Here is a 72,089-nt window from a genome sequence, read left to right on the forward strand (position 1 = left end):
TATAGGAACTTTTGGCTAAATTATTCATCCATGACATGGAGATGTACCTCCCCAAATATCTCTAACCAGTCGTATTTGAGATTTGAAAAATTTCCATGAACCACTTATCAAGAAAGAATAAAAGTAGATTGGTTCAAGTATTATTTAGAGTATTAGCCAGGCCTTGACAAGGTCAAAATGAAATGTGTAAGTAAAGAACTCACCCAGCCAACTTAGGGCTTTCTTGTATTGAATTGCTCATTGAGGAGAAAAAAACAAAACAAAACAAAACACCAAGTATTTCTGAGAGTTTATTCATTCGTCCATCCTCCATCTTCAATTTGCCTGTTTAGACAATACTTAAACTTCTCCTACTTGGGCAACAACACATCCACTCTTGCTGCCAAAAACACAGAACATCTGAAATCTGTTTTTAAGCAGTGTCAGTTTTTCAAAGTAATAGGCACAACAAGAAGAAAAGAAACATCTGCTATCTACAGATCTTTTTTTCCTTTTCCTCCCAACATCAATCTAGCAAGTCTTTGGCAAGCAGTTCCTTGCACTCTAAGTCACAGAAATGTCAAAGGAGAGTGGAAATGAGAGTGGATACCTCTGTTGAAATGTCACTTTGAAAGTAAATAAAATCAATTGAAAAAAGGCCATCTGAAAACAAGAAAGTTACGGTCAGGCGATGAGTCGCGCTGTATTCACAGCCCGTTGAGGAAGCCACATACTGAAATGACACTTTTTTCTAAAGCTTGCTGTATGCTTATTTCTTGAAATACTAAAACATAATAAACATGAATACAAATGTAAAATTTAATGGCACTTGTCGCCTTGAAATTAATTGACTAATTGAAACTACTTTCTAGTGAGCCTGAACTAGTATTTTATTTTATGCTTTATATATATTTTAATGTTTATTTATTTTTGAGAGAGAGCACAAGCAGGGGAGGGGCAGAGAGAGTGGAAGCACAGAATCTGAAGTAGGTTCCAGGCTCTGAGCTGTCAGCACAGAGCCCGATGTGGGGCTCAAACCCAGGAGTTGAGAGATCATGACTTAAGCTGAAGTCAGATGGTCAACTGCCTTAAGGGTGCCTTAAACTAGTATTTTATTTTGTTTTAATGTTTATTTATTTTTTGGAGAGAGAGAGAGAGCACTAGTGGGAGAGGGGCAGAGAGAGAAGGAGACACAGAATCCGAAGCAGGCTCCAGGATCTGAGCTGTCAGCACAGAGCCGGACGAAGGGCTCAAACTCAGGAACTGTGAGACCATGACCTGAGCTGAAGTCGGATGCCTAACTGACTAAGTCACTCAGGTGCCCCATAAACTAGTATTTTAAATGAAAACAGTGATTATATGTAAAAAATCGCAAGGGTTTTCTATTTGTAAAATTGCCTTCAGAAATAATAGTGCTAAGGATCAGAGTATTTCACTATGCAGTAAGGTATAAAGCCTGCAAATTCAGAATGTCCAGGTTTAATCTTTCACTTCATCACTTAGCTGTGTGACTCTGAGCAAGTTATTTACGCTCCTGGTGCTAAATTCCTGATTTGTAGGTTTAGATAATAATAGTAACTTACTGGATTTTTGTGAGTACTAAAAACAAAGCACTTAAATTGTGCTGAGCATGCCTGAATACTAAGGTGGTTTTTATCATTATTAATTAAAGAATCTCTCATGCTTCAGTACTGCTCCTTCTATCATAAACCTACACATAAAGAAGCAATTTCCTGTCATTTTCATTTACTGCACTGTTGGTATGACCGAAGGTGCTGACTGCTATGCTAAGCAACCAATGGTGTTGTGTAGACAAGCTCCTTATAGAGCTATTAGTAAACCTGTTACAAATGGAAAGGACTTCAGAATGCAGCCCCAAAACTGGTGATTAAAGCTGTTATGTGGCCTTCAAAGAAGCAATGGTAGCAAAATTGTGGTCATTATAATTGAAAGAAGAAATGATCAGGCAATCATTATTGGATGTCATTTTTCCCCCGAACTGTACAGTACTTATTATCTAGAACTAGTATAGAAAACTCTTCCAAGAAATATAAAGGGCCTCCATAACATCCGTTTCTACAACTTTTCCAATTTCTCGTTGATATTATGCAGATTTGTGCATACCTAGGTGAAAAGTTAAGAAAGAGTACCAACTTCAGGTGATTTGTCTGGGAGTCTAGGAGCAAATTTACATGGCACTTTTATTAAAAATTTCATTATGAGTTTTTTTTTTATTTACTACTTTTTAACTTTTTTTCCCCACATCTTCTTCTTTCCCCTGGGTACTTTTTGCCAATTATGAAATATGGCCATTGGTGCAGGCTATATTAAGATGAAGAGTGTCTATGAAGTTCCTCTCCTCCTTAGGTCTCTTCCATCCTCAGTATTCAAATAGATGTACATAGACACTGACACTTGGGAAGCCATCTGTTCTTCAGTAGAATCATCTTCTCCCCCTAATACTTGAAGAAGATTTCCTTTGTTAGGTTTTTATAAAATGAGATTCCTACAGAAATTGAATACGTCAGAGTGGCATTCCTGAAGCAGTAAACCCACCTGGAGACAATGCTTTATATAAGTTTTCAACTACAAATGATCTATGCTTTTTATGAATAAAGATCGCTCACAACTAATCCTCTGCCAAAGTTTGTTGACGTATCTGACATGAGCCGTCTTATAGTCAGCCAAATAAGTCAAATGAAGTTATTTGTGAAGTTTGACTGGCTGGGGCTTTCACCCTATGCTTTTCTGGCACCTGGAAAAAGTGACATGATGACTAACTTCTGCCTTTCTTTGTAGAGCTTAGTCCATTGAGTCATGTCACTTGAGCTGGGAATCATGTACACCTATGACCTTTCCCAAAGGAGCATGGAAAGGAAGACTTATAGAGACATGTCTCAAGTGATAAATATTTCTGAGTCCTTACATAATATTTTTTTCAAATATTTCCCCATGATATATTCCTAACCACCATATTTGGAAACCAATCTTAAACAACGGATTGCTTTTGCACTGTAGTACTTAGGGAGATAAATTGCCCTTGGATGCAGTATAATTTTCAATTTTTAACAGTATTTTTCAGTCTATAGCTCTCTTTATATTTTACTCTTATCCACATATACAATATTTCATTTGCAACCCCCAATAAGGCAACTTCTGTTGGTTTGACAAAATGCTGCAGAGAAGTTCCATTTATTGATTGTTTAATATCAGATTTAAGAGTTCATGTGCAAGAACAGTACTGTCTTTATTGGGGACACTTAAAGTCTCCTTTTCAGGATGATTTTTTTTTAGCTGCAACACCTTTTAAACTAAAAGAAAGGGTATTATGTATGATAGATATATGATAGATCTAGACAATCTTGTGTGTTAACAAGCTGCTTTTTTTTTTTTTTTCGGGAAGCCTGATAATTAAGGAGAGAAGAAAAAAGAGAAAGTGAAATTCAAGATGCTTACTGTATAACTTTAGATAAGCAACTCTTTGGTTAGATCATTTTCTATTAATTTTCTGCTTTTTCTGTCACACACATTGAGGATGTTAAATTCATTGATTCTATAGTCTTTCTTTTTTGATCAATTATCACAAATCCATGTTCTGAATCATTACTAAAATTATAATAGTAAAAAGATAGTATTTTTATCATGGCATCTCACATAATTATAATTTTTCTAATGTCATTTTATATTAAAACACTATTATCCTCTAGGCCTATCAGATTACTTACCACTCTATAAACATGCCTTGTAATTTTATGCCTATTTGCACAGAATCCTTGACCTTGATTGCTCTTGACCATTTTTCCACTTTTGAAATCTTATTCATTCTTCATAGCCCTGTTCAAACATAATGGTTTATATAAAGAGTTTCTCCTGATGCTCTTAATCAAATATATTTCCCTCCTCTCTGTTTCCGTAATGTTTATTGTACACTAAGTATAGTATTTGGTCCAGTTTATCTTGTGTTTTAAATATTTGAAGAATATACGAATGCACTTCTTAATATATTTTCATAAATTTTTATGATGAAATTAACAGAGTGAGTAAATTTTTTTTTTAATTTTTTTTTCAACATTTATTTATTTTTGGGACAGAGAGAGACAGAGCATGAACGGGGGAGGGGCAGAGAGAGAGGGAGACACAAAATCGGAAACAGGCTTCAGGCTCTGAGCCATCAGCCCAGAGCCAACGCGGGGCTCGAACTCACGGACCGCGAGATCGTGACCTGGCTGAAGTCGGACGCTTAACCGACTGCGCCACCCAGGCGCCCCCAGAGTGAGTAAAATTTTAAAAATAACGTTCAAAATCACATGAAAGAAATGAGATGACTCCATAATTACCTGCTGGAAAAAACATTAGGATATCCAAGCAAAATATATATCTATCAGCACTCAGAGACAGTTTTGAGATGGCACACTGTTGATTAACAGTGGTCTGATTTTTTAAAAAAATAACATTAAATGGGAGTAAAATGAGGGCTGAAACCATTTCTGAAGCACTCATGGGATAAGCTTATGACGATATATTGCAAATATCCCAGTCCCATTGCTGAGGAAACTTCTGTGGTAAAATGGATGTATTTGGCTCTTATAGATATTAAATTTTCAATTTGTCTCATGCAGTTTTGAGATTTGATGTTCATCAAGAAACCTTTTTATTGTGACTTGTCTTTCTGCAAAGATTTCCTAAAGAGAAAAATACATTCATCATGTCACTATTGAGTCTTGTGGTCTGTGTGGCAAGAATGTTTTATTGCAAAGAAACACATTAACATTCTGCTTGTACATCACACTCATGAATTTGGTTAATAATATATGTGTGGATCTACACAAGGCTGAGAAGAGGTGCATGCATCACAGGAAACATATCTGTGATTCTTCTTGGAGGTAAGCCAATAGGGTTTAAAACCTGGAGAAGAATTGTGATACTGATGTTGAGAATACAAGAATATTAAAAATTTATATACATATAATTAGTTTTACATTTCTTCCTTATGATTTTTTAGCACATTAGAGCAGGTTGCAGATTCTGTCTTATATGTTTGTTATCCCAGTGTCTAACATAAATCTTGGTCTACAGTCCCCCAGTAAATATTTACTAAATTGATTCTGTGAGTCTGGCATGCTCTGTTACTGTCATTTTTAACCCAGTCTTTGATGGCTAAGCCATTCACTGATTCATTCATTCAAGGTGTATTTGTATGCTTTCCAAGTACTAGGTAGGCATTTATCTGACGTTAATTTCTACAAATCCTTATAACTCCTCAGAAGCAGAACAATTTACCTAATGATCTATCTATATTTAGTTTTCTTTGGCAAGTCATAAACTGGTTTTCCCACAATATCCTTCTTTATTTTTTAGTAATAAAGACACAAAATTGTATCAGCATACATGGCCAGATAAGACTATGTTTGTTAGGCTCAATTTGAGCAATATTGAGCCATGTGACTACACCCAGGCTGACAGGATTGAGCAGGAAGTGGTCAGTTCGACTGCTAGGCCATACCATTAGAGGCCAGGAGCATGCCATCCAAGGTCTCTTCTAAACTTTCTTTTGGTTGAAATACAGATTTGAGAAATGGAACCTAGGTCCCTTTTTGACATGACGTGGAAGCAGTGTATCAAGGGCCTCAGATTAATAAGGTAGAAGGACACTGGGTAACTACTATCACGGAGCCACTGTCATTTCAGGACTGAACTATTAATTGAAAAAGAAATTAAACTTTCACATTTATTAGCTATTGCTCTTTGGCCTTTGCAATAGCAGCTTATCCAAGATACTAATAACTACAACTGGATTTCATTTGGACTTTAGAATAGCATTTCGAAAAACATTCAGCTTTGCCTGTTCACCCTGCTGCTGCAGATGTAGACTGAGGAGTCAAAACAAACAAACAAAAATTGTGTACTGATGGGTGGAAAGATGGAAAGGCGGAACAGCTCTGTTTCTACGTTTCCATCTCTCAGCCTTCTGTCCTAGTCTCCTATTCCTACCAACCACCTTTGAGTGAACCAGTCTCCTCCCTCATTCCCCCAAAGCAGAGCAGGAATCTTAGGCAGAGACAAAATGAACTTTTCTGAAAATTATGTTAGGAAGATGCAATCAGTATTATTAAATAAAATATATAATAATAAAATGAAATATTATAAAATATAAAATAGTTTGAAGAAACAAGTGGATTTGTTGAATTGGTATATACGTTACCTATCTTCTAAGAAATTAGGTTTTAAAAATTTTCTGTTTCCTTTTTCCCCCTAAGAATAAAACCACATTTCTTTCCCTGTGCATTGCTTACTATTCCTTCCAATAAAACTTACAAATGTTTTCCAATGTCAGTTGTGGGACCTGGACTTAGCTACCTTGATTTATCTACTTCTTTAATAAATATTGTATTGTTTTTGCCTATCAAGTAACCATTCTTCTGGAAAAAGCATCGTGTGTGTGTGTGTGTGTGTGTGTGTGTGTGTGTGTCAAACTTAATTGAACTTCTCACTGACTCTCCAGATCCCCACTCTACCATCATAGACATTTTTACTAGTCTCAAGTTGACTAGTCAGAGTTCTAAATCACACTTATTCACAGTGATTTGACCAATGTTGGATGTGCAGTGCAAGAAAGAAAAATCAGAGGGTCAGGCTGTTACTAGCAGACAAGGTTAGTCCCAATATAAAAAGTTAAAGGTATCTGTGTCCTTCATAATGATACTTTTCTATCTCTAACGAATAATCATGATTTTTTATGTATCAAATAGTGTATGTCATAATTCATAAAGAAAAAACCGCCAAAAATATAGAAAAATACAAATGTGGTATAAGACTGTAGTTAACACCTCTCGGGAAATGAAGATACAGTGGATAAAAAATGAGCAAGCCAGCTCATCCATCAGTTTGCAACAAATGTATCACCTTGGTGGGGGTTGTTGAAAATGGGGGAGGATTATGCAAGTGTGGGGACAGGGAGTATATGAAAATCTTTGTACTTTCCCCTAAATTTTGCTGTGAACTAAAACTGCTCACCAAAAATAAAGTTTTAATTAAAAAAAAAGTGCATGCACATATATGCACTCACTTTTCTCCACCCAACCTTAGTATTTCTAAGATACATATGTCCACATAGTTTTTCTTCCCCAAAAACTTAGCCTAAAACCTGCAGCTGCATGGGGAAAATGGATAAAAGAGAAAAAGAAAAGTTGGAGATGCTGAAATTGCAGCATGTAGCATTAATTTGTTTTTCTACCAACTTAGTCCTTACATGGAACATTTTGTAAGTAAAAAAATTCAACCTCTTATGAACTGAAGGGAGTCAGTTTTGTTTGTGTTCCAGGAAATATGATAAGATATTGCTCTCAAAAGTGAGCTTATGAAAGCCCATTGTATCATAATTTAGGAGGTGAATTTACTACAGATGTATTAAAAGCAGTTCCCGGGGCGCCTGGGTGGCGCAGTCGATTAAGCGTCCAACTTCAGCCAGGTCACGATCTCGCGGTCCGTGAGTTCGAGCCCCGCGTCGGGCTCTGGGCTGATGGCTCAGAGCCTGGAGCCTGTTTCCGATTCTGTGTCTCCCTCTCTCTCTGCCCCTCCCCCGTTCATGCTCTGTCTCTCTCTGTCCCAAAAATAAATAAACGTTGAAAAAAAAATTTTTTTAAAATAAAATAAAAGCAGTTCCCTGTGAAGAGACTATAGCAATGGATAATTTATAATATTATAATTACAGTTTAGGTGACAAAAAAGTCAATAATTTATAAAGTAGAAATATAAATATTATATGTACTCTAAATAAAACAGAAAATAATAAAAAATAGATATTTCAAACAAAAAAAATTATTACAAGGATCAAAAAGGAAAAAAAATAAACCTAAGAAATATTTGTGTTGACTTCCATTTCCATAAAGGTGGTATTGTAAATGGCTTAATATCATTAAAAAACATCTCTTTATATAACCATGAGCTATCAAAAAATATAACAAATCCTCAAAGATTACATGAAGACAAGAACTCAGGGTAGTAAGTAGAGCACTAATGTCAATTTTTCTTGAGGGAATTTCCCAAATTAGTGAATATAATCATCAGTTACTTAGCTTTGTAAGCTTATGGAACAAATATAGCTCAACATAGACCAGGAGATAACATCTCAAATATCCACACCCTAGTTTAAGAGCAAACTAATAACAAAAGTAATGTTATCACCTCCAACCTACAAATAAAATGCAATGCAAGAATTTGTAATAAGGAGCTAAACTTCACAGGGATGGTTCTTAAATTCACTGTAACTGAGCGTCTAGAGAAATCTCAACCCCAGAATATTGTCCCAAGTTTCATAATGTAATTTCTGTTGTGTACCTTATAGAGGTAATAGTAAATCCTTCCTAGAGTAGCCCAAATTCATCCCACATGTTTATATTTTCACAGTTAAAAATTCCTAGAAAATAAACTATACCTGGCAAATAAATAAATATCACTAAAAACAGGCAGACTAATATAGTGTTATACATCAATTACATCTCAGGAAAACTGGAAAAGAAATAATAAAATAAAATACTAGCTAAAAAAAAAAAGGACACATGCACAAAATAAGGTAATATGAATTGAAATGAATAGAAAAAGACACAAAAGTAGATCCACAAAAAATCCAGATATTGGAACAATCAGTAGATTATATGATTAATACAAAAAATCCTTCAATAAATAAAAGACAGATGTAAAGTATCAGTAGAGAGCAAGTAAGCTTGACAAAAAGAGAACTCTAGAAATAAAAAGTAGAATTACTAAAATTAAAAACCCAAATTAAGACAACGTTAAACTAAAGACACTAGAAACAAAACATCACATTTTGCATGACTCATTTTAAATAAATTTACAATCGGACAAAACAATTCTATAGTATTAAGAGTCAGGAAATTGGTTATCCTTGGAAAGGATCAATCTAATATATGTAAGGGGCAGCTGCAGGGTTGTCTAGGGTGCTTATTCTAATTCAGGTTACATGGGTGTGTTATTTGTAAAAGTCACTGAGCTTTATACTTAAGATTTTTGTAGTCTTCTGTGTTTAGTTTATGCATAAGAGTTATATAAATATAAAATAAATATATATAAAAGTAATACGCCAATCAAAATGCTCTGAATAGCTGGGGGGACAAATAGCTTTCAAACTCTTCTATGAATATACTTAAAAAGTGATTGTTAGGTAGCTGGTTGTATATTTACTTTTAAAAAACCTGTTAATTATGAAATTTTAAAAATATATACAAAAAGAATGGTCTAATAAATTGTCATTTACCAATAGGCCAACTTAACAATTGACTCATGTTCAGTTTGGTTTCATTTGTACTCTTACTAATTATCTTCCGAAAAGTTATCTTTGAAGAGATACTTACTGAAGTTGTCCAGAACTGATAAAAGACACCAAAATACATATTCAAGAAGCACAATTAATTCCAAAAAGGATAAAGTAGAATAAATCTACACACAGAAACAACTTAAAGGAAAAGCACAAAAAATGAAAAGTACAAAATAAGATGGTATAAATAGTATATATCAGTAATTAAAATAAATGTAAATTGGGCCACCTGAGTGGCTCAGTCGGTTAAGCATCCAACTCTTGATTTCAGCTCAGGTCATGATCTCACAGTTTGTGAGTTTAAGCCCCACATAAGACTCTGTGTTGACATCTTGGAGACTGCTTGGGATTCTCTCTCCTGCTCTCTCTGTCCCTCCCCAACTCACTCATGTGTGTATGTGCATGCTCTCTCTCTCAAAAATAAATAAAAGAACAAAACTTAGAAAAAATATTTTAAAAAATGTAAATAAATAAGTACTGAAATAGTTTCAGAATGGATAAAAGAATAAAGCTTAGGTATATGCTATCTGGAGAAAAAAATCAAACACAAGAATGCAGTGAGGTTAAAAAATAAAAGTAATAAAGTAATGCACAACAATGTTAAAAACAATAACAAAAATGTTGTAGTAATATTAATACCAGGCAAAAAAAGACTTTGAAGAAAACGAATCCAAAACCAAAACAAAATAAAACACCAAAAACCGTGCAAATTTTATAATATTATAATACCATTACTTTATAACGATAAAATTTTAAATTCATCATTAAACAAAACAAATTTAATTTACATGCAAATATAACATAGCTTCAAAATTTACAGAAATTATAAAAAGAAACAAACAATATCATCTTAACGAGAGATTTTAATATACCTATTTAAGGGATTGGTAGAACAAATAGTGAAAGATTTAGTTAAATATATAGAAAATTTGAATGAGAAAATTTTAAAGGTAATTTAAATGTTCCATAGAACATCTGAACCCAACTAAAAAGTATGGTTACTTTTCCAACATACATTGAATATTCACTTGCTGTGAAGCATGCCTCGGCAAGTTTCAGAAGTTTGGAAGGTCATAAGATAGAATGTCAATAAGTTAGAAAGTAAAAATAAAATAACTCCCAGGGGGAAAAAATGTTAAGAAGTTAAGAAAAAAAAAATTCTAAAGTCTCATGAATCAAAGTCAGAATGCTACTGTAAATTGGCAAATATTTACAAATTGAAATTAGTAACTTCAAAAGTTGTTAGCTGACTCTATAATATTACCTGGATAGAAACTTATGGCAAATCAGGTGTTGACAAGCTCTGGTATATGGGTCAAATTCAGCCTGTTGCTCTTTTATACACCTATTGGGGTAAAAAAAAAATAGACACTTTTAAAAGTTGAGAAAAAATACATAGATATTGTACAGAGTCCATATTGGGCACATAAATTAAAATATTCACTATGTGCTCGTTTTCAAGAAAAGTTTTGTTGGCCCCTGGCTTAAATGCTTACATAGAAAAAATAATAATAATGAGCTTAGTAGATATACTTCCTAAGAAACTGATAAAAGACCAGTAAGCAAACCTAAAGAAATTGAGAAAAACAGTCAAGATAAGAGTAGAAAGTAATAAAACAGAAATCAAACATATGGTTGCTATCAACAAAGCCAAAGTTGTTTCCTTGAAAAGTCTAATAAAACTGATGAGCTTCTGGCAAGACTCATCAAGAAAAAAAGAGAGTAGGCACACATAAACAATGCTAGAAATAAAATAGGATATACAACTCCGGTTCTTCAGACCTTAAAACGTTATTAACAGAATACAATGAACAAAAGAGATATTACTAGATGCCTCAGAATGTTAAAAGATAATAAGAAAATACTATGAAAAAAATTATGCTATTAACGTAAAACACTCGCGATACTAGATACAAAAATTCTAAATAAAATATAAGCAAATAAAATCCAACCATGCATGCAAAAAATAATACATCATAACATAGTTGAGTTTATTCCAGAAATGCAGGTTGATAGATAAACACGGAAAATCACTAATGTAATTCACCACAACAAATAAAAGAAGAAACACATAATTGTATCAATACAAGCTGAAGAAAACATTCAGTAGAAAAAAAAATATATATATATATATATTCATTATTTTAAAAAGATTTGTATCAAAGTAAAATTAGGAGGGAACTTCCTCATCTATACAAAAATCTCATTAAAGTTATGTGCAAAAAATTATATAATATATTATATACTGATGTTAATTCTGTTTAATATCAGAAGTAGGCCACAGCAGACTATTATTACTATTGTTACTATTATCAGAACTTCTATTCAACATTGTTCTGGCAAGCTTAGCCAGCAAAAAATAAGGCAAGAAATAGAAGTGAAAGGGAGAAGCACTGGAAGGAAATAGGCAAATCTGTCATTATTTTCAAATAGTATTATAGTTTACATAGAAATTCCAAAGTAGTTTTATATAAAATTTTTAGAATTAAAAAATCAGTGACATTTCTATATAGGAGGAACACAAATTGGATACTGAAATAAAACATAGCATATTATTTAGGGTAAGTAATGTTAGTTTCTGTAATAATCAACATCCCAGTCTCTCTAGCTTAACAGAATACTGATTTATTTTTCACTCATGACAATAATTCAATCAAGTATTCCACAGATAGTCTTGCAAGTTGCATTCATGGACCCTGCCTCTTTTTAAATAATGTGCTATCATCTTCTAGGACTTCCTCAGACTGCTCTGCTAATAGGTAATGAGTAAAGAGCAAGAATTGCTGTGATTATTTGAGAATAAACCTACGCTTATAGGTTGCTTGAAGGGAATTTTGGAATTACAGCTTCTTATATGCCTTATAAAGCCTTATGTAGTCTTTCTATGCCTAGAAAGATTAAGGATATTCCTGGTTATCTAATACATTCTACTACAATAATTGTGGTGGTGGTGTGGTGGTGGGGGTGGTGGGAGATATTTATTTATCTATTTATTTATTTATCTATCTATCTATCTATCTATCTATCTATTTATTTATTCTACATGTAGAACTTGGCAAACTTCTTCTTAAGGAAAAACTTCAAATCCTACTGAAGTCAATGTACTAATTCAATGTTCAGGATCTCCATGGGATGTGGCTTCATCTCTTTCAAGTTTAGATTGTGGCTCAGAAATCTATCAACTAAAACATGTTATTTGACTCTATTCTCATCACTGCCCGGCCCTAATCCCAAAATAATAATAAAATGGGACAGGATAATCACAATAAATCCTCCTTTTTTGTGGCTGGGTGAAGAATAGATCTCCAAAGTTGCTCATGTCCAAATTTCTGAAACCTGTGAATATGTTACCATCTTTGGTAAAAGGCCCTATGCTGATGTAATTAAGTTAAGGATCTTGAGATGAATGGGCTCAAAATAATCACAAGATGGCTTACAAGAAGGATACATGAGGCAGAAAAGAGGGAATGTGTTGTAATGATGGAAACCAAGAGGGAAAAGACATTGCTTCACTGTTGGCTTTGAAGAAAAGATAAGAACCAACATATTATTACAATTGAAAATGTCAGAAGATGCTTAAGAGGAAGTTGTAGTAAATCTAAGGAATTCCATCTCCAGATAAAGAACTTAAAGATATATCACCCAAATATGCAAAGACATATTAAGAAGGAGGATCCTTGCAACATTTTTTTGGAAGAGCAAATGACAGGAAAGGAAGTTAACTTCCATTGATAAAGAACTGAGTAGGGGCACCTGGGGGGCTCAGTCAGTTAAGTGTCAGACTCTTATTTTGGCTCAGGTCATGATCTCATGGTTCATGGGATCGAACCCCACATAGAGCTCTGTGCTGACAGTGCAGAGCTTGCTTGGGATTCTCTCTCTCTCTCTCTCTCTCTCTCTCTCTCTGCCCCTCCACTGGCTTTCGTGTGCACACATGTTCTTTCTCTCTCAAAATAAATAAAAATTTAAAAAAAGATAAAAGACTGAATAAATATATTACTATCCCAACCACATACAATTATTCAGTAGAAAATTATTCAGTAGATTAAAAGGAAAAAAAAAAAACTTTGTTGAGAGAAAGAGAGAGGCAAACCAAGAAAGAGACTCTTAACTATAGAGAACAAACTGATGGTTGCTAGAGAGGAGGTGAGTGGGGGAATGGGTTAAATAGGTAATGGGGTTTAAGAAGTGCACTTGTGATGAGTGCCAGGTATTGTATGAAAGTGTTGAATCGCTGTATTGCACATGTGAAACTAATATTACACTTTATGTTGACTAACTGGAATTTAAATAAAAACTTATAAAAAAAACTTTATCAAAATATACTAGTATGGAGTGATCTTCAGATCCATTCTTAATCTTAAAAGAATATGCTATATGTACAATATGCATTCATTTAGAAAGAAAGTTTTGTATTTATGAGTTTAGAAAATATTTTGAACTATTTATACATATAAAAACTGCTATGTTGTTTTGGAATGAGGATTAAGGTGGACTGGTGATGGAATAAGAAATAAGGTTATGTTGTATCTCATTTAGAATTGTTTGCAATTTTCACTGCATTTGTTTCTTACTTAAAAATTTAAAAATCACAATCAGACAGATATAGACAAATAGATGGTGGATGAATGAACAACTAGATAGAGCGACAGACAGATAAACGGACAGACAGAACAAAGTACAACAAAACCTTTTGGAAGATGAGTCTATGAAAATAATCTCATTCAACAACCACCGCATTTTTCTTCTACTCATTCTCTTTATTTTCCAAAAGAAACTAGGGAATTTTCTTGTTTATCCAGACTTTCCTGATCACTACCCTCACATATACACAATACTTCTAGCAAACTATCAGAAGTACTTTGAATACTGAGTCTTCTATTTATTGAAGACTATTGAAGACTATTGAAGACTATTGAAGTCTTCTATTTATTGAATTTGTCCAAAAGTATACTTTTGGCCTAATGTGAAAAGAAATTCCACTTTATCCTACATAGCTACTCTGATTGTATGGCAGCCACAGGTCCGGATTCTATTTTACCTAGGCATTACAACCCTTTGTTCATTCCATATATAACCATTGCCCGCACAAAACTTTAATTATAAGCAAAACAAATAAAGATTAGTAAGAATTTGGATGGCAAACTAGCTTGGTCATTCACCAAATATTTATTGAGAGCTTACAATACACGCATGGCATTCTGTTGAAGAAATAAAGATTCCTTTTTAAAGTTCATACTCTCAAAAAGTTCACGTATTTAAGTAGGGTAATAAATACATTCACAAAATAGGATAATAAACACATACACAAAGATTATAATGCAATGAATGCTATAAAGAAGACATACACAGGGTTATTAATAGGCTCACAAAACAAGGGCCTTACTCTGCCTATAAAATGGTCATGGAGAGTTCCCTAAGAGCTGACCTTTTTGGACAGCATTGAAGAATACTTTGGAATTTATCTAATAACCAAAAAAAAAAATCTAGCAAAAGCACTGAGGTTTAGAGAGTATGACAAATTGGATAAATAGTACGTAGTTTGCATGGCTGGAGTAAGGGCATATGGAATAGTGGAAAAATGGTAAATCCTTAAGTTGTGAATCTTTGTCAAGCAGGCTTCAAAGTGTGTATTTGTGCTTTAACCAGGAAAAGAGTAGAATGTGACCATTTGGAAGATAGGGGAAAGGTCATGACATAACCAAATTAATGTTTTGGAAAGATTATTCTGGAAGCAACACGGAGAGCAACATGAAAAATGGACTGAAGTAAGGACAAGACTGGAGTGGAGATATATGTTTTCCTGCTTTTGAGAGAATTCATTATAGAGGCTGGAGGGTAGAGTTACATGGAGTCAGGGGCAGTGTTGCATATAAGAACGTCAAGGCTTTTAAGATCATCTGGTTCCACCACTTAATCAAACAAATTGTCCAAGTATTATCCTCCATAAGTGCTTATCTGGTCTGTGTTTAAAGCCCAGAAAAGTCAGAGAATTAATTCAATACCTGCCCTGATAGTCGATTACATTTTTTTGATTTTTTGAACAATTCTGATTTTTACCAAAATAGCATTGCAGCCAAAGTCAGAATATTCATGCTGTCATTTATTTCTGTTAACTTCTTTGGTGATTAGCATCCAATTTCTCCCTTTCTGTCTCAACTCTGCAAACCACTCAAGCAGTATGTGTTTTTCCTCCTTGCCTATCAATTTCTCCTTGTATAGCATATATGAATAAATAAACTATACAGAGTGAACAAGTTGATTAGAGTTGACTTGTGATGTTGTAATGAAGAATACTCATTTATTAGATTAAATATAATTTTGTACCATCTTAAGAAATGGGTTAAATAAAACTGGTGGATGAACCACTTACAGACAATGCAAGATTTGAACAATATATTCACTTTTAAAGGAGAAGAATAATATCCTCTATGTAAGGAAATATGGGTAATAAAAGCCAAAAATAACCAAGGTCAAGAATTAAAAATATAATTTTTAAATTCTTAAAAATGTCCTTATTTAATTTGTGGATTTTTTTAAAATTAAAATTTTTTTATTATACTCACATGCATAACATTGTGAAAAGTACTATTTGAGATATTAAAACGTACCTGTGTAATGTAAATAAGTTTTCAATGACAACAAGATACTGGTAATCTTTTTTTTTTCTTTTTAATGAACACTTAGCTCTGGAAACAAACATGTAAAATGACAGATAAGTTGGTAATTTCTTTTCAAACCTGAAGATATGAACTATGAGCTACTATAGATAATCATAGATATATATTAATTGATATTAAAAAACAGGAATTGAAGTTTCTAGGAGTTCAAAATATTGAAGGTAAAATATAAACAGCACAATACAAACTCAAATCCATTTCTTTGATTTCCAAAAAATCTCTTTTAGATAGACTTTGAGGCTGAAAAAAGTAATTATATGACAGGATTACATTGTTCATTTGGTTATCAAGAATCTTAATACCAAATTTTGTTTTATTTGAGAAAAATAATGCTTGTCTGAAAATATCTGCATATTTGTGTTCCTTTTTCTAACCTCCTTATCTGATTTCTGCTTTTTATAACTTTTCTTACAAGTGGATTTTAAGTCATGTAAATAATTACCTGAGTAAATGTGTGTAAAATAGATTATCATCTGTGTAAATACATATCTGAATGGGTATTTAAAAAGGAAGAAATCTGGGGTGCCTGGGTGGCCCAGTCGGTTAAGCAACCAACTTTTGATTTTGGTTCAGGTCATGATCTCATGGTTCCTGAGATAAGTCCCACGTGGGGTTCTGCACTCACAATTCAGAGCTTTCTTGGGATTCTCTCTCTGCCTCACTCTCTGCTCCTACCCAGCTTACAGGTGTGCATGCGTTTTCACTCTCCCTCTCCAAAACAATAAATAAATAAAATAACTTAAAAAAAGTAAAAATAAAAAGGAAGAAATATAGACCAAGGGAATTATAATATATAAATTAAAATATAATGTTCAGGGGTGCCTGAGTGGCTTAGTTGATTAAGCGTCTGACTCTTGATTTCAACTTAGGTCATGATCCCATGGTTCAGTTCATGGGATCGAACCCTATGTCAGGCTCCATGCGGAGCCTGCTTGGGGTTCTATCTTTCCATCTCTCTCTGCTTCTTCCCTGCTCACACGTGCATGTGCTGTTTCTCTCTCAAAAATAAATAAACATTTAAAAAATGTTTATATGTTTTGAAAGAGACAGACAGACAGACAGAATGTGAGTGGGTGGGGGGGGAGAGAGAGAGAGAGAGAGAGAGAGAGAGAGAGAGAGAATCTGAAGCAGTCTCCAGGCTGTCAGTTGTCAGCACAGAGCCCAATACGGGGCTCAAACTCATGAACCACCAGATCATGACCTGACCTGAAGTCAGATGCTTAACTGACTGAGCCACCCAGGAGCCCCAAAATATATAAACATTTTTAAAAATTAAAAAAATAATGAGGTTCTCATTTATAAGTTTTTACTTCCAAACAATTTAAAATGTTGATATATCTTTTTAGTAAATAGCATCTCATGATCTTGAAAATATGTCTTGTAATATGCCTTGTAGTTGCATCCATAATGATGAGAAACCTGTGGTATTCAGGGAAATTGACATTATTTTAGTGTGTTATTTAAGGACAAAGTTTAATATAAAGTAAATTCATTCATATGGGTATAATTAAAGGCCTATCCATACAAAGCGAAAAAAAAATGTAGCTGAGAAATAAAGAGTGTTTAAAGCCATGTAAACTGCAAATTTCTATATAAATTACTTGGCATCCAATTTTTGTTAAATATTTAATGTTTCTAAAGTGGGTTTCTGCTTATACATCTGTCTTTTTGCTTTTCTCTATAGAAAACGTGGAGCAGATGGGGACAGTGAGACAATATAAAGATAATTCTTCTTCCTGAATGTGAATTCACTAAATATTTAGGATCTTGGCAGAGGCAGTAGAATGCCATACACAGAATGACAGTCCTATAATCTCTCCATCTATAGACAACAGCTGTTTTATATATTGACATATTTTCCCAATTCTTTTATATCCACACATTACAAACTTGAAGCACACATGTACATGTGTATGTGAATATACGTATATATATATTTGTACACATGTGTATGTATCCAGACTTTCTCAATTAACATTCTATCACAAATATCTTCCATATATAATATTCTATTATATTCATATTCATATCCATAATGTATTTAACTATACATTGTTAAAGATTCTTTTTTTCTGCTATGTAACTCGGGGATAAATATTAATCTTTGCCTCATACCTAGCAACATTCTTAACATACATAGCTAATAGTATATTATTATACCATTAGTATAATAGTATATTAACTGAGGCCATGAAAAAATAAAAACTTTTAGCATCTTAACTCCTATTGAAATTTGGTGTGTTTATGATTGTATACATAAAGAAAAGTGGGAAAATCAATACGTCTCAGAACAAGACTATTTTAGAAGCCTTCTTTTAGATGGTAAGACTAAAATAGGTTGGGTAATCACATATAGCATTTATACCACTTCAATAAATGTATTAGCACATCAGTAAATGAAAACGCCTTAAAAGCTTAAGATAAGATGGATCCCAAGCCTAAACACAAGCAATAATTGAGGCAAACTGCATCCGCTTCAGAGGGGTTTCTATTTTTACAGTGGAATCCAATTTCCTTGCATATAGCTTGTTGCTGATTTTAGAGACTCCTCAGGTGACATTACAAGCTACATTAAAAATTTAAGACTTTACAAATGAAATATTAACTTGCATATTCAAAAAGTATTATAGAATGAAATAGCAATAAAGAATGGTGATGTGTAACTACAACTGCACTAATACAATGATAAATAATTTGTGCACAACTAGAAGAAATTGGAAGAATCCTTGTCCTTGTTTTTCCCATATTATCTAACTAAAGAGATGTATGTAGTGCTTCTGAATATCTAAGTATATAGAAATTATAAAATAGGTTTAAAAATGTCCATCAGGGTGTGGATACTTCAAATTTCAGAATACCTTCACTATAAAACTCTGACTTCAAACTCACCGAAAAGAAATCATATTTTTATTTTACAGATTCTTGAAAAGGTAATATTGCTCTAGACATGAAGAATTTTCTTTAAGAGTGGGAAGAATCATCTGGTATCCACATCCAAGCAGGCTTCCTGACACCAAGTAAACAATAAACTCTTATTAGTAGAAATGCTCAGGCTCTACAAAAGTATATTCTACCATTACAGATTGTCTGATAGAACCTAATCCTTTCTACATGTGAGCTGTTTGAAACAGGGAATCCAGACCTTAAACTTACCTGGGAAATTGGCATCACAAATTTCTATACCTCCAAAATTCAGATAGTAGATTTCTCCCTTAAGGGCAGACCTGAAACATTACACACACACACACACACACACACACACACACACACACACACACCAGAAAAGGCTAAGAGGGGCACCTGGGTGGCTCAGTTGGTTAAGCATTCAACTCTTGATTTCAGCTCAGGTCATGATCTCACAGTCTTGATATCAAGCCCTGCATCAAGCCCTGTGTCAGGCTGCCCAGTGGGCATGAAGCCTGCTTATGATTCTCTCATCCTCTCCTTCTGCCCTTCCCCCACTCTCACTCAAGCTCTCTTTCTCTCAAAAAAAAAAAAAAAAGAAAGAAAGAAAAGACAAGAAAAAAAGGAAAAGGTTAAGAAATGCTAAATGCATTATCTAAGCAATTTCACTATAACATCAGATTCTATTTTGATTTAACTGAACAAATAATCTTGGTCCTCATACATATTATTAAGTACATAAAAAGGAGCATTTAATAGCTGTGTTATTACTCTTTCTAAAATTCTTGTCAGAATTCCCTTCTTTTTCTCACCAACAGAAAATAACTTGGCAGCTACCTATGGCTGACTATGGCTTGCTAAGAAAAACCCTGTACTGTTCTTCACCTACATCTAATTGCAATTGCGCACAAGGTCCATCCACATAGCCAAGTAACGGGAAGAAGAATGAATGTTATCACCTGTGGCTTCTTGATTCAGGAATCAGTAAAGAACATGTTTTTTGTCTTTGTCAGGAAGAGATTCAACTCGTTCTTCTAACCCTATGAATGATCATCTTTATCAAAAGGTACAGACACCCACCAAGAGGGGACATATATTGTCGTAAGTATTTTAGGGACCATTATCTAGGTGTCACTAATACTATCTAGCGACTACTTAAGAAATCTGTGACATTCTAATTATCCAAGCTTCAAATCCATTTTTTTTCACCATTGGTGAATTCATTTCAGAATTGTCAAATTATATTAAGATACATATTCAATAAATAATTATTAATTACTTATTTTGTGGAGGCACTTTATGTGAACACAAAGATTATTAAACCACTGCTCCTTCCCTCAAGAGACTCAGTGTAGAGCTGGATGAGACAAAAAACAAACAACTACCAAAAGAGAAATGCTTTCTCTATCTACTAGTGAACTTAACAGATAAGAAATGTATCTGGCCAGCCAAGAACAAATGCCCCTTTAAAGGTATCTACCACCAACAAAGCATTTATTTTCATTGACAATTCCTCGATATATTTTTGATAAAACTTCATTGAATACAGGAACATTTTGATGTTTATTACCCTATTGAATTCCCTGACTTTAGAAATATCTCTATGTAAATGGTGTGCTGGGAAATGTACTTTACTCTCTATTCACTCTCTGAAGTAGTCATTCATGGTTCATTTGACCACTCTAGGGTTCAAGTTCTTTTACCTGAAAATGAGAATGCAAATTACTTCATAGATATAAAGCCTGGCATCAATGCTATTTTTAAAAACCTCATGATTCATTAAAACTCTTCATAGTCTCTGTACCCCAAACCTCTAGGTGCTTAAGTGCCACCAAAGCTTTATCAACAAGTACTCACATACCACTCACAGGAAACACTCACACTGTGAAGGGCATGTGTTCACGTAGTAAATGCCAAATGTACAGAGCTTTAAATAATTATGACATGCACACTTAAAACAGATCCCCATTGTCGGATTTAGTAAAGTACCACCAATTTGAATGTGCACTTAACATCTATGCACATATATTACCTGCAAAACTGACAGAATTTCAAAACAGTATTAAAAAAAAAAATATATATATATATATATATATATATATATATTTCCAACCAAAATACATCTTCACTGAGTGATAGCTAAATAGGAAATACATAGTAAAGTAACAAAAACCCAAATCATGCAAGAATTATTAATTTTAATACTGAATGCAATATATCATATTTAGCAGCAGAAATTTTTGTGGTTGTTTTATTTAATATGCTGAGTATTTAAGCAAAGAAAGGATCTTAGTAAAAACACCTACAGTGGTACAAAACCATTGTGAGATGTCAAAACAAAACTTACAGTGAAACTAATTGGACTATATGGAGTATGTAAGAAAAGATTGATCAAACTTTGTCAAAACTTTAAATACCACCTCAAGACCAAGCTGAACTTTTCATGAATTTAATGCACATGTATTACTAATTCACCTGTAAAGCTTTTCCAACTCCTAAACTAGATGATTTTACTTTTAAGCATATAATGAACTAAAATAGGTGAACTACTTAAATGGTGAATCAATATGTGTCTATAGTTATAGAAGTGGTTCTGGTGCTCTTTCCTAATATCAGCATCCATCTCATCCCCATATTCTAAGATAAACCTTAGGTAGAACTGGCTGAATCTTATCTCCTTTAAATCTACTTCACAAAGAATGGTTCTGAGACCATTACACCAGAGCTTGTATGTAGATTCTATGGTCTTACTCAAATCTATTTAATCACTAGGACTAAATGTCAATATTCTCTGGTCCAATCAACCATGGCAAGTATTCCAGGATCAAATGAAACAAAGTATGCCAAAGTGTTCCCAAGGAAATATCTCTGGCTGTTTATTTCCTCAGGAGTTTTGTGCATATGGTGATAGATACTTGGAGTTTCATGGGCCCCTTTCAAATACAGCAAATGACTACAATATATGACAGAACATCATACATTCTCTCAGAGAATGGTTTACATTTGTCTTGATGCTGAGAGGAGGAAGATATTTCTATTTGAAACAGTAAACTTTCTTGGGAACTTTTTGAAAATATTAACAAATTACATTGAACAAACCACTTTCACCATAGATGAATGTTTTTCATAATGCAGTAACTGCTTAATTATGCAGAGGAAAATAGATTTTAAAAAAGATTGGTGCAAGTCTTGGTTGCTTGCAATATGTGATTTGTTGTCCTTAATTGGTTACTAAATTTGTCAAATATAAGTGTGCCAAAATTAACCAGCTTGAGAAGCCAGTTGAAGGCTGTCATATATTAGATGAATTTCTCATCCCTTTATAGTCAATGTCCATTCCTCTGTTAATCAAGTGTTCATTAATTATACAATACAGTTCTCTGAAGTCCATATACAAGGAGAAATAACTGTGTTTATTGTGTTGACAACAATAAAGGAGACAACGGGATAAATTTCATACCCAAGACCTTCCATGAGAGGATCTAAAACTACTTCTTCGGCTCCCTTTATATTCTACTTACTTCCCCACATGGCATTTGACATTGTTTAGTGGACCTTTAGATCCATTGTTTAGATCCTTTCTTATCTCCTTGTCTTTGTCTATACTGAATGCTGTGCCAAGATATCTTCTTCCTGGCTTCTTCTTTCCTATCCCCAAGTTTGGAAATCTGTTGATCACCTTTTAAGACATAAATCAAATAAAATTTCCCTATGTATCTTTTCTCACAAGTCTAGGCCACCATCTACTGTGTTGTAGAATTTGGTATATATTATTATTATACATTTATCTTATTATATTTTAATAACATTTGCCTTGCCTGTTACTCCCACTAGACCAGGCACTTTTCCAGAACAGACACAATATAGCATCCATTCTGGAACTCCATTAGCACAGTGCTTCATACAAAGTGTGCTCTCAACAATGCTTTTTGAATGAAGGAATGAATTTTTCATTGATTAGGCATTAAGATAAATTCATCTATGTAAAGACTCCCTTTTATTTTTTTATTGCATGCCTTGTAGCAATGACAATAGCAACAAAACAACAGACATTTATTGAGGATTTGTCTAGTGCTAGGCACTGTGCTAATAGCTTTACATCCATTATTTATCTCATTTAATGTTCAAAACAATCCTCTGAAGTGAGTACAATCATCATCCCCATTTTAAGAGAAGGAAACTGAACAAAGAGAGATTACACATTTGGCAAATGGTCGTGTCACAATAAAAATTGAGGTCTTATGACTCTAGCACTTGCCATTTTGAACAAATACAAAAAGCAACCTCTCACATGATTGATATAAGAGTGAATAAAATGCTTTAGCCAGTGGCATAACTAACCAAACATCTGAAAATAACCCCCTATTAACTTCAAAAATAAATGACTCTTCATAAGAAAGTCTCCACTGCTTTCATCTTTCCCACCCTGCACTGTATTTATTAATGCATTTAAAAAGAGATTTCATTATTTACTCTGGTAATACTCAATTTATATATGCCTACTTTATCACTATGTAGTCTTAATTTATCAACTATCTTACCATTAAATATTTCTTTCAATGAATAATTCCCATTTTGCTTCTAAAAAACTTTGCATTTATTGTGTAAGGCCATGGAATATAAAAACCATCAAGGGACACCTGGGTGGCTCAGTTGGTTAAGCCTCTGACTTTGGCTCAGGTCATGATCTCATGGTTGGTGGGTTCAAGCCCCATATTGGGCTCTATGCTGACAGTTCACAGCCTGGAGCCTGCTTCGAATTCTGTGTCTCCCTTTCTGTCTGCCCTTCTCCTACTCATGCTCTGTCTCTCTCAAAAATAAACACTAAAAATTTTTTTTAAACACCAAAAAATTAAACCTAAGCCTTGAATAAAAAGATTTTTAGATAGTACTTTGATTAATTGTCCTAATCATTTAAAGTCTACACAGTGTTGCTTTTTACACACACACACACACACACACACACACACACACACACACAGAAAAAAAATCTATATCTTAAAATTTCCTTTTATTTACATTAATGCATATAAAATTCAGTTATACTAACATTATGGTTTCAGAATTTCTAAATCAACAGGAGAGAAGTAAACTGAGTTAAAATTAAATCATTTATAGAAATCACAACACTGTGCACCTAATGAGACATAGAGATTGACTTGAATGAAGAGTGAGGAAGTATCTGAGGTTAAGAACAGGTTCTATATCTTGATTGGTTCCTTGGTCATCCAAAAATGTATCTTTTCAACCTAATTTTTCCTCTGTTATACCTTGTCCTTTATTTTCCATTTAACCTTTCTTGACTCTTTTGTACACGCTATTTCCCAAATATTAAAAGATATATACATTTCAAAGGATTTCAATTTTGGGACACATGGGTAGCTCAGTCGTTAAGCGACTGACTTCATCTCAGGTAACAATCTCGTGGTTCACGAGTTCGAGCCCCTCAAAGGGCTCTGTGCTGACAGCTCTGATCGTGGAGCCTGCTTCAAATTCTTTGTCTCCCTCTCTCTCTGCCCCTCCCCCGCTCACACTCTGTCTCTCTCTCTCTCTCAAAAAGGAATAAATGTTAAAAAAAATTTTTTAAAGATTTTAGTTTTAACTTTTTTCCCCCAACAATCAATTCTTTCCCATCTCATATGAGTGAAACATCATTATTTAAAATTATATTGAGGGGCGCCTGGGTGGCGCAGTCGGTTAAGCGTCCGACTTCAGCCAGGTCACGATCTCGCCGTCCGTGAGTTCGAGCCCCGCATCGGGCTCTGGGCTGATGGCTCGGAGCCTGGAGCCTGTTTCCGATTCTGTGTCTCCCTCTCTCTCTGCCCCTTGCCTGTTCATGCTCTGTCTCTCTCTGTCCCAAAAATAAATAAACGTTGAAAAAAAAATAAAAAAATAAAATTATATTGAGATAAAATGGAATGTTAACTTGTTATTCAGAATGTGACATGCCTGGTCTCATTTTAATTCTATGTCTAATTATTTTCAAGTGTTTTTAGACTGTTAAAATGGAATATGTCCATTCTGGCATGAATCCTGGTACACCTATGGTATGCCAAGCAGCAGTGTGTTGGTCAAGATGTACTCCTACTTGCGGCCCTGTCACATCATATTTTTTCCAAAATTTTTAGTGAAAACAAATAAGGAGGAAAATAATATTTTCTTGAAATCAGTTATCTTGAATATTACATAATATTCTCATGATTTATTCAAATATCCTAGCTGATTTGATATGATTTTTTGGACTCTTTTTTGTTCTATTTATTGCCATTGAAATTTATTCATTTTCCTAATCTGATATTTTTATGGATTAAACACTGTTTATTGATTTTCAAAACAGAATCCAAAATTCAGCAGTCTTTATCAATTAGCTCAGTTTGCTCCGATTCCAGCTAAAGGGAATGAAAGTAGGTATTCTACAGGAGTTGTGGAAATGCATGAGGCAGAGTTTCTGCAGTACATTTCCTAATTCCCTACCCCTTTAGGATGTTAGGACATATTCCTCTAGCTCGTGGGAATGTTGCTGGCAGACATCTCTCAACCAACAGTTCTCTTGAGAACAGCTTTTTCTGAATTGTATCACTCTCAAAGTCATGGGTATCTTCACAGGATAGCCTGCAGTCCATGAATGATTCGTGTGCAGAGATAGCCATCCACCAACTTTGCTCCTATTCAGAACAACTATAAAGGTTTTTCGGCACTCCCCATGGATGAACTGAGGTCACTGAGACTGCATCACAGCTCACCTCCAGCCTCCTTCCATTCCTGCTTTCTTCCTTTCCATTCTTCCAGTGTTGATCTCTAGATTGCATTCTAAAATTCCTCCCACTTGCTAATTTCCTTCTCAGAATCTATTTCTGGGGAAACACTGAGATGAGCTCTACCCAGCAAACTAAGAGAGGATCAATTGGCTTCAATCTTATCTGTTAAAAAAAAAAAGGATTTACTTTATGACTGAATGTCTTGATGAGGAAACAAGCACTATTCTCTGCCAAAAATTGAACATAATCAAATACTTACATAAGCATGTGAAAAAAGTTGGTTTCTCTCTCCACTTACAGATTTTACTTAATCAAACAATGCAAGAAGGATTTACTTAGCAGATTTACTTTTGCCTAAAATGACAGTATAGGAGAAAAGTGACAACCAGTCAAGAGAACAATAGCCTTAGAAGATTAGTTGAATTAGGAATTCTGTAATAAGATCATTGAAGATCCACAGAATGATCCCTTTTTAAACTGGGCAAAACAATCACATAGCCCATGCTGCTTTCTTCTCCTCTTAAAAATATGAACTTCATTCTTATGTGTCTCTTGTATATTTAGTTAATTAAAAGGAGAAGAAAGTTTAAAGCTGAAGCAGAATCATAGTCCACCAAAATTTGGAAAGGAAGCGACTTTTAAGTTATCTAATTTAGATCTCCTATTTTAAAGATGAAGGACTTGATAACCTGTAAGTTTTAGGGAAGGTACTAGAAGTCCTTTTCTTTTTCCTTTTTTTTTTTTTGACATTGTGCTACCTTTTCACCAAATTTTTTGTACACCAAATATTCATATTATACAAACTGCTCTCAATTATTATATCCTGAGTTTGGTGGGGGTAGATACAAATAAGTAAACGATTATGTAGCAGTTTGATGCATTCTGTAAGAAGAGTCAGTTCAAGTATGTTTTTACAGTCATAACCAAAATCTAGAATAAAAAATTATACATGTGCCTGCATGTATGTGTGTGTGTGTGTGTGCGTGTGTGTCTGTGTGTCTGTGTGTTGTATTTCAGCTTTAAATACTAATCCTTTCACTATTTCACATTTGGGTTTTTGCCTTGACTGCATGGAATACCCACTACCGTTTAAAATTCTTGAATTGTGTAACTGATAATAAAATGCTCTATCATAGGTAAATATATGCAAATATCTAATAACATATTTAACTGCATATTTTAAGGTGTTAGGTGTGGTGTTATCAATGAGAATACAAACATTATTATTAATATTTTTTAAACATTAATAATAGCAAATCATTTTATAATTGCAACAAGACCTAGCAAGCCATGAAGTAAAGTTGATTAATGCCTTTCTGATGCAGACTGGAAGCACCAAAGAAGTAAATTAATCAGAACTGCTGCATTGTTTGTCATGTTCTATTGCTTAAGTATTCCACATATTACTCAAGCCACTAAATTTTAAGTGGATCTAAATAACATATTGCATTAAATTAATTTACTCCCTAAGGATTCAATTGTGTAGATATTAATTTTATATCTTAGAATTAAAAATATATTTGCCTCAGAGTTGTATAACCACTTCCAACCCAAGTCATATTTACATCGCCTTGATGTTGGCCTATTACAAATCACGTAACCCACTCCTATTCAGAATATATGCCTACTCCCTGAGGAGATTGTATACAACATTTAAGCCTCAGAGAGGGAAACACAGTTCATCTTCCAAATGACTAGTGAAGTCGTTTTGTAATGTGTCGGCCTGCTCTGCAGACTTTCAACTCCAACATTAGATGTGAAGACAATTTTACAGAGACTGCTTAGCCAAAGGGCACAATTCCTGAGGTCAAATCTCTTAATATGGCCTGTTTCTGTTTGTGGGTGTGTGTTTATACACACACATATGCTGTCTGCTTCTCTGACTGAACCATCACTGATGTACCCATCCTAAGCAAGTCAAACAAGAGGAACTTTGACTCTAAGAAAAGAAAAAAAAAAAAGAAAAAGATTATAAAAACAATAAACCCCCTCCACTCTTCTGTCTTCCTGAAACTACTCAAAGAATTGTCCTGATAAACCATCCTAAACTCTACTGATAATCCTGAAGTGTGATCATTATCAGGCAAAACTTAATAAATATTTGCTTTTCTAAAGCAAGAATCTTCAAACATTATTTCATTGCATTATTTTATTTTATTGCAAACCGCTATCAGTAAATGTGAGGGTATATGAAGTATATGTGTATTTACTTACTTTATGAATCACTCACATGTAATTATGCTAATATATATACCAATATTGTAAAGTTTTTTGTTTTTTCATTTTTAGATACAAGTGAATAGAAATAGGAATTCCAGAATTTTCTCTGTATATCAGCTTTCATCTTGAGCACCCACTAGCACTGGGGCAAATTTAGGATGAGGTGAATTATTATTGTACAGAGTGTCATGTAAATTAGTACCCCCCGTTCTCCACTAAATCTCAGTAGTTCTCTTTACCTAGTCACTGAGACAACCAAAAACATTCCCAAAGCCTATGTGCTTCCTGGGTTAGCAATATTTCATCTGGTTGAGATGCCAACACTGATCTAGACAGTTCATAGAACAGGCTAGGCCCTGGCAATCTGACCACACTTGGCTTGTAATTATTTTCCCAGCTGTACAAATAGTGAGTTGATGGGATCATTCCAGTTAATAAGATTTACATTTTCCTTCATTTACAGAGTTCTCCAAAAACCAGACATTTTGCTGCATTTACTAATGTAATCTATAAATTCAAAAAAGAGTTGAAGAGGGATTTGTAAGAAAGGAATACAAAATGCTGATACTTGACATTGCAAAATATAAATAAAATTTCCCATAAAACAGAGATAATCTTCATTTTCCAATCCATTGTTGAAAGATTATGTGGAGAAAACAACTTCATTTCCAGTATTATAGGTAAGCTAATTATTTTCAAAAGTTAGCCTTTGCCTAAGGGTGTTTTGGTAAAATTCCAATGCAATGGCTTTTGTAACAGTTCACATTCAGATCGCAAAGCTTAGAATGGTACAATTCTGGGTTAAGAACATACAAAAAATTACAACTGTTTATAAAATTATCTTTGTAAAATTAACTGTCAGTTTCTTGTTTAATATAAACAAAATCCAAATAACAATTACAATCGCTTCTTCATGTAGATAGGAAAAATGTACATAATTATCCTGCATAAATCATCAACTTTAAAAACCACTCTATTTGCAGGCTTAAAAGGCGATTATATTTTATAGTTTCCTATGATGTAATTCACTTAAACTACTCTTATATATATTTCTGGTTGCAAATGAGATTTTACTAGTTTATTGGGGAGAAGAGACGGTGACAAGATTTCTAAACTTGTGGCTAAGAGTCATTTCCAAGATATATTTCTACTGTCAGGGTTTATCACCAATTTCCATAATTGATGTTGCATCTATAATACCACAACTTTTTTTATACAGTATAGATAATTAACTAGTCCTCACTTCCAGCTGATTATTTCTATCCTCCAAGGAGCCTCATGGGATAATGGACAAAATGTCAAAAATAATTAGGAATAATGATGGTGGCAACTCAGCTATCAGACAATGTGCACCTCAGACTGATTCTTTTATGCCTTGCCTTTGAGGAAATTTAGATGATTTAAAAGTCTCTCCCAGGCTTTAATTTTCCTTGGTACAAAAGTACTAAGATTCTGAAAAATAAAAACAGAGTGCCTTTATGTTCACATGTACATGTGCACAAAGCCTAGGTTTATACATTTATTTTCATACTTAAGGTAGTAAGATCAACTGAGCCCTAAGCACCCCACAGCTTGTAAAGATACTGTGTATCTATATATGTAATCATTTGGTAACTTTCACATGATATTTGGAAAGCTAATGGAAATATTTACCGTGCTGTATGAAGTCAGCAGAAATAATGCTTTCTTTTACTTTGTCTGGGACTTGATACATTTATCTTCGATGATACCAATACACATATCTTTACTTCTTAGGTGACCTACTATGTGCTCATTCAATACATTCTCCAACAGTGGTTCCTCAGGGTTATTTAGCTGAGGAGTAGAAGGCAATATGTATTCTCATCGTATCACATACAGTGTAATTCACAAAGTGTCACTTTTGTCAAATTACATGGAAATTATTTATACTAATCATGTCATACATTGCTGACCATCAATAAACTGGTAACTTCATTTCACCTACTTTTTTAAAGTTTATTTACTTATTTTGAGAAAGAGAGAGAGGGAGAGAGAGAGTGAGCATGAACGGGGGAGGGGCAGAGAGAGAGAATCCCAAAAAGGCTCTGCACTGTCAACACAGAGCGGGACCAGGACTTGATCTCAGGAACCATGAGATCACGACCTAAGCCAAAATCAAGTCAACACTTAAACGACTGAGCCACCCAGGCACCTCTGGTGTTTTCATTTCAAAATGCAAAATATTCTAAAAATACAAACATATTTCATAATATAACATATATCAGGTCTCATATCATCTGGCATTTTCACACTTTTATCTGTACTTCCTTACAGTTTTGAAAGTATTTATTTTGTTATATTACTAATACAGTATCCTCTTTTTTCCACTCACTGGCTCTGTGAGATAATGCAAAGATTTATGTCTAATATTATAGATGAAAGCCGTCAGTCTCAGGGGATAAGTGATTTATCCAAGGTCACACAATTGATAAATACATGTCATTAGAAATAGAAGCAGTCTTTCCTGAATTCGGATTATATTAACCAAACCCATCTCCAGCTCCTCTGACATCACATTATTTGTACAAGAAAGTCAGATTGATAAAAATTTCAAATTGTACTAGTTCAAATTGTAAAAAGGAGCTCTTGAAATATAAATATTTAATTTCACAAAATAAATATCTAAATTTTACTTAGTGCATTGAAACTTGAAGCTGACAATCCCAGTCTTAGAGGGATCTAGTTATATAGTACAAAGAATGCTGAAGCTCTGAGAAAGCATATTTCTTTCTTGGACGTAACCTTTCACTCCCAAAGTCCTGTGTGTATCATCTCACCTGTCAACCAAAGTCAAGTCAAGTTGAACTTATGAAGTCAATATTCACTTTCACATCCAGAAAAGAGCAAGAAATGCAACAGGAAAATATGTAATAACCCTTTGTGGGTCTCTTGAATTCTTCAAAGATTTGTTATAGAAAAAGAAAACAAAACAAAAAAAAAAATCTTACATAAGGGAGTGCTGCACAGCGATGCTCACTCCTGGGACCATGCTCTTGAAAATCGCACAAAAGTCTAATGTCCCTGAAGATAAAGTAATTCTTTGGCACCATCTAAATCCATGCTAACCAAGTAAAGAGAAATGTGAGTCTGGGAAGAAGAGAAACGAATGCTGCGTTTAATGAGGAACTCTTTATTCTTCCCAATCGGGCCATTTCATGCCTTATAAAAGGAAGGCTGGTATTGGATTATGTCTAATGCTACAAAACAGTTTGAAGAGATAAGTAAAATCCTTAGGGACTCAGAAGTATTCACAGGAGTAGGAGACTAATAAAGATTCCTTCCCCTCTGGATGCCTGGAAAAAAAGTCACATCACCATACATGCCACACGTTACCACCCAAATTGCATATACTTATGATTTGATAGTTGGGAATCTTTGGGGATGGGATTTTTACTTCTGCTGAGTAGGAAGGCTTTCTTGAGGTTGCTAATTTAAGCCATAAATAAAGCTGAAAATTATTCCAGCGATGTGACAGTTGCCCCCAGTTACCTGTAATGAATGTTTCTACTGGTAAATGATTCTAAATTACAAAAGCTCAAAATGCTTTGCAGACCCGTAAGATAATATTTTAAGGTATTTTTATATATTTTAAATAATTCCTTGACTGATTAATATTTATGATTTTATATAGAAACTAACTTTATGCTGCCATCGGAAAGTTAATAATTTACAAAGGCTGCTTTGTAGTCTAATGGCAGCACTTGACTTTTGCTACTGCTTGAGGGCCTGCAACTTTGATGTTTCTGTCTTAAATTAAGAGAAAAGAAAGAGTCAGGTATCAGCTCTTCTTCAGTTACTTTTTCTGAGGGGTTCTTTTAACCGAGTTCCATGAAGCCATAAATGTCTTTTAACAACAATATTGATTGCAAAATAAAGCCTCTTTCCATTATCTTCTTAGAAGAATCACAGAGAAAGGTGTTTTAAAAGTTTGAGTAACATTACTTCTCTCCAGAATGTAAGTGTACTTAGTGTGAACTCTCTGGAGCACGTAAAAGGAAAGTTTCCGGAGGGGTTTGCTCTATAAGCAACCCTTTTCTTCTTTCCCAATTCAAAATAAATCAAGAAAAGCCACAGCATTAATTTCCTCTGACGGTGAATGTAGGAGTGTTTTAATTTAGAGAAACTCTCTGGACTTCTCGATTTGACTTACTAGTTTGAGAACAACTACGTACAGCGAACAGTATTGCCTGCTATCTTGGGACCTAGGAATTGACAGGTAAAGGTTCTTGAGGTAACCAGCAGTGCCAATTAGCCAGTCCCGGTGTCCAGGGAAGCTGGTAGATCGCAGCTCACCAAGTTGAACCATTGCATACTGAGTGCGTTTAGCAAAAACTCGGAGGACCTCCTTATCCAGTGGACACGATCTTTTGTTGTTCATCCTCACTGTGGTGGGTTACTCCCAAATTCCAAGCATACTATTTGAATTCAGCAACCCTGCCATTTTATATTATAATAAAGCATGTAGCAAAAGCTAAACATAAACCTTGAAATGTACTTATTTTAATGGTCTGTCAAATAATGTGAAAATTTCGTTCCATCCAAATAATGAAAAGTTGTTTATTGAAATATGAAACACTGACACATGGGAAACATGTATTGCTTGATTCCCAAGCAAAGACACATGGGAAACATGTATTGCTTGATTCCCAAGCAAATGTAAACTAGAGCTAATTTAAATGTTTTGAACTCATTAACTGAGGGTTTCTATTTTGCAGACTACTTTAGGGTTCAGCCACATTAAAAAAAGAGAAAACTTGTCAATAGCAATAATTTCTGATAGCAGAAGGAACAAAAATCTGAATCTATGCTCCAAAATTAAATAGTAAGCAGGTTTATGTAGTTGGTAAAAAGTTGAAAGACCACATTAACTTTTAATTAGTCAAACAATTAGTTTTTAATATTTTTGTTGATGCATGGTGAGAATTCCAGAAATAAAAAAGATGATATCTTTTCCCTGACTCAATGACTTATCCATCAATAATATATAGGAAATAAGTAGTAAAAATTGATTGAGAGAATGCTTTTTTAATTTCTCTCACAATTAAATCACAATAGATATAAAAATGATTCAAAGCAACTTAAGTGACTGTTTCTACCTTACTAAGTGAACACTTTGCTGAGAAATTTATGAAGTACTTTAATATCTGATGGGGTTCCGAATATTTGATTAATTCCAGAATATTTTTGAACATTTCAATATGTTGTTTTTCTAATTGGTCCCTTTCAAACAGAATTTAACATTAGCTCCTAGTTACCATTTTTAAGCATTTCTCAGCAGCTGAAATGAGCCATATCTTAAGATAACTCACATATTTTGTGCTTCTAGAGAAGACATTGGGACTTCTGTTAATTTCTCCTTAGCTTTTTTATTTTATTTTACAAATTAGATTCCTCCTCTTTGCAAAACCATTTCACACAAATCTTTTCAAACCCTGCATATATGTTACTAATATCTATCCAATTACTTTTTCTTTCTTCTTACAGTTTTGCATTGTCTATCTATCTATGTATCTATCTATCTATCTATCTATCATCTTCTATCTACAGTAATCCTCCATTACGGGAAGCATAGGGACATGTTCTAAAACCCTTGGTGGATGCTATAAACCACTGATAGTACCAAACCTTGTATATTCTGGTTTTTCCCCATATGTACACATCTATGATAAAGTTTAATTTATAAATTAGGCATAATAAAGGTTAACAACAAAAACTAACAATAAAATATAACAGTTGCAACTATATACTGCAATAATGTATTCTCTCTTTCTCTCAAAATATCTTATTGTATTCACCCTTCTTGTGATGATGTGACACGATAAAATGCCTACATGTTGAGATGAAGTGAGGTGAATGATGTAGGCACTGTGATGTAGCATTAGGCCACTGTTGACCTTCTGATGATTCAGAAGGAGGATTATCTATTTCCTTACTGCAGGACAACTATTTCCTTACCAGGGGCAATGGAACCAATAAAAGTGAAACCAACACATAAGGAGAGATGGGGCGGGGGGGAGGAGGGCTACTGTATATGCTTGTAGGTTTCATCTACTTGTATTTATTTCATCTTACTGAAACTTCATAATAACATGAGAGCTTCTAAAAGAGCTTGCTTCAGGGTTGCCTGCATGGCTCAGTTGGTTAAGCTTCCAACTTAAGTCATGATCTCATGGTTCATGACTTGGAGCTCCTCATCGGGCTCTGTGCTAACAGCTTGAGGCCCGGAGCCTGCTGGGCTTCTGTGTTTCCCTCTCTCTCTGTCCCTCCCCCACTCTTGCTCTCTCTCTCTCTCTCTCTCTCTCTCTCTCTCTTAAAAATAAATAAACATTTAAAAAAATGTAAAAGAGATTACTTCATTTCTTGACACTTGCTCATCGACTTGTGCTACAGTTAAATCAGTAATAAGCCAGTGATGCATCTCTGGATCTTTAATACATAATGGAGGTGTTATCATTACCCACCCCTTTATTAGCATTAGTTAGTTAATTAGTTAGTTAGTAATAAGAAGAATATCATTGAGAAACCTACCAGCAGTATAAATAAGTCAAAATAGATAGAGAAAAGATACCGGGGAAGGTAAGTGTCTTATTAATTAGTCTTCCCTAGAATCATATTCAGTCTGGATTTTCCAGGAAATTAAATTGGTCGAAGATTTGTTAATCATGTAAGGTTGTTATTCTTACCATTGACATAATGAGAAAATACTTTCAAACACTACATTTTAACAAATATTTATTTTGTTGTACTTTCTTATTGCCATGCAAATAAAAATAAAATTATTAAATTGTACAAACTGCACAAAATTTCTTTCTCATGTCCACAAATAATCCTGTGCTTTCATTTTGTCTGGCTTGGCATTTAAGAAGCATAGATTATACATCTAGAAAAGAGCAAAACAATTTGTACTTAGGTTGTGTTTTCATAAGCAATTTTAGAGAATTACACCATTCAAGCAGAGCTGGTTGGAAGTTACAGTACACAGATTGTGTAATAGTGTAATGCTTGTGCAGAGTACTACTGGAATTTTATTTTTAGTATTAGCTCCTATTCTAATTACATGTGTGAACTCGAGCTCATCACGTTGTCACTTAGTCTCACTTTCCTTACCTATAAATTGAGAAATTTGACCTGAATTATGTCAATTTTTTTTATCTAGTACCTTATGTTTATCTCGGTTTTCACCTCCTAGATCATAGTCTTGAAATTCCTGAACGTTTCATTCTACTTGAAAGTGCCTACAAATTTACAATATGCCAAGAAATTTAACAAATCTACTTTAAAAATATATACATTGTTAAAAGACATTGTCTTTGGACAGAGTTTCCAATTAAAAGTATATATAAAAAGTTAGAAAATTAGGTAAATGCCCATTTAAATTGGTTCATTTAAAAGACAGAATGAAGGCAATACTCCCCTGATAGAAAATGGCTTTGAGGACTAAACATGAACCAACTTTTAAGTGGGTGAAATCGGAAAGTAATTTTTAAACAGGGGTAATCTATACATTTGGTGTTCTGTTGTGAGAAGTAAATGCTTATTCTAATGCATTTAAGCAAGCACTATTAATGATTAATGACATTTTTGATTCTGTAACTAGACCTACAAATTCTTGAATAATTAATGAGGTACTCAATACTGCATAGGATATCCATCTGCTAAGAATTTGTGTGTGGGTGTTCAAGCTATTAATATTGAAAGCCTTACAAAAAAACGTGAGGGAGAGATTTGGGATGAAAGTAATAATGTCTGTTAAAATATACAGGTTTTTTTATTTCTTATTTTTAATATTAAATGCTTATAAACTGTTCATTAAAAAGGTAACTATGATCTAATAGCAAAAATGACATTGATCAATTTTTTTCTCAATTATGTCATCTCATAATAATAATAATGAATAGCTTTGAGAAATTACTAAATTGTAGATATTGTGCTGAGTTTTAGGAATAGAATGAAGTAGAAGGTATGTCAGATGGAAAAACAGTCATAATTCTTCATACTGCTTAGTCTGTTAGGTTGAGGGAAAATTATTTTAATGGGCCATCTTTTAAGGCATATTTGTGCATTCAATGGAGACACAGTTTTTGAGACATAAGATGAGAAAATAAGTGTTAGTCTGGAAGTCATTACCATGTCATCCTAAATTCTAAAAGATAATCTCATTCTTCATATTTCATATCATATTCTTATTTTCAGGTGGAGTCCTTAAAAAAAAGGAAACTTATAATCCTATGATGATCTCAGAATTATAGACTTAGAATTGAATGAGATCTTTAAGAATGTTTAGCTCAATGTCCTTATTTTGAAAATAAAGAAACTGAAGCTCAGACATGTTAAAATGCTCCAGAATTCCCTCTACATCTGTTATGTTCCATTCTGTCTGTCTTAAATTAAGCCTTCATTTTGAAATAACTCATGATAGAGCAGTTCTGTGGCCTAAGGTAGATACTTGGAGAGCCTAGAAATGTAACACTTCCCTTCACTTTGGAAATATGTCACAGCTCCATACATGGTAGAGAGGTGGAGGATATGGAAATATGTACATTACCACTGAGTTCAGCTATAAATTATTCTCATTTCATTATCAGGTAAAAACTGGTAGATGAATCACAGGAACCTACCCCCAAAACCACAAACACGCTGTATATACACTGTATGTTAGCTAACTTGAAATAAATTATATATATGTATATATGTATATATACATATACGTAGATATATGAAATAAAATAAAATAAACTGATAGAAAAGTTATATAATACACAGACTAGTGACAAAAATATTTTAAGAACTAGTAATACAATCATTTGCAATTTTGACAGTATTACCAATATAGTCCCACTAGTTTTAGTGTATATGAAATTAGTGTCATAAAGACTACCCTTTTCACTCAGTTAATAATATGATATATCAATACGTTCATGCATAACAGATAGATACACATACACTGTGTAGTCATAATAGTGTAAATATTTCATTCCGCTAGAAATCAGAGACCTGTGAAGTTAAGTAGTAGGACATTTACAGTGTTCTAATTTTTAAATAAATTTATGACAGCTCAAATATTTCAGGCGTATCAATGAAAATAGAATTCTGAGTATCTTATCAATTTTAACTCTAAAATTATTTTTGAATAGGAATTATGGGTGACTCACTAAGGATACAATGGTAAACAAGACAAACATGAACTCTGGTCTCTAAATATAAAGAGGATAAAATAATTACAGTATAATAAAATACACTTTGACGTGGAAAAATGTGTCAGAGTAGAAAATAATTAGAGCACAAATTAAATTAATTTATACGAAATCGTGTTTTTAAATCATTTTACTGGGCTGTAACTTACATATTCACCCATTTTTAATGTACAATTTGATGAGTTTTGACAAATACACAGATCCATGTACCTGACATCCCAAGCATTGTATTTCTATCACCCAAAAAGTTTCCTCATGCCCTTTCACAAACAACTTTCCACCAAACTTTCCCCTAGGTAACCATGGTTCTGATTTAAATCACTACTGATTCATTTTGCTTGTTATAAAACTTCATATAATAGAATCATACTTATATCCTTTGGTTGTCATACCAAATCTCAGAGTTTAAACTCTTGGACTAAAATCTGTAAGAAGCAGGATAGAGGTAAAATATCAAGTCAGGTCTTAAGTCAACAGATGCTCTAATAAACAATACCATTAAATTCGGCAGTGGGTCTTGGGATATTATTCATCACCCTATGCCAGCATTTTGTTACTTTCTTATACTTCATTCTATATTGCATTTTATTCTACATTTATGAATTTTACATACAGAATATACTCAGTGTTAAGAAAGTTTACTTTATTGTATCACTTTCTATGTTTCTTTTATTAATCAGAAACATCTATGTATTTACTAAAATGTTCTGTATCTTAAGAATTTTGTAGATTGTATAAAAAACTAGATTTCTCTTCTCATGCCCACTGATAAATGACAAAACTCTAAACCATGCTTGGCAAAGATATAGGATTTATGGTACCTATTTTTATAATAGCCTCATTTCTAGCTCCATTTTATGTTGTTATGTCTTTATCTCTTTGTTGAATTTCTTCAGCTATTTTCTTCAAGTTATCTGGTTCTATACAATGTATTTCAACGTGCGCTGAGTTCAATTAATTCAATCAATTAAGCTGAAGATTTAAATTACTTTTCAAATTCATGTAAACTTTTGATCATTTAAGAATTCGTTCAGAGAACTACCCAAATTATGGTCTTTACCTTGAATTTCCTCTTGTTTTTAAGAATTAATTGTCATTTGGGGTGCTTAGGTGGCTCAGTCGGTTAAGCAGCTAACTTTGGCTCAATCTAACAGCTCAAAGGCTCATGAGTTCTAGCCCTGCAACAGGCTCTTTGCTGACAGCTCAGAGCCTGGAGCCTGCTTGGGATTCTGTGTCTCCCTCTCTCTCTCTGCCCCTCCCCTGCTTGTGCTCTGTCTCTCTCTCTGTCTCTCCCTCTCTCTCTCAAAATAAATAAACATTAAAAGTTAAAAAAAAGAATTAATTGTCATTTGATATATAATTTTGGTGTGGAATGATCTCCTTAAGTAATCCATAGGCAATCTAGGAAGTATTAAAATACAGTGAATTTGACATATGCTGGATACATATGGTCCTTTGTTGTTAATGTTTATGTGCACACACTTGCCAGAAGCAAAGTCCAAACCTACCAGATGTTAAAGCAACTCCATCTAAGCCCATTACTCTGATTAATCTAGGCTTATTATCAAGGCTTCCATCTTGCAAATACAAAGTCAAAGAAGATGTAGAATCAGTGAACTTTCTGAGATTAATTAGGAGGAAATGAAGCCTCTAAACATTTCCAATATAGTAAATTATTTGATCTATAACAATACCACATACATCCCCAACACACATTTGAAAGAAAAGCTTGAAAGCATAAAAAAATATGCTTATAATAGAAATTATTGCTGAAGCTAGCCAGATGCCTTTTCATTCATAATAAATTGTTGTTATACTATACTCATATGGCTTTTAGTTATCCAAATATTTTTAAAATATAAAAATTACAACTCCTACCCCTATTGAGAATAAAAACACTAATAAGTTTCTTTTCATAAAGAAAAAAACAAATTCCTAATATCCAAAATATAAATATTTTTGAATCACCTTAAAGGTATGAAGAATGTGGTTGAAAGTTGCTATAGGTACTACTTCAGAGTAAACACTTTGCTTCATAACATGAATGCAAACTCATATATATCTTTTTAATGTTTTATTTATTTATTTTGAGTGCGGGGGCACAGAAAGAGGGAGAGCAAGAGAAAATCCCAAGCAGGCTCCCCACTGTCTGTGTGGAGTCGGATGTGGGGCTCGATCTTACAAACCGTTGAGATCATGATCTGAGCTAAAATCCAGAGTTGGACGCTTCATGGACTGAGCCACCCAGGCACCCCACAAATTCATATATTTAGAGGAAATATAAAAAGACCACAAAATTAAGTTGACATTGTGCATTTTTGTGTCTATGATAATTATCTTTTGGCCTTAATTTGCAAATTTTTAAACACATAGAGTAAAAACTTCTGAAATTCAATTAGACTTATATTTAAAGACAAAAACAAGGATATTGTATATTATTTTATTGTTTCTGACCCTCTAAGTAGAAAATTGTCTTCTATGCTCAATTAAATAAATCAAACAGATCCTGTCTAATGTGGGTTGGTTAACACAAGGGTTATGATTCCTAGTCATGCCCATTAGAGGTAACTTTCAGGGAGTTAAATTAAGGATAAGCTCCAGACATGGCAAATGTTTGGTAAGGATGTTTTCCCATACCCAGTCAGCTCTATAACATCTTGGAAGTCTGGCTGGCTTTCAGGACATTTTATTCCACTAAGCAGCTGAACTCAAAGTTTACAAATGAGGCAGACACTGGAATCTGTTTCTGGTATATGTGCTGCTGAAGAGAGCACTGGAATCTCTGATACCTGTTCCACAAACTCATTTCAGGCTAATCATTTGACTTCATTCTAATTTATTGTGTTAGAAATGAGAATAACTTTACTGGCATTTATGAAATTGTGTACTACAGACCTCTCCAATAAGAGTCATCTGGGGTGTCGTTAAAAATGCATATTCCTGAATGCCACCATATCTCTATCACGTCAGAATATAAATTGTAGAGGCCAAGGAGATTGCATTTTTTATGAACTTTGTATTCAATATATATGCAACACACTTTGAGAGCAACTAAATTAGGCTGATAATATAGGATACAAGAACAAGAGGAACAGGATCTGATGAAGATTCCAGATCCTTTCGCCTTCCAGGAATGAAGCAGTAACTGTCCTCTTCCTGGACCTTCACATTGACATGGGCAGGAGGCAAGGGGGAGCTGAAGGACTCCAGTGCTCTGGGAGGGACTTCTGTCTTACTTTTTTAAATTGTAGTTTCTTCTTTAAATTGTAGAATCTGACAAACAACATATCTTACTTCTTATCACTCTCACTAACATTTATGTGTGGAGGCAGAGAGATAGTTTGTCAATAAGTATTTTATAAAAGAGCAAATGAATTAAATATCTGTATGTAACATTACCTTTTATGTATCTGTGAAGTGACAATGAATTTATGATGAATTCTAAGCTCCCTGACTGTGAGGGTGACTACAGTTCCTTAATAGCTGAGGGGGTGGATTCCAGCTTTTAGGAAACAGAGGAAATACTATTTTTTGCAGTCTCTGATGTTGGAATGCCTTCCCCCCAACCTCTTATCCCAGTTTAATAAATGATAATCTTATAAATAATCTCTCAGCCTTCAATCATTTCTCTTCCATGAAAGTTCCGTGAAAGGTATTTTTAGACACTATTGATAAAATTTTAGCAGTCACTCTGGATAAGAATCCCATAACTAAAATATGAAAGTAATAATGGTTTAAATATGATAATCTAACAAAAATATTCATATTGTTAATGTTTGATCATTGGTTTTAAACTCAAGAAACTATCACTGACACCACTGTTTTCTTTTCTTTTTTGTTTTTTCTTTCAGTGTGGTTTCTTTACTGACCCCCACCTCTTTCAAGGACAGGTGCAGACATCTGGGTGATGGCAAGAGATGTTCACTTGAAGGTACTGTTGTGATTGAAGGTCTGGCTGAAAGAAGTTTCTGGTACCTGTTGATAGAGCCACAGCTGGGTTCAGAAAACTGTGATGTTAGCCAGCGTCGTGTGTTCTCCACCAAAAAAGTCCTCATTTTCAAGTGAGCATCCAGCAGCCCCAGAAGTCACCCCACCTCCTCATTTCTATGCTCTGTAGCCTGCTTGTTGTGGTGCGTGATGCCCAAGGTGGGCAGGTACTGGCTGGTAACACTACACTGCTATCAACAAAGTTCACCCATTGTGCCACCTGCTTCTTCTCTGCTGCTCCTCATTGCTCACATGGTAGGCAGTGAGATAGCTCTCAAATACACAGGATCCACGGTCCCCGTGAAGTGCTGGGAACTTGCTGGCAGGAAATTTATGGAGAAATTTAGGGTGTAGTTGGTTTAAATAAAGTGAAAGTGGGTGGTACGGACAGCTTGCCAACCTGAACCCCACTGTACTGAGCTACAACGAGAGCCTTAAAGGTCTTCCAGTTTTCAGGATACGTGTACAGGATTCCAGCCACCATGGTGAGTTCACAGAAAAGGGGTCACTGATTCTTTAGCAGCTTTTGTGTTTATCCTGACATCTTCATTCCAAAGCCATCACTGCCGCTCCATTTCCTTGTTCTCCTGACAGCACCATTCTAAGTGATGTCTAATTGATCACCCATCTAGCCCATCTTCAATCCTGTCTCATGCATTGCCAGAATGCTTTTTCGAAAATGCATATGTAAACATAACACATATCCACTTAAAACATTTCTATGTTTGCATATCACTCATGGGACAAAATGCATAAGCATTTCATTGATGCAGAAGATCTCCATTATCTGGCCCTTAACTATTACTGCAAATGATTGCTGGCAAATTTCCGACCTTTACCTCCTCCACCAGACAAAATTATTTATGTTTTCCCAGATATATAAAAGCGCTTTCTGACTCTGTGCCTTGGCATATATTCTCTCATTTTGAAACGCTCTTCCTGGCACCTGGGTGGCTTAGTCATTGAGCCACCGTCTTCCACTCAGGTCATGACCTGGCAGTTCATGAGTTAGGGCCCCACATCGGTCTCACTGCTGTCAGCCTGTCAGCCTGTCAGCAGAGAGCCCACTTCAGATCCTTTGTCCCCCTCCCTCTCTCTGCCCCTCACCAGCTTGTGCTGTCTCAAAAATAAATAAATATAATAGAAAGAAAGAAAGAAAGAAAGAAAGAAAGAAAGAAAGAAAGAAAAGAAAGAACGGAAAGAAAGAAAGAAAGAAAGAAAAGCTCTTCCACTTATGTAAGGACCCGGAAAATGGCTACTAAACACTAACTCAAGTATACTGTCTATGTGGAAATGTCTCTGACTTCCCAGGGTTTGTCGTTTATTGTTTCCCTTCTACGTTTTACAAGATCTTATCATTGGCACTCTTTATATTGTTCTGAAATTATTCCTTTATGTGAAACAAGTCAATTATTTTGAGATTTTTTTACTGTTAACTTCTGAAGAGAAGTCTAAACACCTATATTTTTAATCACTTGACTCCCCAGTCTCTAAGCTCCAGAAAATCAAACAATGGATGAGTTCCAAATCCATGGTTTCCTGGTCAATAGACCGGAAAGAAAACACAGATCAACTAGGTGATCGTATTTTATCTTTCAGGAATTTAAACTGGAAAATGTAGGGACAATAATGTAGCTTTTAGCAGAAGATAAATCTAGAAAGGCCCACTTAAGGAAACACTGGAGGGTTTTATGTCAGGTAAGGAAGAACCAGATTCAACCTGAAATTATGAGGGAACAATAGCTATGAGGAAACAGGAGCTATATGGCAAATCAGATAGCTATGCATGTTGGAGAGCAAGGCAAAGCAAACTGGTAGCAAAAGGGGGAAATGACAGAAATTTGGAGTGTCATGAGTCATTTTATAGCAGACCACATAATCATTAATAATTCTGTCTAATCTTCTACAGCTGATGCTCTTAGTGTACTGTCTTAGATCCTTCTAAAAAACTTAGGCTTCTAAATTTTCTCATTGGTCTGCAATATTATAATTTATATTTGCTTATGGCCTAATTATGCAATTTTTTTCTTGGATGAACAGTTATTCTTAAAATAAATTCTTCATTACTGGAAGTAATTTGAGTGATTCTTTTCATTTTAACCACAAAGTCCTAACTAGAACATCTTTTCCCACAATAGTATAAATTGCACCCAGGCTGGGATATTCTCATCTTTCTCATTATATCTCTGATACGTAGTAAGCACTTTCCCTTTCCACATTGTTAGATACCATTAACATGTCCCAGTCTGTCCCCCAAATCCTACAAGTTGCCAATTTATTGTAACCAGGAGAGTTATAGTTTATAATGTCTTACAGTAATTACCATGAGGGGGTAGTGAGAGGACAGCTGGCCAACCTAAATTATCTAAAAAAAAAAAAAACCAAAATAAACAAAACAAAAACTTAGAAGATAGAACTTCCTAATTCACATATGAACAAGTAATTCAAGATGAGTCATATCCCACATTGACCACAATGGGGAACGCTAAAGATAGTAAAGTAGCTAGTCACTGGGTCCAGAGAAAAATAGAAATCTAGAACATCTGATACAGTTACTGAGATGAGCACTTTTATAAAGTCTATTTGCAAAACATTCTCATTTTCTCAATACTCCCCCATTTGAGGCTCTCAACTGACCCTTAAATTCTGCATAATGATCTGTACAGGTGACACCATTTCTTGTATCCATAATTTCAGTTAACTCCACACACCCTCATGTTCTGCAGTCTCTTCCCAGTTCTGGAAGCCTCTCATTTTAGACTTTCATATAACACAAAGTCACATGTAATGGAAGAACCCACCCATCATCCTAAGATCTTCTCTCAGTACTTTAAATGATCCTGCATATCACCCTCCCCCCTAGAGCAAAGCTACCTTTGGTAACTCAAAGATGATTTATTCCCTTTTGGGTGATAAATATCTTTACAGTAGTATCTCTTTTGCTACACACCTTGATAAAACATGAAAACAATCCACCAAACATATGCAAAATTAGATTTCTGGGAGAACATACCAGAATTGTAATGATCAATGAATCAATGGATGATCATTGCACTAAAGACAAGAAGCTGACCATGGTCTTACAATGTTTTTACACCTAAAAAGAATATGTGAAATAGTACTATTTACAAGGCTAAAACCATATTATTTGATGATCACAGCAGAAATAATGTAAGCACACTAATATTTTCAGGCCTCAAGACCCATCATCATTAAACTAAGTATTCAAGTAATCTAGCTTCTCTGCTCTTTCTATATTAGGAAGAAGGGCCTTAGTACCTTTGTTAGGTAGCATTTACATACCTAACAGATCAAGAAAATATTCATGCTTTAAGTCATATACATGAAGTTATACCAATTTTTCTAGAACAGTAAGTTTAGACATGTTTAAAAGGTAAATGTAGAATAGTTACAAATAATATATTTTAAATGCATAGGATTCTGAGAAAGAGTAGGAGTAGATTGATAACTGTATAATGAACTGTTTTAGAATCCAAAATCTTGTAATTGGATTAAAACTACTAGTTCCTCTTATTCTGAGTTAGTCCATATTCTTCAAATAGAATAATTTATGTGATAATGTGACTAGAGAAAACTAAAGGAGCCCTTTAGAATGTTATCAGAGAATGATAGGAGAGCTATTTTTGTAGTTTATCAAGGTATAATTATAAGTATATACTTTTTAAAAAGCTATGGAAATCTAAATATATTCATACTATTTTGTATTATACAAAGATTATTAATAAATCTGTGTATTCCTTAATTGTTTTTCCCGGTTTGGGAAATTATTAGAGTTATACTTTATCTGTACCTGGATTTAATGGGGAAAAATATGAATCTCAGTTATTCCATAACTATTCTTAGTGGAGCTGGAACTGCATCAATTGGGCAGTCTTAAAAAGCCTTACCATAGAGATGTGATATCATAGGATATCTAGTCTTTGTTCCCGGGTACTGTCACAAAACTCCTAAAATTCTTGGAATTTCCCAGTGATAAGGGTGACAGGATTGTATCTTTTGTTCTGAGGAGGCAACTCTTGGCAGCTCCTAGATAACCTTAGGATGGGGACTGGTTGCCAGAAAGGCCTAATATTGATTAGATGTCTTGGATTTTTAGTCCCACTCTCCATCCTTCAGGGAGATGAGAAGGACTGGAAATTGCATTACTCACCAATGGACAATGATTTCATCAGCCATGCCTGTAAGATGATACCTCCATAAAGAACCTCTAAAAGATGAGATGTAAAGAGTTTCTGGGTTAGTGAGTAGGAAGGAGGCATTAGGGGAGTGGATCTAGAAGCTCCACACTCTTTCCCCCAAAACTTGCCCTATATATGTATTCGCTTTGGCTATTCCTGAGTTGTATCCTTTATAACAAATTAGTAATGGTAAGTAAACTCCTCTCCCGAGTTCGGTAAGTCTTGCTAGCAAATTATCAAATCTGAGGGGAGATATGGGAACCCCTACCTTATAGCCAGTTGTCCGAACACCCCAAGCAATGAAGGCAGTAGCTAGCCAAAAAGACCAGTGGGAAGAAAGAGGCCGTAGAATACAAACCTAGATTCAACAACTTTAGTTGTTATGGAAAAACATCTTGGTATGACCCTGTACTCTCAAGAGCATAAAATACTTTGCATGTAAAACCAGGAAATTGCATACACAAACCCTTAGAGACTACCGTGAAGAAGCCAAAGCTTGAATTCAGGTATTGTAAGATTTAGAGAATAATCTTCAAATTCAGAATAACTATAAAGTCCTTGAAAATTTTCCTCTCCTATTATAATGGCCACATTTTGTATTTGTTTTTTAAGAAGACACCTTTGAAAATATCAATCTACATTTTTTCATATAAGATAGTTTTATGAATTATCTTCCATTCCTAGGGAGAAAGTCTCAGCTTAGTAGAAGAAAAGGTTAAGACGTTATGTGAGTATTTTTAGGCTTCACATCCGATTCAGACAGCAAATGAGGGTATCTTTGTCTTGGAGAGTTCCTCAATTGTTATGAGAAATGGAGAAGAAGACAGTTCATGTTAACATAATTATTAAAATCAATGTGGAAACTCCCCCTCATTTTTATGATAGTACTTGAATCAACTTGGAAACTCCACTTTGCTTTCTTTCTGTCTCCTGACAGGTGAGGATCAAAAAAGCCTTTTAGGCTTAAGGAGAATTTTCTGGCAGATAACTATAACATGTATTTCAAAGGCCATTAGCAACATGATTTCTGGGAGGAGCTGGATTTTATTAAAAGTGGAATAGAGATACTGGATGATATTGACAAATCGATGATACTGGAAGTTGTTAGGTATTTCCTAAGAAATTTTTAAAATAAATAAGAGCATATAGTTTTATTAGAATTTTACTCTATGATTTCAAGAAGAATGGAAAAGTCAAGGCAAATTTCTATGCAAACTGTTCAGAACAGAGTATACAAATGTCATAATACTAAATAACATGGCAGAAAGGGCATAGCTGTAATAAACATACTTTTTGAATTATTATCTATATTTGCATATATCAATGCAAGAAACTCAATAATTCCACAAATTACTAACCACTAATTTACAATATATTCACTTGTAGGTGGTAATTTCTTCAGGTCAGCAACCTGAATTATCTGTAACTTAATTTTCTATAATCACCACATTACCTCATAGGAGAGTTATGAAGTATGACTAATTAATGATTATAGCATTTTGAAAATTCAGTGTGTTATATGCTAATGCTAAATAATATGATAGCAATAATGCCAGGTGTGTAGTACATCAATGGACATTTACAAATGATAAACAAATTAAATAATAAACATATAATTGTCTATTATTCGTCCAAACATGGAATAGTTTATATTTGTATTTGTCTAATCTAAAGACAGACAGTATTAATTAAAACTCCAGTTCTATCCTAGGAAATACACTTGGGAATATTTCACAAGTTGAAATATAAGGAAACTAAACACCAAAATGTGATTTTTGCATTCAAAGCTTCTTACAAGAGAAAAAAGTTACATACCTGATTTCATAATCCACTCATGTAACCATGCATTTGCTTAATTCAAAGAGTACATATACTATTGGTAATATCAGGATCATTGCTATGTTCTCCACCTTCTGACACCCTGTTAAAAATTACTAAAATCATTTTATATCCAGTATATGATAAGATCTGATTTTGAAAACATGGGGATATATTGATCATTAGAGTTAACTTCATAGGTCATATTCATATTCTCTGGATAATAAGGAGAACATATAAGGTAACTCCTTCATAGCTGATAGGATATTAGTTAGGCAGAAAAATGCTCACTAATACATCAGGACATGGAAAGGTTGCTGTATTTGACCACTATACTTCCTTTTTCCTAACATTCTCCATGTTTTTGTTTGGGTATGGATAAGTGTAGAACTGAGCCCTTGTGTTTCACGAACAAACCCACCAGCAGACAAAATTGGGGAGTTGGATGTCAAGAGTAAGAGCAGTTGATAAAAGGACTGCTAAACCAACCAACAGATTCCATTCCCCTAGCCAAAATGACCAGTTCAACTGTGAGAAAATTATAGGACTATCCTTTGAATGGCTGGGTAAGTTTTTTTCCCCCTACCTATGGGAAAATGAAGAAGCTGTTATTTTTAATTACCTTTAACTGTGAGGAAATCAGCCTAAGGACAAAGTAAGAGAATGAAAATAAAGAAATCTTAAAGAAACTGAGATGAATACCCTATAAGACTAAGTCTCAAGCTTTTCTTACTCTATACTGTTCACATACATGAGCCAGGGCACCTGTTCTACAGTGGTATGGATTATAAAATGATATGAGTGATACAATCTGATCTCTTCCACAATGGTATGAATTTTCTACACCAAAGTCCCTAGCATATAAACGTGTGTGTGTGTGTGCGCACACACACATATGTATATATTTGAAGTGCTATGTATGTTTGGTTGTAAAAAATTCATAACATATTTTTATTTAAAAAAATGTTTTTCTTTGTTGGTTGATTCTAAATAATCCCCAAGTTTTTCTGTTTGGCTACTATTAACTATATACAGCTCTTAGATAGTGTCCTCTATACATCCTTCATTATATACCTCTCCAGTCTAGAGAATCTTTCTTGATCCTGATCTCCTTCACAATTGTTCTTCTTTCTCCTTTCCATGGTGTTTTCTTTTCAGTTTATCCTACTGCTTCTGCAATATTATTGACTTAACAAAGTTTCATGGGATGATTTAAAAACTCACAGCCTAGGGGCACCTGGGTGGCTCAGTTGGTTTAGTGTCTGACTTTGGACCAGCTCATGATCTCATGGTTCAGGAGTTCAAGCCCCACATCAGGCTCACTGCTGTCAGCACACAGCCTACTTTGGATCCTCTGCTTGCCCCTCTTTCTGCTCCTCTCCTGCTCATGCTTTCTCTCTCAAAAATAAATAACCATTTAAAAATAAAACCTCAAAACTTAGTAACTCCTTTCTATATCTTTCTGGGTCTCTGGAGTTCAACCTTTTCCCATGAAGTGCACACAACTTAGAAAATAATAGTTTTTCTGGGAAGATGGCAGCGTAGGAGGACGCTGGGCTCACTGCGTCCTGCGGATCACTTAGATTCCACCCACACCTGCCTAAATAACCCAGAAAATCACCAGAAGACTAGCAGAACGGATTCTCCGGAGCCAAGCGCAGATGAGAGGCCCACGGAAGAGGGTAGGAAGGGCGGGGAGGCGGTGTGGGCTACAGGGACTGGTGGGAGGGAGCCGGAGCAGAGTGCCAGCTCACCAGCAAAGCAGAGCCCCCGAGTCTGGCTTGCAAAAGCTGAGGGGCCAGACAGAGTGTGTTCTGACAGCAAGCGGGACTTGACATCTGGAAGGTTATAAGTTAACAGATCTGCTTGGAGAGCGGGAGGGCTGGAGGACAACGGGAGGGGGAGTTGTTGAGCCCCGGTCGACAGAGAGCAGCTTGGCGGGGAGCAAAAGCGCTCACCAGTGCCATCTCCCTCGCCCATCCCCCAGCCAAAATCCCAAAGGGAACCAGTTCCTGTCAGGGAACTTGCTTGCACCGTGCAAACACCCAACCCTGTGCTTCTGCGGATCCACCCCTCCGGCAGGCAGGTCTGACTCCCTCCTGGTGCCTCAGGGCCCCTCCGGAAGCAGATCTCAGAAGGAAAAGCGAGCTGAGCCTGCCCCTCCTGTCCCATGCACCTTGCTGATCCACCGCAGCTAATACTCCAGATCCCCAGCACCACAAGCCTGGCAGTGCACAAGTAGCCCAGACGGGCCACACCACCCCACAGTGAATCCCGCCACTAGGAGTGGGGAAGAGAAGGCACACACCAGTCTGAATGTGGCTCCAGCGATGGGCTGGGGGCAGACATCAGGTCTGACTGCGTCCCCACCCACCAACACGAGTTATTCAAGACAGAACAGGGGAAGTGCCCCACAGTTCCACACCACTCCAGGGACTATCCAAAATGACAAAAGGGAAGAATTCCCCTCAAAAAAACCTCCAGGAAATAATGACAGCTAACAAACTGATCAAAAAATGATTTAAACAATATAACAGAAAGTGAATTTAGAATAATAGTCATAAAATTAATCGCTGGGCTTGAAAACAGTATAAAGGACAACAGACAATCTATTGCTATAGAGATCAAGGGACCAGGGACCGGCCAAGAGGAGCTAAAAAATGCTATTAATGAGCTGCAAAATAAAATGGAGACGACCACAGCTTGGATTGAAGAGGCAGAGGAGAGAATAGGTGAACTAGAAGATAAAATTATGGAAAAAGAGGAAGCTGAGAAAAAGAGACATAAAAAATCCAGGAGGATGAGGGGAAAATTAGAGAACTAAGTGATGCACTAAAGAGAAATAATCTACGCATACTTGGTATTCCAGAGGAGGAAGAGAGAGAGAAAGGTGCTGAAGGTGTACTTGAGGAAATAGTTGCTGAGAACTTCCCTGATCTGGGGAAGGAAAAAGGCATTGAAATCCAAGAGGCACAGAGAACTCCCTTCAGACATAACTTGAATCGACCTTCAGCACGACATATCATAGTGAAACTGGCAAAATACAAGGATAAAGAGAAAATTCTGAAAGCAGCTAGGGATAAACGTACTCTAACATATAAAGGGAGACCAATAAGACTAGTGACGGATCTCTCTACTGAAACTTGGCAGGCCAGAAACAAATGGCAGGAAATCTTCAATGTGATGAACAGAAAAAAATATGCAGCCGAGAATCCTCTATCCAGCAACCCTGTCATTTAGAATAGAAGTAGAGATAAAGATCTTCCCAAACAAACAAAAACTGAAGGAATTCATCACCACTAAACCAGCCCTACAAGAGATCCTAAGGGGGATCCTGTGAGACAAAGTACCAGAGACATCGCTACAAGCATGAAACCTACAGACATCACAATGACTCTAAGCTCATATCTTTCTGTAATAACACTGAACGTAAATGGACTAAATGCGCCAAACAAAAGATATAGGGTATCAGAATATATAAAAAAACAAAACCCATCTATTTGCTGTCTACAAGAGACTCATTTTAGACCTGAGGACACCTTCAGATTGAAAGTGAGGGGATGGAGTACTACTATTTACCATGCTACTGGAAGTCAAAAGAAAACTGGAGTAGCCATACTTATATCAGACAAACGAGACTTTAAATTAAAGGCTGTAACAAGAGTTGAAGAAGGGCACTATATAATAATCACAGGGTCTATCCATCAAGAAGAACTAACAATTGGGGCGCCTGGGTGGTGCAGTCGGTTAAGCGTCCAACTTCAGCCAGGTCATGATCTCGCGGTCTGTGAGTTCGAGCCCCGCGTCGGGCTCTGGGCTGATGGCTCAGAGCCTGGAGCCTGTTTCCGATTCTGTGTCTCCCTCTCTCTCTGCCCCTCCCCCGTTCATGCTCTGTCTCTCTCTGTCTCAAAAATAAATAAATGTTAAAAAAAAAGAAGAACTAACAATTATAAATGTCTATGCACTGAATACGGGAGCCCCCAAATATATAAAACAATTACTCACAAACATAAGCAACCACATTGATAAGAATGTGGTAATTGCAGGGGACTTTAATACTTACAACAATGGCTAGATCATCTAGACAATGGCTAGATCATCTATTGACATTTATTGTCAATAAAGAAACAAGGGCCCTGAATGATACATTGGATCAGATGGACTTGACAGATATATTTAGAACTCTTCATCCCAAAGCAACAGAATATACTTTCTTCTCAAGTGCACATGGAACATTCTCCAAGATAGATCACATACTGTGTCACAAAACAGTCCTTCATAAGTATACAAGAATTGAAATCATACCATGCATACTTTCAAACCACAATACTATGAAGCTTGAAATAAACCACAGGAAAAAGTCTGGAAAACCTCCAAAAGCATGGAGGTTAAAGAACACCCTACTAAAGAATGAGTGGGTCAACCAGACAATTAGAGAAGAAATTAAAAAAATATATGGAAACAAACGAAAATGAAAATATAACAATCCAAATGCTTTGGGATGCAGCGAAGGCAGTCCTGAGAGGAAAATACATTGCAATCCAGGCCTATCTCAAGAAACAAGAAAAATCCCAAATACAAAATCTAACAGCACACCTAAAGGAAATAGAAGCAGAACAGCAAAGACAGCCTAAACCCAGCAGAAGAAGAGAAATAATAAAGATCAGAGCAGAAATAAACAATATAGAATCTAAAAAGACTGTAGAGCAGATCAATGAAACCAAGAGTTGTTTGTTTTTTTTTGAAAAAATGAACAAAATTGATAAACCTCTAGCCAGGCTTCTCAAAAAGAAAAGGGAGATGACCCAAATAGATAAAATCATGAATGAAAATGCAATTATTACAACCAATCCCTCAGAGATACAAGCAATTATCAGGGAATACTATGAAAAATTATATGCCAACAAACTGGACAACCTGGAAGAAATGAACAAATTCCTAAACACCCACAGCCTTCCAAAACTCAAATAGGAGGAAATAGAAAGCTTGAACAGACCCATAACCAGCGAAGAAATTGAATCAGTTACCAAAAATCTCCCAACAAATAAGAGTCTAGGACCGGATGGCTTCCCTGGGGAATTCTACCAGACATTTAAAGCAGACATAATACCTATCCTTCTCAAGCTATTCCCAAAAAATAGAAAGGGAAGGACAACTTCCAGACTCATTCTATGAATCCAGTATTACTTTGATTCCTAAAGTAGACAGAGACCCAGTAAAAAAAAAAAGGAACTACAGGCCAATATCTCTGATGAATATGGATGCAAAAATTCTCAAAAAGATACTAGCAAATCGAATTCAACAGCATATAAAAAGAATTATTCACCACGATCATGTGGGATTCATTCCTGGGCTGTAGGGCTGGTTCAACATTTGCAAATCAATCCATGTGATACATCACATAAATAAAAGAAAGGATAAGAACCATATGATCCTGTCAATCGATGCAGAAAAAGCATTTGACAAAATTTAGCATTCTTTCTTAATAAAAACCCTCGAGAAAGTCGGGATAGAAGGAACATACTTAAACATCCTAAAAGCCATTTATGAAAAGCCCACAGCTAACATCATCCTCAATGGGGAAAAACTGAGAGCTTTCCCCCTGAGATCAGGAACATGACAGTGATTTCCACTCTCATCATTGTTTAACATAGTGTTGGAAGTCCTAGCATCAGCAATCAGACAACAAGAGGAAATCAAAGGCATCAAAATTGGCAAAGATGAAGTCAAGCTTTCACTTTTTGCAGATGACATGATATTATATATGGAGAACCCAATAGACTCCACCAAAAGTCTGCTACAGCTGATACATGAATTCAGCAAAGTCGCAGGATACAAAATCAATGTACAAAAATCAGTTGCATTCTTATACACTAATAATGGAGCAACAGAAAGACACATAAAGAAACTGATCCCATTCACAATTGCACCAAGAAGCATAAAATACCTAGGAATAAATCTAACCAAAGATGTACAAGATCTGTATGCTGAAAACTATAGAAACCTTATGAAGGAAATTGAAGAAGATATAAAGAAATGGAAAAACATTCTGTACTCATGGGTTGGAAGAATAAATATTGTTAAAATGTCAATACTACCCAAAGCTATCTACATATTCAATGCAATCCCAATCAAAATTGCACCAGCACTCTTCTTGAAGCTAGAACAAGCAATCCTAAAATTCATATGGAACCACAAAAGTCCCTGAATAGTCAAAGTAATTTTGAAGAAGAAGACCAAAGCAGGAGGCATCACAATCCCAGACTTTTGCCTCTACTACAAAGCTGTAATCATCAAGACAGCATGGTATTGGCAGAAAAACAGACACATAGACCAATGGAATAGAATAGAAACCCCAGAACTAGACCCGCAAATGTATGGCCAACTCATCTTTGACAAAGCAGGAAAGAACATCCAATGGAAAAAAGACAGTCTCTTTTTTTAAAAAAAATTTTTTTTTCTCAACGTTTATTTATTTTTGGGACAGAGAGAGACAGAGCATGAACGGGGGAGGGGCAGAGAGAGAGGGAGACACAGAATCGGAAACAGGCTCCAGGCTCTGAGCCATCAGCCCAGAGCCCGACGCGGGGCTCGAACTCACAGACCGCGAGATCATGACCTGGCTGAAGTTGGACGCTTAACCGACTGTGCCACCCAGGCGCCCCAAGACAGTCTCTTTAACAAATGGTGCTGGGGGAACTGGACAGCTACATGCAGAAGAGTGAAACTAGACTACTTTCTCACACCATTCACAAAAATAAACTCAAAACAGATAAAGGACCTGAATGTGAGACAGGAAACCATCAAAACCCTAGAGGAGAAAGCAGGAAAAGACCTCTCTGACCTCAGTCGTAGCAATTTCTTACTTGACACATCCCCAAAGTTAAGGGAATTAAAAGCAAAAATGAACTATTGGGACCTCATGAAGATAAAAAGCTTCTGCACAGCAAAGGAAGCAATCAACAAAACTAAAAGGCAACCAACAGAATGGGAAAAGATATTTGCAAATGACATATCGGACAAAGGGCTAGTATCCAAAAATCTATAAAGAGCTCACCAAACTCCAGACCCAAAAAACAAATAATCCAGTGAAGAAATGGGCAGAAAACATGAATAGACACTTCTCGAAAGACATCCAGGTGGCCAACAGACACATGAAAAGATGTTCAATATGACTCCTCATCAGGGAAATACAAATCAAAACCACACTCAGATATCACCTCACGCCAGTCAGAGTGGCCAAAATGAACAAATCAGGAGACTATAGATGCTGGAGAGGATGTGGAGAAACGGGAACCCTCTTGCACTGTTGGGAATGCAAACTGGTGCAGCCACTCTGGAAAACAGTGTGGAAGTTCCTCAAAAAATTAAAAATAGATCTACCCTACGACCCAGCAATAGCACTGCTAAGAATTTACCCAAGGGATAAAGGAGTGCTGATGCATAGGGGCATTTGTACCCCAATGTTTATAGCAGCACTCTCAACAATAGCCAAATTATGGAAAGAGCCTAAATGTCCATCAACTGATGAATGGATAAAGAAATTGTGGTTTATATACACAATAGAGTACTATGTGGCAATGAGAAAGAAAGAAATATGGCCCTTTGTAGCAACATGGACGGAACTGGAGAGTGTGATGCTAAGTGAAATAAGCCATACAGAGAAAGACAGATACCATATGGTTTCACTCTTATGTGGATCCTGAGAAACTTAACAGGAACCCATGGGGGAGGTGAAGGGAAAATAAAAGAGGTTAGAGTGGGAGAGAGCCAAAGCATAAGAGACTCTTAAAAACTAAGAACAAACTGAGGGTTGATGGGGGGGGTGGGAGGGAGGGGGGGTGGGGGATGGGCATTGAGGAGGGCATCTTTTGGGATGAGCAGTGGGTGTTGTATGGAAACCAATTTGACAATAAATTTCATATATTAAAAAAAAAGAAAAAAAAGAAAATAATAGTTTTAGATAGATAGATAGATAGATAGATAGAAATGGAGAAATTAGATTGATGACTGAAAATACATATTATATGTTTATGGAGATATGCATATATTATCATTACCTCATTTTACTGTATAGCAAATAAGGATTCTATCCTGATACCTACCAGTGTTAATACTCTATATAGAACTCCCCACTCCTTAAGTATGGGATGCACAGTGGCTTGTTTCCAAATAATACACTTTGGAAAGAGGGAAAAAAAAAAGAATAACTTCACAGTGGAGAGATCTGTCAAATACTACCTCAGTCAGGTAATCATGATTAACATCAATGAGTCATGTTGATTTATGTACCCTTGGTACGATGCAATCAGAACCGAAGTTATCTCTGTAGTCTTCCAGTCAAAAACCCATAACCCCAGTCCAATTATAAGAAACAAATCAGACAAATCCCAATTGAGGGACATTCTACAAATACGTGAGCAGTTCTCAAAACTGTCAAGGTCATCAAAAACAAGGGACTCTGAGAGATTTTATGGCCAAAATGAGCCTAAGGAGACATGATGTCTAATTGCAATGTGGTATCCTATACAAGATTTTAGATTAGAAAAAAGATATTAGGTAAAAACTAAAAAGTATGAAAAAAAGGATGAGCTCTAGTTAATAATAATGTATCAATACCACCTCATTAATTATGACACTATACTAATGTAAGATGTTAATGATATGGGAAATTAGGTGTGAGTATAAGGAAACTCTGTCCTATATTCACACTTTTATGTAGTTCAAAAAGTATTCTAAAATTAAAAAAAAATGTTTCAAAAAATATACTATATTTTGGGTCCTTGAGCTGGCTTGGGCTACATGTTTTCTACCTTTGAGCCTAAACTAAGGCCTAAACAAGAAGCAGGCCGAGTGAGCACCTTGGGCCATTTTTCCTACCACTGAGCTCTCCCATCCATCAGGCTCTTAAATATAGGTAGAGAAAAAAGTCACCCCCCCACCAAAAAAAATAATGATAATAAATAAAAGAAAAGCCTTCTCCCAGGCTCTGAATCCAACTCTCAACCTGGTGGGCTTATCAAGAGCAGCAGAACCGTGGCAGGGTAAGGGGCCTAGGTGTGAAAACTTCTGAGGACAGACATCAACACTAAGAGAATTCTTGCCTAGTCTGTTTCTGTTTACAGTCCCTCCATTCCTTTCCTTGTGGTATCTTCCATCTACCAAAGAATCATCAGTGTCTTTCATCCACATCACAACTACTCTCTCTGTGGGTTGATAAAGGAAACACTAAAACATCAGCATAGCATTTATTGTGTGCCACTAAAACAACAAATAAATCTTATATAGCATAGATACTAAAAACAGTAAATTTTAAAGACCCAATAGAGTATGGTCATGAATTTAGGACATATTAGTTACATATCACATGATCTTTAGCAATAGCTCTTATTTTTAATTTTAAGGAAAATTATAATGCAAGCCACAGGAGATATATTTGTTCTTTGTTTATAACTTCATTACTCTCACATGTTGACATTTCATGCAAGAATGACCGCATTATACTAGTTTGTATTTAGAAGGTATATTTTGTGACAATACAACATGTGTTTTGTTATATTACTTACTACAAATTAATGCCTCTTGTTAATTTTTTCTCTCATGTTAGTCCACATTCATCTTCATTTTGCACTTTGGTCTAGTCTCTCTATTGTTTTTACATTGCCAAGACTTTACATACGAATTTATGGATATATAGTTATCTGCTACTGTGTAACAAATTTACCACAAACTTGGAAGCTTAAAACAACACACATTGATTCTGTCATAGTTTGTGTGGGTCAGAAATCCAGGCATAGCTTAGCTGAACCCTCCACTTATTAGGCTTTTATAAAGCTGTAATCCAGGTGTTTAACACACTGTGGTCTCACTGGTAGTCTGATTGGGGAAGACATTACTTCCAGATTCTTCCATCTTTCCTTCAGATTGTTGGTAGTGTTTATTTTCTTGAGGTTACATAGCTGAGGGCTTGGATTCTTGATGGCTGTTGCATTGGAGGGTGTCCTCAGCTCTGAGGAGATGCCTAGAGCTCCTAGAGGCTGCCCACATATCTTATCCATGTGATTTTTCCTAATATAGCTACTCTCTTCAATAAGCCAGCAAAGGGAGTGTCCAAAGCAAGTCAGCTAACAAGAGGGATTCTTCCATTGGTGACATAACATGCCATCAGCTTTTATACATGCAAGTGTCTAGAAGCAAATCACAGCTCCCTCCCACATTCAAAGACACAAAGTTACACATAAGTATGAATATTTTGAAAATGGGGAACATGATCGGTCACCTTAAAGTCTATCCATTACAAAGACACAGTTGATTCAACATAGTTCAAAGGTTTGACACTGTAGCACCTTTAAAAATATGCCAGAAAGATGTATTTTTATGCAAATTGTCAGTATATTAGCGACCATCAGATGAATATCACAAATTCAAAGTTCAGGACATGTTTTATATAATGGTGCTTTTTATGTAAAAACAGCTGACTTTATTTATTTACCTATTTATTTATTTATTTATATGCTCATTAATTCGCAAAGTATCTTTACTTAGAAGGTCATCCATGAAAATATAAGTAGTTTTTTTATGAAGAAGGCAATTTTTATTTTATTCTATTTATATATTGGAGCCCTAAGACCAATAGCTTAGCTTAAAAATTTAAAAGATCCACATGTAGCATTACAAACAGCAACAAAATCTAAACAATATAACAAAATATTAAGGCTGAGAGCCATCCTTATTCTTTATGAAATTATTAGTGATGATGTATAGAATAGAAACTTCTAGCTGAAGAGCTAGTAAAAGCAGGTATTAAAAAGATAGCATGTATTAAACACTCTGGAAGTTAATAATATTGGAAACTTCCCCATTCTTTTGTGTTGGTCCACCAGAAAAATGAAGAAAAGAAAGGTGCAAAACAGTACAGAGATGTTAGCAATTAGGGAAATTTACTGGCAGAACTCAGAGACAAATATAATGATCTCCATTGCATCAACACGAAATTTTGATATCTTTTTATATATGTTAAGATATACTTCTTTTTTAGTTTATTTATTTATTTTGAGAGAGAGAGAATGCACACAAGCAGGGGAGGGGCAGAGAAAGAAGGAGAGAGAGAGAGAATCCCAGGCAGGCTCTGAGCCATCAGTGCAGAGCGCAGTGAGGGGCTTGAACTCAGGAACCCTGTGCTCATGACCTAAGCTTGAGCCAAAACCAAGAGTTGGATGCTTAACTGACTGAGCCACCCAAGCGCTCCAACATCTCCTCTTTTTAAAGACCTTTTTGAGGTCTACGTTGATCACAAAAACCAATCTTGCTCACTTTGACTTGTCACTGTTGAAACAATGTAAAACTGAAAAAGAAATAGAACAATGTTTATGAGCTTACAATTTTTGAGGCGAGTGACTTTTAAGAGTCTTCAGAAGTGACAGCAATATTACAACCATATTTTGAAAATCTTTTAAATGAGCTGTTTGCAATGTTCTCATGAATGCCCTCTTCCAAGCTCAACCATTTCTGTTTTGTTTCTGCCCATGCATTTCAATGTTGCCCTAGAGGCTAAGGGTATCAGTCATAAGCACTAGAATCAGACTGCAGCCAGAGTAGATACAGATGTACAAATCCATCTCTCTCCACTTGAACAGTCTGGTAAATTCTGCATGCAGCTGCTGGCTCTGAATGGTGTTTAATTCTTCTATAAAATATATTCTGAGAGTATTAAGTATATATTATTTTTCTATCTACTGTCCTTTATTTCTCTATTCCATCATTTGGATGTACAATTTAGATATGATGAATTCTGATGATTACTTCAAATCCCTATCAAGTGAGTGTCTCCATCAATATCGTGGTCCCAGGCCATTTTTGTCTATTCTTTGATTATACGAAGAACATATTATGAAGCAAAGCAAGAAAACAAACAATATATCTTTAATTTTAAAATGAAGCTATTGGTCAGGTTTCTTTCAGAGTGTTCAACAAATAGCTTTAAAATAAACTGGGAGTAATAAGGAGAATAAAGACACAAGGTAGAATAGATCTAGGGTAGAAAGTTTCAACTTGAAAAGAAAGATAAGAAAAATATGGAATGATATGGGTGACAATTTCCTTACTTTTCCTCACTGGAAGGTTTAGTTGCTTTCCACTGAATGTCTCTCTTCACCCTTCTGTACACTCTTAACTATTTCAGAGGATTGAATCTAGTGGTTGTAAATGAGCATATCCAGCAGACTCAGTTTTTAACAGAAAACTAAAATTGGGCAATTTTCCCACTCACGTCCACCCACCAGTGTTAAGTGAATATATCAGCAAAGTAAATCATGTGTAAACTCCCCCTTGCTGTAAATGAACATCTTCTAGAAATATGTTGCCAAAGGCAGTTCAGTTTTATCCTTTAAAAGAGAAACCTATTCAACTCATGAATGTAGACATCAATTCTTGCTCATATCAGAATGCAGACCATTACCTCTGAAGAAGCTTGGAGCCAGTGCCCCTCTCAGAAAATGAAAACAGTGACAGTTTTTCTAGTAAGAAACCGGTTACACAATACAGATTCATTCACAGTATATGGTTCTGGCATGTGCCATCTGTAGCACACAAGCAAATTTCCCTAATTACTGATATCTCTCTATGAAGGCCCGTGTTCTCTGTGTGTGTGTTGCACTTTCCTTTTCATCAGCTCCCTTGTGGACTAAAAGCAACATTTCTGCCAGGTGAGCTTAACAGATGCCATTTTCTGACCTAGCCAGCAAAAGGTCTGTTGCTTTGTTTTTTGCTGGAAATATTTCTTGTCGGATTGTACAAGGTGTATGCTTTTCAAACTGAGCCACCAGCTTGTAGACCATGTTCCAGTTTATAATTCTTATCAAAATTAAAAAAATTTATCCCCAGTACACTTACGGCACACCAGTCAAAGCTTACAATGCATGCCAAAACTCTAATCCATCAAGTCAGTGATGAGTGAGGAACATGATGGGGACAGGTGCAGAGAAATCAGAGCAAGTAGCACTCAGTCCAAGTAAGCATGCAGAATCCAAGATCTAAATATACAAATCCAAGGTCAAGTTCAGCTAGTATGCTGAAGAAAGCAGAGTAGATGCATGTGGAGGATACTCAACATTTTTCTATGCCATAGTCATTTCCGGAAAGTTTCTGTGAAAATTCTAGACTCTGCTCTAGTGTTTATGTCTCTTTTTTAAAGGTCCTACCATCTGGGACCACTGTTTCTGTCATATAGACTCTTTTCCAGTACCTACTTTCCTAAACTGTTCTCTTTGACATCTAGGTATCTTCTTACCGACATCTCTTTCCTGTACTTAGATCTACATTGATTTCCTTCATTTCTACATTACTGTTGTGCCTATAATCTTTATCTTATGAGGTTAAACTTTACTCAGTCATTCCACAAATATTTATAAATTTTCCATCATATCCCAGTTTTCTTTGACTTGCATTTGTTTTTGTCTTTTCTTCCTTTCTACCTAGATATAAGGACCTCAAGAATAGGTATTTGGTGATATAAACTTGTTTTTTATAAACCCTATATCTTTTAGCATAGTACAGGATACAAAGTGAGAATTTCGTAAGAACCTTTTAATAAAAAGAAAAAAGATAAGCAGATAAAATCCAGATATATATTATAATTTAAATCAAATTTAAGTACATTGGTTTTGTATATTGGAAATATACAGATACAATTATCAACAAATTTCTCAGGGAAAATTGCAAGTTAGATCCAGAACCAAGCAAGGCTCTAGCATTTGATATGCTGAGGAAGAAGGCAGAATTAGAGTGAGAGTAGAATTGTCAGAATTGTAACTGATTGGACACGAGATAAAGTAAGAGAAGGTTTTATAGGATGACTTCTAAGTTTAGGGATAAATGATACAAAGTATCACTAATCAAAATTTTTTGTGTGTTATGCTCTTTCTTCCAGAGTAAACTTTCTTTCAGCATTGATAGCTGAACCACATTCCTGTCAACTTCACTATCCAAGATAGATAAAACATTTCATTCAGCATTTATTCAGCAACTATTTATTGAGTGAATAATCAGACACCAAACAGGCACAAAGATGCATAAGACCTAGCTGATGATTTAATCAAGACAAATGTTATTTATCCATTTATGTATGTATGTATGTATTTTTATTTATTTTGAAAGAGAGAGCGTGCGAGCGTGCAAGCACATGCACGAGCAGGGGAGGGGCAGAGACAGAGGGAGAGAGAATCTCAAGCAGGCTCCAGTGAAGACAGATGGTACTTAGACCAGGGAAACTGACACATCGTCTGCATACACAGAGTGCTATGGAAACGGATATAATCTGGCCTTGGAATGCAGAGAAAGGTTTTACGAAAGAAATGTCATTTGAATTCAGTATAGAAAATAGTAGTATTGGGTTGAGTAGCAGACATTCTAGCTAAAAGAAACTGCCTATGCAAGCCCATAGAGACCGAAGGAGCATGTTTTAGGAAAACTCCCAGGTCCCTGCCTTCCTTAACTCTTTCATTCTTCTGTAAGCAATGGCAATGCTCAACTGGGTCTTACAACCTAGTGTGCTCTCTACAAGAAAAACTAAGGAATACTGGCTTTATTCCCCTAGAGGAAAATATAAATTTACTATTTATGTTTAAACCTAATTTACATATGGCTGGAATAAATCACTGGAAATTGTTGTTAAAAAGATATATTTTCTGGGGCGCCTGGGTGGCTCAGTTGGTTAAGTGTCTGACTTCGGCCCAGGTCATGATCTAACGGTTCGTGGGTTCAAGCCCTGTGTCAGGCTCTGGGCTGACAGCTCAGAGCCTGGAGCCTATTTCAGATTCTGTATCTTCCTCTCTCTCTGTCCCTTTACCACTCATGATCTGTCTCTCTCTCAAACATAAATAAAGATTAAAAAATTTTTTTAAAGATATATTTTCTGAAGATAGCACAATAGTAAGCACATGATAACAATGGAGGTGATTCCAAAGAAATGAAGACAAGCAGAGCTCATGGTAGTTTTTTTGTTTGTTCATGTGTTTTAAATCAACTCAAGATATTTAAACTCTGAAGGTCAAAAAAGATAAGCCTTGATTTGAGCTTACGTTTTGGCTTCATTTCTCTATTTTACACTGTGTTTATACATAAAATTGTAATAATGACATAGAAATTTCACTTTTTCAAAGTCCTTTGAGAAACTCTGCTATAAACCAGGTCAGAGCAGTTGGACAAAGATTATTTAGAGTTAAAAAAATATATAGTTCATTACTCCCCAAGGGTGGTATTTTAATACTTTTTTCCCATATGTGATAGTCCCATATAATCATGGTGACATTCTAATAGTGAAACATGTGTTTTGCATGTTTCCTTCAAAACTATGGTTTACATGGACAATGATGACATTGATACATAAGACAAATCAAGATCTCTATTTCACTGATACATTGCATTATATTTTTGCAGATTTTGTTTAAAATAAAAAATATTTTCTAAGGCCAAATTTTAACTTCTTGCTAGGTTCAATTTAACATTCTTCTGTGTGAAATGAAGTTGGGGAAGTGACTATCTTAAACTTAAACTGCAGTGCCTTGAATTCTTCAAATTGTGAGAGGAGTCTTAAAATAAAAAGAGAAGGATAATCACATTGCCTTCCTGTTTCCATAGAGTACAGAACTCTTTCTATTCATAGGGAAGTTGTAACAGCATAATCTTTGTGCCTGCATGTTGAATTGCATGATAACCAATTGAGAAAGAATTGGGAAATCTGAAAATTAAACAATCAAAGATTTCACTTTTTTTCTTCTCTCCAAAGGGTGGAATGTACAGAAAATTGTCTTAAGTTTGGTGATTTCCTTTCCTTTTACATTTTCTCCATGACAGCTTTCTAGTCTTCTTGCAATAGGACTTTCAGAGTGATTTTACGTGAACAAGTAAAATCCTATGCATGCAGGAAGAACCAAGCAGAATACCAGCACTCGACTTCACGTCTCCCACCAGACTCTTTGCTTATTATCCACCTTGGTTTCAATGACGTACCAGCCAAGCAGGGAGGGGAAAGGTTGGACCCCCAGTGTCATTGATCCCAGTGAGTACAATGTGGCAACGTCTGTCTAACCTGCTACTGCAAGAATGGGTTATCTGGCAACAATCCCTGCTGGAGCACCACTGAGCAACTAGAATCAATACAGCTGTCAGACAGGATTGAGACAAGTTGTTTCTCATGCACATTCCCTGTGTTCACATGGTTGGTTGTGTCTACTTGGGTCTGTCTATCTATCATTTTTCACCACACTCGAACAGTCTTTTCAAAAATTAGTTACATGACAGCCATCAAAACAGTCACTGGCAAATTAAACCACATATTTTGTATGTGGATAATATTGATAAGCATGGCGATTGTGAATTTTATTTAACCATGATTTCCAGGGGTGCCCGGGTGGCTCAGTCGGTTAAGTGTCTGATCTCACGGTTTGTGGGTTAGAGCCCCACATCGGGCTCTGCGCTGACAGCTCGGAGCCTGGGGCTTGCTTTGGATTCTGTGTCTCCCCTTCTCTCAGCCCCTCCCCTGCTCGCACACTCTCTCTTTCTCTCAAAAATAAAATAAAATAAAATAAAGTAAGATAAAATAAAACATAAATTAACCATCATTTCCAAAGCAATGAGGTTCTAAATCATTTGTGGTTAGAGGAAATAGGTCATACTGACACCGGTTGCCCGTTTTGCATCATCCTATGACGCTCTCCGGTTATCTTCTGATGAAACAGAAAGACCCTCCGGAGTAGGCCACCTTCGGGGCTTTATTTGACACCATCTGCATTCACTTAAATCCCAAATGCACTTTCTAACAAACAAAACATTTTCTCCCCAACTGGGGTAACTAATGATGTTAATGTTTTCTGTTCCCCTCCCCCCACCCCCGCAACATCTTTGAGTAGAAAAAGTCCCCCCCCACACTCTTTGGGTTGGCATGCTTGCTCTATGCTGTGCTATGTACCGAAGCTGCACTCTCATGGTCTCTTATTGCGTCATCCTTTCAAGCTTGCTGGCCGCAGTGCTCTGTGGTCCTGTGTCCTAAATAGTCTCTCTCATTTCTGCAGACCCCGCTGTCCCAAGGATCACTCTGCTTTCTGCCCTGAGTGCATCATGAACAGATACTTGTCCTGCTGTCATCGTTTTGAATGTGAATTAGAATAATGGCTGTATTTTTTTTTTTAGTGCTTCCTATATGCCAGATAGTGTGGTGAGTACTTCACATATATTATCTAATGTAACACTCAAAAATAAAAATGTATGAAGGAGGTACTCATATTAGCCTCTTTTAGAGGTGAGAAAATAATATCAGGGGAAATTTTTTATATTAAATATAGTCACGGAGCTAATAAATGACCCAAGCCAGTCTGACGCCAGAGTCTACACTCTTGTGCATTAATCTCAACAGGGTGAGAAATAGTTCTGAGGCAAAGTGAGTCTGGGAAAATATGTCCCTTCTCTGACCATGTTCTGGTCAAAAGTTGCCATCCTATTCCATATGTAAAGAAATAATAATTAATGTCTGTCTGTAATATATAGCATAGGTACCACGAACATTTTAATCAAACTCATAATAGTATTTCTTTTGCCAATTACTTTGAAAAACTTTTACCTTACATTAATTCTGAATTCACATTTCCTTAATTGAAATAAATGTTAATGACAAAAGTTATTTGAAAAGTCAACAAAAAAGAAAATACTAGTCTGCTCAATAAGCAAAAATATAGCTCTCAGACAAATTATTAATATTGTCAAGAAAGTAAAGATTCTACTTTAGAATTTTAAAATATTTTACCTCCTCCCTCCCATCATTGGGCTAGCTCATAGTTCATTTATAACTAATTTTTTCAAACAAACTAACTAACATCAAATTGTGTTCCACTTAATTGAAGTTGTAAAAGGCCCATTACCAATACCCCTTTTAGAGTTTGGACTGTTTGAGGGGAAACAAAAGGGTTACATAAATAGAAATTAAAGTATCAACTTTGTTACTGATAGAGTTACTATAAAATTTGGCTCAGGTTAATCAGAATTACGCTGTCACCCATTCAATCAGGCAGTGCTCCCTGTGAAGGTGTAAAGGCAAGACTCAAATCCATGGTTCTCCATTGGAAGTGATCCTGCTCCCTGTCTATCACCCAGGGGATATTTGGTGATACCTGAGAAAGGATTGGTTGTCACAAATGGGGGAGTGCTACAGGCATCTAGTAGGTGTAAGCCAGGGATGCTGCTAAACATCCTACAAAGCACAAGACAGTCCACAAAACAAAGGGTTATCTGGTCTAAAATGTCACTGGTGCCATCCATGGTTGACAAATCCTAAGCTAAGCTTACGGAAGGGACTAACATGGAGTAGGAAGCATTTTCTCTGAAAGTAGACAGATTCCCTACAAGAAGGAAGAGAGATGATGCTGACTACATTTACTCAGTTCCTGCATCAAAACTTATCAGATAATTTGTTCATCTTGCCCTGGTCAGGAAATAAAGAAGAAGCCAAGAAGGCCAAGGTTGTGTTGCAGTAATTACTGTCCCTCAACAGAGGAACACAAGGTGAAGAGAAAGGTGACTCTGCACGCTAACACTTATTTACATAATGTGATTTGTTCAGATTTTCAAATCGATTCTCATGGCATAGGACCAAGATAATTTGACTTTGTATCATACATACATATTTGTTTAATTCATGCTCAGAAGAATAATGAACCTTTTATTTACATTTAGGTCTATCACACGGAAAGGAGTGGCCAGTTGCAATGGGTATTTTTATCTGTGCTATCTTTTAAGCTCTACTTGAGTACATACATCGACTTTTCTTAGGTGGAGGTAAAAGCAAAACTAATATAGTTTGCAGAAGGCATATTTACTTTATTGATTAAACAATTCAAATTGGGTTTGACTAGTTACTGCATAGTCCCAGGAGCACTTAATTAGCCCTACTGTTAAATTTAAAAGGAGAAAGAGTCAGAGAAGGAAGGCAGATAGGCAGAGCCATTTGCATCACCACAAAATTGGGGTTCAGGTTGCTGGAGCAAAGCTAAAGATGAATCCCAAAAGATTCCCCTGAATTTACTCCTTTCTTTTATTTTCTGATTCTTCTTGATACTTTTATATTCTGAAACATGTCAGCTCTCCCTTTTCCTATGTTTCTTTTCCTTTGAGCTGAAGAGAGAGTAATACCGTGCCAATAATCTACAGTCAGATTCCAGGCTGGTGTCATTTTCCATTGTTTTGATGTCTATGTAAAATAATCTAACAGACTAGCTAGAACTATTAGCATTATAGTGGGAATCTATCCTCTTTGATGACACTAGGCCATTCACACAGACACATGTGTGTTCTTAAAAAATGTAACGGTATATTTTAAAGCTCATTTTAAAGCTATAAAGAGAGAAAAGGCCAAAACCAAAGCAGAGGCAATTTCTGATAATAACATGAGAATCTTTAATATTTATTTAACTTCTACCATGAACCAGACACTATATAGAGCAAATTCTGTGCATTATCTCAGTTTATCCTCACATGGTATCTCTGAATAAAGTTCTATAATTGTCACCATTTTACAATGGTGTTTACAAACACCATGTTTGGATCACATATGCTGTGATCCAAAGGGAAAGAAACTTGCCCAGTGTCAAACACAGTATGTGGTTATAGACTGAGATCCAGAGTCAAGCTTGTTGACTCCATACTCTATTATCTTAACCACTGTGCGAAAATGACTTGCTAAGAGAGCAATCACAGCACTAAATATTTCTAGGATTCATTGGTCCCTAAATTCAAGAAAACCATTAATATCATGACTGTGTTTAAAAACCTCAAAAATCTTCCTTGTCTATGTTGTAAGTCTTAACTACATCTAAATGTTTTTCTTCAAATACTTTTCTAACTAAATATAAATTACTTTTCCTGTGTGAAAAGTGTCATGAATGACTCCCAGATAATCTGCTTGGGCAACAGAAAAACAAACAAACAAACAGGAGGTGTCACTGATTAAAAAATAATGTAGAGAAATAGAAATAGATTTTTAGGGAAATGTAAGTTCCATTTAGAGATGTTAACTCTGAATACATTTTATATAAATGTTGTTTTGAGGGTGGGGAACCCTCTCCCTTCCCTGAAAAATGGAACTTTTTTCCAAAGTGAAACTCATACTGTGTAGTTCATAGGGGTCACCCCTAGGAAAATGGTGGACACATGAGTGAGGTGTCACCAAGCAGAGTATAGCATCTGTCTGCTCATAGTGATTTGTTGCCACAGGGCTGAAGTTCTCCCCATAATTTTTGCTGGTACTGAGAAGAGTGAATAATAGAAGTAAATACCAAGTAGACCCTCAGCTTACCAAAATTATCTTTGCTGCCATGTTAGAAAACCTTCCTGCTACTGACAATTTCACACAGCAAAGAAGAGGGAGAGAGACTGAGTCATCATCTGAACACCTGTATTAAGATATGCCCAAAGGCAGACTTTCAATTACGAGAGCCAAAATATTCCCTTTAAAAAAAAAAAAAAAAAAAAAGCTAATTTGAATTGTATACCTGTAACCTGCAACTAAGAGTGCTAAAACATATGATGTTGGTATGGCACAAGAGTGACAATATTACCGTCTCCCACTCTCTTCCTCTCAACTGAAGATGCAGTTGTATCCACCCTGCCCATATGCTGTGATCCAAATTCCTGACCATTGATCCGTCGCCACTTCACATTGAAATGTTAGCACTCCTGCTCCCAACTTGGTTATCACCATTTATTTGATAATTTCACTTTGCATCTTTCCCAAATGATCAGGGCAATTCTTCCATCTCCCTTGATGATTTCAACACCTAGCTCACTTGCTTCCTCTCTTCATGCTTAATCATTTATAGTTCCTTTAATAACAGTGCCCATGATGTATTGAACTTCTCAATGCAGTCGCCATTATCACTCAATTCTGTTCTTTCTAATCAACTGATTTGTAACTTTACCTCAGTCCACATTCCTTTGAGGATTTTCACCTTCGTCTTGGTCATTCCATAATGCCGTCCAAACCTCAAAAGCTGACACAGGTCGTTCCTTTTTAGAGTAACCTCTGAAAATTATCATACTTCGTTTCTTTCAACCCTTACTATAAACTCCCTTTCATCAACCCTCTTCAAATTATACTTGATTTCATTTTTCAACTTCAAATTTCTATTCAAATATTTCAATGTTATTATTATTACTCTTATCATGTTATTGCTTTCAAGTTTTACTGTATCATTCACTTACTGATCCCTTTATTCTTTTCCCAGTCTTACTAGAAATGGTCCAATGTCTGTCCTATTGACTTGATACAACTTTCTCCCTCACTTGCAACATCCCATCTCTCATTAAATCTTATTGATTTCACTTTTACTTCTTCTATCCATTTCATCGTCTCCATGTGTATTATCTCTACCCTCATCTGGCTACTTCATCTCTTGTTTGGACTCCTAGTTTCTTCATATTTTGTCTCTCCTCATTATATTCCATTCTTCACACTGAGGTTCTTTTTTAAATGAAATATTCTGATGTCATCTCCTGTTTAAGACCTATTAATTGTTTTTCATTGCTTCTAGGAAAAAAAACCCCTCAAATTCTTACTATAGCCCACTGGCCTGAATGGTTTCATCCCTGTTTTCCTACCTCTTTCCTTTAATCTCACACAGCTTGCTTGCTCTTTAAGATTCAAACATACTGTCATTTATTTTATTCCTTGATTAAGCTATGCTTCTCACTACTGGTTCTTTGCATACTCCTGTTCATCTCTTTGGAATGCCCACCCTTCTGCCGAGCTTCACCCAGTTAATGCCAATTCAACATTTATGTTTTTCTCCCACTTAAATCTTCAGGGAAAACATAGCTGGTGCCCTAGCTTTTAGGTCAGGTTCCTGTCTGATATAAACCTCTACGACATTATTCTCTCCATTTGTTATTTTAGGTTGTAATATTACAAACACTGTGTTGGTAATTCTTTAATATTTATCCCCTCCTGCTCAATAGAAGCTCCTAGATGCATACTTATTAATGAATCAATAGATGAATGAAAAAATTGAGAAAATACTATTTCACATTGAAATGTTAGTGCATCTTGTACAGGCATCTTGTACTATATATTAGAAATAAAAAAAAAAAAGAAAAGCCTACAGGGAAATAAGGTACATAGACATAAATATGTGTGCATGTATTATAATATGATAGTTCAGGATCAGCCCAGTTAAGCTCAGGTTAATATAAGTGTCCAAAAGGATATCCCAGCACAGCCTGATGACGGGACTAGAGATGGAGATATCACATAGGCAGTTGAGAGGTATTGCTATGCTAATACCCCAAATTTATAAGTGTCCATTCTTGTCTCCCTGTGATGAATTGCTCAGATGGGAAAAGACAAAAAAGCAATTCAGCGCTGCTCCACAATCAATTATTATTTAATTCATTTAGCAGATTTCATTGACTGCCACACAGTGTGCTAACCTGAAAATGTAGAAATGAATAAAACTATCTGTGTCTTCTGATATTTCCCAGTCCAGTATGGCAGAGAGCCTTTTATGGTACAATATGAGAAATATGCAAAAGAAAGTGGCAGATAAAATGGGAGCACCATGGAGGGACATCAGAGCAGCCTGATGTATCTGGGAAAGTTTTCCTCATTTGGTGAGACCTGACATGAGTCTAAAAATATAAGATTAAGCAACTTAGACAAAACTATTCCAAGCAGGAGAATGATCAAGGGATGAATTTGGGGGAATATAACTTGTGCTGTTTGGTTTTGTGGTGCAGGATATTCTAAGGAGTATTTAGAGATGAGTTTGTTGGTACGGGCAGAAGAAAACCATGGAGAGTCTTATGAGCCATGAAAGAAGTTTAGGCCTTGCCAGGAAAGCAGTAGGAAGGATTTCAATTTGAAAAGTAACATGCGATTCATTTTTAGGAAAAATAATTTTAGCAAGTCTAAAAATACATCGCAAGACTGAGAGAACCAAGGCGGGGGTGGTAATCTTTCTAATCATGCATTATTCCACTCAGATGTTTCCCAAGGAAAACGCTCCTCACATTTGCTCCCACAGCACCATGTGCTCACCTCCATATCATAAAGCTGACTTGAAAGTTCCAAGCTCATTTGTATAAGCAGGTAGCATCTAGCATAATCCTGTGTATATAATAGGGCCAGTGAATGCTGCTGGAGTAGGTGAGTGAATGAGATAACAAGTCAATCAGTCTTTGAGAGAGCTGTGAAGATTCCTAACAATGACTGATATGGTTTACATATTTACCTTTCATATGATGCCAAATCACAATGAAATTGATTTCTTTTATCTATAAACATATTAATATTCCTCTGGAAAACTTTTATATCACCTCACTGTGTTCTCTGTGGAATCAAGTCAGCTATTTGAAGAAGATAGGAGCTCTAACAAATGTTGAATCAGTCTTTTTTTTTCTGGATTAATTGTGTATATATCAGATATCAGAGTGACTATGTGTTCCAATGAAGTGAGCAAATATTAGGTGAATGGAGCCTTTTGGATAAGAAAGGATTCAAGTATTAAATTAAACCATTCATAGAGGTCAAAAGATTTCTCCCTGGTTTGGGTTTGTGGAAAAGTAATAAATATATCTTCAGTTATGTAATGTCATTTTCAAAGGTATACTAGAAAATTTTGAGATGTTTGTTTTTAAACATCCTTATTTTTGTTATTCTAGCTTAATAAAAATCTTCCTACTAATTTATTCAATCTATCATAGTTAATTTAAATAGCACATGAAATTTTAAACAGATGTTATATCATAAATATCCAGAGTATAAATATCAAAATTCTGCTTACAAGTATAGAAAGATACATTTTTATTTTAAGTAATTAGCACATTTTTAGAATGTTTTTACAAATAATTTTCAACTACCAGAAAGCAGCAGCATGGATTATCCAAAACTATGAATAATCCAGAAGGCATTTTGTGTCAAATTGGGGATTTTTTTTTTTTTTTTTTTTTTTTTTTGGTAACAGAACATCATTCTGTGTTACTTAAGCAAAAACTCAAATTAGTTTGACATTTCCTGTATACGTAAGAAATGGTTTACCAGCTGAGCTTTGAGGTCAGTTGATGAGAAATATGTTAGGCTTTGGGGGAAGGAAAAGACATAATAGATATGTCACAGTACTTTTATTATTTCATTTTGTTAGATGCATTCCTATTTCCTTGATTTTGAACAGATTTTCTTTTCACAGACATTTAGACAATTTGCTGTCTTCTGTATTATTTTTGTTGGAGCTAAGAATATTGAAAGTAGTAAATGGTAGTAATTAGTTGAATATACAATATATTTTTCAGCATTAATAAAAACTACATTTCTTGCGGACAAGCTGAACTTGTGTCTATAACCTGTAATGCTCAAAGAGAAATAGTAAACTATACTCAACATACACTGTCAAGAATAACTACCTTTGAGTGATAGCAAAGTCATTAATTCCTGTTTGTTTATTCATATAAAATTATTAAATGTATGGCTACCTCATATAAAGGATTATATTGAGATCTGGGGACATAGTAGTTGCTAAAATAGAATATCTATACCTCTGGAGGTTACTTTTCTAGAGGTATTTTCTTTGTCTAAATGAAATAAAATAACTTTATGGAAAGAATTTTGGATATTTTAAACAATTCATAGTTTGGTTATTTACATTTGATATCATATGTTCTTTATTTTGCTTAAGAACAGAATATATGCCCACCTATAAGAAGATGGAATTGTTTGTGAGGATGTGGTGGGAGCACAAAACTAGTCAAAGACTGTTCCAGAAAGGAAGATGAAGATTTCATAGTAGGGTACAAGAGAGGGAAGTATTAGCTGTGTCATTCCTAATTAGCTCTGTAAATAGCTGTTTCCAGTGGATGATGCATAATATATTTTTTTAATTTTTTTTGTTTATTTCATATTTGAGAGAGAAAGAGAGAGAAGAAAGCAAGTAGGAGAGGGCAGAGAGACAGAGACAGAATCT

At 35.3% G+C, this 72,089-nt stretch overlaps 1 long non-coding RNA gene across 1 annotated transcript; it reads left to right on the plus strand.

Annotated features, from left to right (window-relative positions):
* The first annotated feature begins 19,602 nt into the window (after positions 1–19,602).
* On the plus strand, positions 19,603–41,296 carry LOC111559810. Its single transcript, XR_002741123.2, has 2 exons — positions 19,603–19,998; positions 40,942–41,296. It is a non-coding gene; the product is annotated as an uncharacterized LOC111559810 (long non-coding RNA).
* The last annotated feature ends 30,793 nt before the right edge of the window (positions 41,297–72,089 follow it).

This window comes from Felis catus, chromosome A1, assembly GCF_018350175.1.
Source record: "Felis catus isolate Fca126 chromosome A1, F.catus_Fca126_mat1.0, whole genome shotgun sequence".
Lineage (NCBI taxonomy): Eukaryota > Metazoa > Chordata > Mammalia > Carnivora > Felidae > Felis > Felis catus.